Raw genomic sequence first — 60,948 nt, 5'->3', positions numbered from 1 at the left:
CTATTCCCAAAGAGTTGTTGTAAAAATCAAAATGAATTAATATTTGTAAAGCCATTTGTAAACATTAAAGCATTATATAAATGCTAGTTGTTGCTGTTGCTATAGCAGGAGGAGCTGGTTGATGGGAGTAGTCTAGTTTTGGAGTTGGCAAAAAGCTATCCGTGGAAACTCAAAGGAACTAGGATTTGACATTTAAAGATAGGGTAGATATTTGTAAAAAGCTTTTTGTTTCTTAGTGTTGAAGGAGGAGGAGGAGGTGAGAGGGAGAGAATTCAAAATGGAAAATAAAATTTAAAAAGAAAACAGTGTAGATTTGAATGGGTTCACCAAAGGCCAACCTTGGGAAGAAATTAGGGTTGAAGACCTGGGGAGGGGTAGAGAGATTGGATGTAACATTTGAAGAAAGATAGTGATAGAGTGTTAGGAGTTGAAAGCACAATAGGGAGAGCTGGGAATTTCCAAATGCGTACATGGCCTTCTCACCCCCTCCTTGAAGGATCCTTAGTGTCCTTCCAAGTTTACCTCAAATGTTGCCCTTTTCATGAAACCTTTTCTGACCCCCATTCCAAGCTGCTACTGTCTTCTCTCCCCCTCTCCCTCCATTTTATCTTATATTTATTTAATTTATACCTGCCAAAATTGTCTTCCTTCCTATGCCTTGCCATGTAAGCTTCTTGCCAAGATGGCTTATGTTACTCTTGCCTTGGGAACCCCAGCAACCAGCACAGTTTCTGCCAAATTTTCTTTAAACTAGATCTATGATTTCAGCACTGTAGTGATAAGAATAACTAATATTTATTGAGTTATTGCTTTGAGGTGTTGCAAACCCCTTCATGGGTATTAACTGGTTTAATTTAATCCGATTTGATTATCACAAAACTCCTTATTTTTATTCCCATTTTACAGAGTAGGAAACTGAAGCAGACAGTGGTCAAGTGACTTGCACACAACCCATAAATGTTTGAAATAACATATTAACTTAGGTCTTCTTAAGTAGTACTATGCTAGTATGCTAGTGTCACAAAGTCACCAATAAGACTTGTATCTTATGGCTCCAACCAAAAAAAATGAGACCTCAATGTTATCTATGGAATTTGCTGTGTGAGGACAAAGTCGGGGACACAGCAATGTTAGTTCTGTTTGATTTCAGGTAGGAGCCACATACCTTTCTCTTGATTTTCCCAGGGGGCAGACATCTATCTGTGGCAGTACTCAGACTATAAGGCACATGGCATTTCCCTTGAAGTGGACTAGTGACCTTATGAGAGGTCAGGACCTCTATCTTATATCTAAGACAAGATTCTGCCTTAAATGGCGAAACTTCATCAATCATATGTTAGGGCAGGCTATCCTTATCGTGTTCCTGTGGATTCATATACAGTATTCATCAACATATCAGTTTTCATAAATTCAATATAGTTGTTGGAGGCCAAATTTACCACATATATATGTGTACATGAATACAGTGAACGTCAATCAGTTCACATAAAGTGAACAGTTAGTTCAAAAATGCACCTTCACTACATTTAATTACTGAATTTGACTTTGGTTGGGAGAAGCCCTAATTCCTCAAACAGCGGTGCCGCGAAGTTTGAGAACATGCTATCAGAAAGGCTCATAAGTGCATATGAGTCAGCCTGAGTAGGAAGTCCCAAGGAACCTCATAGACAAATTTCTCTTAAGAGGATTTTTAATCTTGCTTTTTCCCAATAATGAATTGTTGATCAATTTAAAACAAAAAAACCCACCTCATTAAATATTAACAGTTTTGAAACATATTCACCCTAATCTATAAGCTACATTTATGATCATTTCAGACCAAAAGGGGAGTAACCCATCTTAACAGATTTTCTGAGAAAATTTTGTATATCCAAGATTATTTCAAATACGTGACATGTTACAGGGAAAAAGTAATTTGTCAATTAAAGAGGCATCACTAATTCAATTATTTAGTGCCTACCCTATCAGAAATTGTTTGCTATCACTTTAGAGAATTCCAGAAGCTTACTTTCTGTAGCACTTTAGAAAATCTCATGTTTTTTTTCCAGTTATTACTTGAGCCAATTGCTAACTTTCATCACAGGACAGTTAGAGTTCATTTAAAAGTAGCTTTTATCCAAGGATTGTTACAAATTCAGATTAAGAATTCAAGGCAGAAAGCACTTCATCAATACCCTCACCCCAATTTTAAAGCAGGTTATTGCATTAACTTTAATAATTTGGTAGGGAAATAACATTAAATATGATCCATGTTATTATTTTTCATGTTACTTAATCTGAAACACAATAACAACAGTCCACATTAACAATTCCTCTAACAATCCTTGGAGGTAGGTACTATAATTATTGTCCCCTTTGACATTAAACTACCATTACAATGTAGCTTTAAAGATAAATTTTAAGCCCAATCAATTTTTAAGTTATAATTACTAGTAATGCTGAGGTTCAGAAGTAACCCCAAAAGACTGGGGGGTCACAGACTGGTGTTGCAAGGTGTATCAAAAGAATTCGCAGGCTTGAACCCATCTCCAAGTCAAGGGGCAAAGTTTAGTGTAATTGTAAAACCAATTGAAGCTGGCTTAGTTCCAAAAGAATTTAGCAAAGAACCAGGAGCAAGAAGACAATTTTATAGGAAAAAGACAGAGATGAGGTGTTTCATGTCACTGATATGTGAATTTTATGGCCCAGAGGTAGAACTGAGGAGTAGTCTCAAGAATTTGGTTATCACTGACCAGCAGGTCATGTATCTGACAGCCAGCAATGTTTGTTGACAGATTGTTAGAACAACAGCACTCCAAGATTGGGGGCGCCTTAGGAGCAATCGCTGATTCTAAGGCCAGAAGACTTTAGAAACATTGAGAGATTGTTAGAACAGAAGCACTGTAAGGTCAAGGGACCTTAAAATTATTGCTATATTTCCCCTAGAAGCTGAACCATATCAGTAACAATAACCAAACATAATTTTCACCAGGGCCATTAACTGTCAAGATTTCAAGTTTCAAAGCCTGTGCTTCAATTTTTAGGTGACAAGGAAGCAACCAACAACCTGAAATATTTTTCAGGTTCTGTTTTATTTTCTCAAAAGTCCTGCATTTTTCTGTGCTAATATTTATAAGCCATATACTTATTTTAATTTTAAATTCTATAGTGTATACACCCTCTATCAGGTGTACAATACACAATTTGCTGCTATCCTTTCCTTTAATGCTCTGTTTTTGTTTAATTCTATTTTCAGTAATTTTTACCCAATCTTACTATAGCCTTATTATTTCAGTGTTGAACTTATTTTTAATCCCACTGATTTCATCAAAAATTTAACTGTCTTTCATTTATCTAAACAGTAGATTTAAACTGCAGCAATGTCATTAGATTTCAGTTATTTTCACCTACTTCCCGATCTCAAAACAAGTACTGTTTCTAGGAACATTTTGGGATTCACCTTCATTCTGGGAGTCCCAATTAGGACTTTCTTGATCCTTTAGGTTGGTTGTTTAGAAGCTGGAAACAACAAAAAGGTAAATGAATTCCAATTTTATTTACTTTTATTTTTTTTCTGAAGATGGCCTAAAATTTCCTTGCTCTACCTTTTAATAATAAAAACTCACACTTTCTTGAAATATTTAACGTCACAAGAGTTTTAATTTGTCCTCTACTATTTCCTGTTTTTCTTATTTTAACACTTCCCTGAAGCCCTATTTCACAGAATCTTCCCTGAACATATCTCATGATTAGTAAAACAGTTCTTAAAAGTCCAAACTGTAGCTTTCAAATAAATCTCTACTCGGTTTAAAAATTTTTTTTTAATGGAATGACTGTGAATTTTTACTTTCACCAGATCTTACATAGTTGCTGTTACCCCAAAGGCTCATCAAAATATTTATAAAACATCCAAATTATAATTGAGAAATGAAATCATTCATTTCCCACAAATTTGGTTTCCAATCTTTTTCGTTTGTTCGTTTCTTAGTTTTCAACTTATTTCTCTGTTTTTTGTCTAAGTAATCTCCAACATGGCCATTGTTAAAAAAAAAAAAGTAGAAAAAAACTTTTTTGAAATTTTTTTTGGGGGAGGGCAGAGCCAAGATGGTAGAGAGTAGACACAATTTTCCTCTGACCTTCTCTCAAACCAACAGTAGATTAAGCTTCTAAACTGGTTTTGGAGTCAAAGAACCTGTTATGGGCCAGACTCTGAAACAAGGATTCTTACAAGATGTTAAGTCAGTGGAATTGATGAGACAAGTTTAGCATGGTGCTTAATAGTTCTCTAAGTTCAGCATGATTGATTTAATCTTACAACAAATAATGGTTTCCTAATGATAAAATGATTGGTTTATACTCAGTGTAGAACATAAAAACTGGGAGCTCAAGTTCTCGAGGGAAGGAGAGAGAGATTCAGTTCCATCTTCAGTCAGGCTCCTGGTGGCTGGCCTCCTGCACTTTCTACACTGAAACCAAGACTCCTGAGGGCCATGAGAAAGCTAGCTGAGCACCAGGGGAAAGAGACAATAAAGAATTTGGACTTTGGATTTTAACACCTGGCTATTCTCGTGGTGATTACTCTGCTGAAACGAAGGCTGCTCCCGGGACTTCCAGAAAACCACTGAAAGAACATTACATTATGGTGCCTGAACATGGGGTAGAAGATAAGAAGAATTACAAGAATCAGAGCTGTTCCTGAGAAGGATCCTTCCAGAGTTAAGGAAGAAGAGCCCTGGTAAGACTTTTTAGTCGGGGTAATTAAATGGATCAACACAGGAGACTGACGAGAGACTTAAATGCCTGTTCTGACTACAATCCTCTTCTCCATTGGAAAGTTTGCCTCCATCGACACCTGCTACAACCATCCAGAGGTGATAGTGCTGCTTGCATTCCTCAATGTGCAGACCACACTGGGGTGGGGTGAGGTGTGGAATAACAGCAAAAAACAAAAACGGGAGAATGTTAAGGAACAGGTCAGTTCTCTGAGAGCCTCCACTGCTGTGGATCATAACATCTGAAGGAGCTGCAAGGTGTTGACACAGGTGTTGGGAACTGGGAACAAGATAAATTGGAGGCAGAGGGAAGAGGAGGGAAGTCAGACAACGCAACGGCTTCTCGGTCAGAGAGCAGCAACAGCTTCTCCTAGTATCATCCTCTTAACAAGAGGAGATCCATTCTGGGTTGGATCTCCAAGCAGCCACTGTCAGGGAGCTCCTGTGCATTCCAACAAGAACCCACAAATATCTGGAGTACGACACATTCCCAGAAGAAGATATCTTGGAAGAACTTCAGAACAGGTCTGTTTCAAACAGGATGGGGGATAGCCTGCTGAGCCCAGACTGCAGCACAGGGAGATGGGGCAAGGAGATGGGCCGGGGAGTCAGAGTCTAATTTTTCTGAAATACTTTTCAGCTTTATAACTTCTTTCTTATTTATTTTATGGTTAGATATACTTAACTCTGAGAAGGGAGAATTGAAATTCTCTATTTTTACTATTTATTTTCTCCTTTAATTAATTTAATTTTTCCTTTAAGAATCTGGATGCTATACCATTTGGTACATAGATGTTTCGTATTGATATTACTTCATTGTAATTATCAATGGATCCTCTAAGCAAGATGTAGTTTCTCTGCTTTTCCCTTTTAACTAACTAATTTTAATTTATTTTTGCTTTTCCTTTGAGCTCATGATTGGTATCCCTGCTTTTTAAATTTCAGCTGAAACATAACAGATTCTTCTCCAGCCCTTCATTTTTGCTGTGTGTGTCTGCCTCAAGTGTGTTTCTTGTAAACAACATATTAGTGGGATTCTGTTTTTTTAATCCATTATGCTATATACTTCCATTTTATGGGTGAGATTATTATATTCACATTTACAGTTATGATCATTAATTCTATATTTGCTCCATCCTGCTTTCCCCCTTTATTTCTATTTTCTCTTCCCCCTTTCACCCTGTTCCTCCTCATGTGTTCTGTTTTTGACCACCATCTTCCCCAATTTGCTCACCCTTCTGTAAGCATGCCACTTCTCTCACGTTCTATCCTCCCTAATTCCTTGATGTAATCCTCCCTAATTCCTAGAAATAAAATAGAGTTTTGTACACAATTGAATGTGTATGTTATTCCCTCTTTCAGACTATTTCAATGAAAGTAAAGTTCGAGCATTGCCTGCCAACCTTCTCTCCTCTCCCCCTTTTTCCCTTCCATTGTAAAAGATGATTCTGAGGAAAAGATGAGTTTGGTTTTAGACATGTTAAAAAGCAGATTTCCATGCATCATTTAGTTTGAGATGTTCAGTAAGCAGTTGGAGATTAAGAGGTTAATGGTCAGGAGAGAGGTTAGGGCTGGATAAGTAGATCTGGGAATCAATTGCCCAAGGATGACAGTTGAAACCCTGAGAGCTTATGAGATCAACAAATAGTATAGAAGAAGAGAGTCCAGGGCAAAACTTTGGAGTTATGTTAGTAGGCATGATGTGAATTTAAGAAGCAGCAAAGGAAACAGAAGGATCATCAAGATATTAAGAGAACCAGGACAAGAGGCAGTGTCATGAAAATCTAGAAGAAAATGAGTATCGAGGAGAAGAGGATTAAAACTGCCGGATTACAGAGGTGTCAAGAAAAATGAAGACTAAGATAAGGCTATGAGATTTAGCAATTAAGATATCATTAACAATTTTGGAAAGTCCAGTTTCAGTTAAATGATGAGATTAGAAACCAGACTGCAGAGAATAAAGGACAAGAATGAGAAGAAAAGAAATTTCAGCTGACCTTCTCAAGGAGTTTATCTCCCCCCAAAAGAGGAGAGATTTTGAATGATAGCTAGCAGGGATGATGAAATCAGATCAGATGGTCAGATCTTTTTGAAGATGGGGAGACATGGGTATGTTTGTGAGCAGTGAGGAAGCAGTCAGAAGAGAGGAAGAGACTGAAAATAGTTGAGAGAGGAAATGATATAAAAGGCAATCCATTGAAGAAGATGGGATAAAATGGGATTACTAGTGAATTCCAAAAGGATTAACCTTATCAAGGAGAAGAGCCTCTTCTTCATGTAAGATAAGATAAAACAAAGACAGTAGGAAAGGCATCAGTGATTCAAGTTGGGGAGAGAAGAAGAGAGAGATCTTATCGAGTTATCTCATTTTTTTTTTTTAAAGAAACATGAGGCCAGACTCTCAGCTGAGAGGGAGAAGAATGGTAGAGCCATGGGGCCTTGAAGAGGGATGAAAAGATTTTGAAGAGCCATTGTGATGAATGGGAGAGACTAGAAAGCATAAAAAGAAAATCTTGCTCCAGTGAGAACCCAGTCAATGTTATAACAGAAATTTGTAGTAGACCCTGTTTCATGATTTTCCTCAGCTTTATTCATTAACACGAATAAGAACAAGGACAGCAGATGATGATGGTAACCTCAAGCCAAGGCTTGATAAAGCAAGATATTTAATAGGATAAAGAGGCAAACACTGGGGAGGAGAGATGATGTAGACAAACTGGTTCACCAAGGGGTTAAGATGGGGAAAGGAAGAGAATATAACTAAGGGTAAAGGTGATATTCTGAGAAACAACTGAAGTGTGGAGGATTAGTGGTCACATTGAGGACAAAGAATAAAATTAGAAGATATAAGACAGAGGGAGGGAGAGATGAAATGAAAACAGATTATGATCACGTAAGGGAATTTCAGAGTTCACGACCATTAAAGTGGAATACTTGTAAGTGATGGCAAGATCAAGGATGTGACTATTTTTGTGTTGCTGAGATGCAATGGAATAGTTCTGGACACTTAGTAAATTGAGAAATTTGGAAGTTAGGGTACTTGAAGGAGCCTTTATTGTATGTATCAAAATCCCCCTAGGACAAAGGCAGAAGTTGGGGAGGTGAGAGAGATTGTAAACCACACACTGAACCTATTGAGGAAGTAAGAAGAATGTCCTAGAGATGAGTAGACAACAATCATTAGAATCTTTATTGGGTGATATGAATGAATTAAATGAACCTCACAGTAGCAGAGGATACTGAACTCCCATCATGACCAGTGAATTAAGAGGAATGAGTGAAATTTCAACCAGTGCTAGAAAGGATAGTCACTGTGTCATAAGGAGAAAGTTGGATGAAAGAAGTAAGAAAAGAAAAAGTTTAATATGAAAATAAGTTTGTTAATTATGGAACAGGCCTTCTAGAGAGTATAGCAGAAAAAATGGGTAGCTTTAGAGTAAGTGTTTGGAAGGGCTGGATTGAGAAAAATGGGAATGAGAAATTGATGCTGTTTGAGTGCTCTAGATTAGTGGCTGTAAGAGAGTTGTTAAGAATCCCCTTTAAATCTGCTGCAGGTTTTGGGAGTGAAAGAATTCCCTCATTCCCAAATTATTAGTTGCAAAGTGAAAGTTTATTGTTAGAAATCAGTTTACCCAGAGACTGAGTTCTAGAGTGGCAGATCTATGGAAAATGGAGTTTTGCCCTTAGAATGCTTCCTCAGTGGACAGAAGGTCCTGGCAGCTGAGTGAGCTACCGAGGTCCATCTGCAAAGACTTAGTCTAGACTGCCTAGTGAGTATGTTGGCCCGCTTCTTTCAAGAATCAATAGAAGGCTTTCTGTGTGTATCCGGGAGATGCCTCTGAGTAGTCAATTTGGATAAAGGAGGGTCTAGTACCTGTCCCCCACACTGGGAAAATAGCTCTTTAGAAAGAAATGGGAAGTACTGTAGTTTTGTTTGTGCTGGTGCCCCGCTCACATTATCTATCTCCTGAGGACTGGGTGTAAATTCAAAGGACCCTGCAGGCCTAACTCCTAAGGCTTCTACTCCTATGACTGCAGCTCCAGAACTTCCAGAACTCCCCTTCTCACTTCTACCCCTAGCTGGGGCCTTGACTGATTTAGAAGAGCATTGTGTGTGTGTGTGTGTGTGTGTGTGTGTGTGTCTCAGTCAGCCGAATTACAAAGGAAAAGATCTGGCTATGTGGGATTTAAAAGTGCTTGTTTTGTACATAATTGGACTTATGCAAATTGCTTTTAGCCATCTGAAGGACTAGGGATGGGGAAAGTTTTTAATTGCCACACCAAAAAATTAAAAACCCAAAGAAAAAAAACTTGGCCTTTCTGTGGACTTAGAACTGGAAGTAGGCCTAATTTACATGATGAAAGCCTTGGAGAACTTGAGGATTACAGAAAAACCATAGAAGGAAAAAAACCTCCTCTCTGGGAGGGTTTCTCAGGTTTGTGGAATTTGTCCTGGCTAGGCTGGTGTCCCTCAATGGCGTGGATTCTTCTAGGGTTTGCGTTGGTTCCCCAACATCTTCAACATGCCCTCCTGCCTCCCCCCCTCCCCATTTCTGGCATGGAGGGTGTGCTAGTTACTTTGTCACAGACCTGCAGTGGGACACCTACAAATTTCTCCAACCCTGTCTCCCAGGATCCTAAAGTCCACCAGTTTCTTAAAGCCTTTCTTGCACGTTCCCCTGCCTTGTATATGGACTTGAAAGAGAGGTTTTCTGCCACCTTAAATTGTGTGTGTGTGTGTGTGTGTGTGTGTGTGTGTGTGTGTGTGTTTAAATTGGAATTTTGATTGTTAAATTGGATGAGATAATTACTATTAACTAGTACGTAATAAAATTGTGAATTGGTTTATTCTGGTATAAGATTTTAGAAATGTGTCCATTAATATTGAAGTGTTACTATAAATTTAAATCTGTATTTGATTTGATTTTAAGTTAAAAATTTTGATTCTCTGGTAACTTACCTCCTAAATACATGAAACATTTAAGCTACCATGTGGTGTTCTCTTCTCTAAATTATAATCATTTTCTGGGAGTAGGTTTCTTGTGGGGCTTCTGGAGGCAGCCTTTGTTTCAGTTCAGAGTAATAATCACCTCAGATGCAGTCGGGAGTTAAAGTCTAGATGCTTTATTTTCTCTTTCCTTCACTTGGAGCTCAGCTAGCTTTCTGGAGGCCTTCCAGATCTTGGTTTCAGTGTTCTCCACAGGACAGCCTGCCACCTTTTTTCTGTCTTCCTTCATTCTGCCCAACTGAATCCTGGTTTCTCAGTCTCCCAGAGTGCTCTTTGGCCCTGAGAGCTTCTTGCTTATATGCTGCACATTGAGTATACTCCAATCATTACATCACTAGGAAACCATTATTTGATGTAGGATTAAATCAATGCTAAATTAGATTTAACCATTGTCTCCTCAATTCCACTGATTTAGCACTCTGTAAGAAGTCTAACACTATTATGTTGCTTTCTAAATTGTATATTGGGTAATTTGTAAAAATTATATGAGCTGTGCTTTAACATTTTGTCAGCCCAATTGGATATGTGGTATAAATTTTGTGAAATTTGATCCAAAATTATTTCAATATTGATCTTAAGATTTGTTTTGCATTCTCAAACAAAGAAGTAAAAATAAGATCCTATAGGGATAGGTGTAATTGCAGAACAAATTTTATCTGAAAGATGTGTGATATGTCTAAAAATAAATAAGAAGGTATTGAGGAGGTGTCTCTCTGGAAGGAGGGAGCCTGGTCCAAAATATTTAGGTTAGGTTTTAATAAAATAAGGAAAACTGAGATAAGTGGATGGGGTGGAAGCTTTTCCCTGGACTCTCTGGATTGGTAGAGACTATTGATTCTGATAAAGGAACATATTTTACATCTAAAATTTTATAAGAAATGATGGAGAAGGTTGACAGTTCTATACACCCGGGTGTAAAAGGCTGAAACTCTGAATAGGTGCACTGGAATCAGACAACTGAGCACTTAAGGCTAATTACCTATTGGATAATACTCTATTAGCATATGCTTGGAAAAATGGCCCTTCTTACTATTCTGTGCTGGCTCAATCTTTTGGTGTATACAGATAATAGTAGGAGGGATTAGGGGGTGGAGTAAGACAAGCCAGAGTCATTGTGGAGGAGGACAAGGAGGAGAGAGGTCGCGTGTGGCAGTTTTGCCCCTCCCCTTCACTTCTCCACCTAAAGACCAAGGACTTTTGCTGATCCTGACTCTGGCTGATTCTGAGGCCTCCAGGGAGCTGACCTGGACTTCACACCTGGGCATCTGCCCTCATCAGGAAAAGGGAAAGAATAAATCAGATTCTTAAGACACAGATTACTAAACTGATGTTAGAGAATAAATTGCCTTGGACCAATTGTTTGCCTCTTGTTTTGTTAAAGAATTAGAACTGTCCACAGAAGTGATCTGGGACTTCCCCATATGAGATTGGTTTCCTTTATTTGGGAGGAAAAAGGGAAAGATCTCTTTTGAAACACAGGATATGATTTTAAGAAATTATATACTGGTAGTGTGCTCATCCCTTTCAGCCTTTAGGAAGCAAGGATTGTTGGCCTAGACGACACCTTAGGAGTTTGCAGTTCCAGGAGAATGAGTGCTTTATATAAATCCTGGAAGAAGCAGAGTGGGAAGGACCTTACCAGACCATACTGAGACTGTAGTATGGAAGCTGAGAACACCAAGCTTAAAGGACCTGTGGAGGAAAAATACTATCTGAAATTATGTGGTCATTATATCCTAAATAAGAAAGTGAGTATTTGGCCTAGTCCTCTATCTGTTGCTAGAGGCATATATGTGCCCGTTTCTTTTAGCATTTTTGTTATTGCTGACTTTCCTGATAGACATTTTTATTTGTGAAAGGTTATCTACTCCAATTACTAGGGACACAAATGGTGTGGGGTTTGTCACCAAAAGCTGGGGTTTGGGCATGTGAAGAATTCATAATGACCATTCTTTCTGGCAAAAGGTAGAATTATTAGGGGGAAATAGGTTACAGACAAAATGAAGGGATAGAATAAATACCAGAAATGGTAAATATGAGGTAGAATTAGGAAAGCATATGAAAGACAAGTACCTCAGTGGAACTCACAATTTCCCAGTAGAAAGGGGGTGCCCCATGAGGCTGAGGTATGCCTTAGCTGGTAGGCTAAATCCTGAAAGGGACTTAGCACCCTAAAAGAGTTAGCTATAAGGAGGAGAAGTGGGGTTGGGAAGCATAGTGGAGTTAGGAGAGATAACGTGTGACATAGGGGAAGGGGAAAAAAACCACTATAAAGCAGAATGCTGTGGTGGGCTGACCCAAAGGAAAGTAGCAGCCATGGAATGGTCCACAAATAGATTTCATAGGGAAATTTCAACCTTAGGGATATGACCGGGATTTCCACAGAGGAAAGACTGAACAGCTTGGAGGGGGAGATCCAGTTAGACTTGGACCTTTAGAGACCAAAGAATCAAACTGAAAACAGATTCTTTGGTCCCTGATGACCCCAGCAGAGGAAAAGGACAAATCAGACCCAGAGGGATTGGAGACTGAGAACTAGAGGGTTGAGGAAATGTATCAAGAATGGTGTGAAAGGTCTTCGAAGATTAATAAAGAAGAGGGATTGTATGGGATAAACTGATTGAAGACCTCTTATGGGAATATTGTCTTGAGACTTTACAATAACAAGTTGAGATATAGCTTAAAAAAAAAAAAAGCTGCAAGTGTTCCCATTGTCTTGGATGAACAATTCCCTTCCTGTTTCCTACCAACTCTTAATTAGCATTTAAGTACTTTTTTTAAAGGCAATGATGGCTTTGGGAATTCAGGTAACAGAATTCTTTCATCTGATTGTATAGCAGTTCTCTAGAGAAATTTGAATTAAGAGTTTGTTATTTACTAACATTCTTTTGTTTCTGGAGTAAGCCTTGGACTCCCCCAAACAATGGGAGAAAAGTCCAGGGAAGGTTGGGGGCTTCTGCATTGGGGTCTATTTAATCTTGCAGTTTGTGCTTTTCACTCCCTTACTGATGATACCTTCTCTATTAGGAGTTGCCCTTTCTCAAGAGATCATAATAAATCCCTCTTATGCTTTTTCTTACCTTGAGAGTCTAATGTTTTTGTGGTTACAAATGTCCCACACACATACAAACATAAAATAAAGATCAGGAGTAGAAGTCATTATGTAAAAAAAAAAAAAATCAAAAACCCAGAGATAGTAATCATGATCTCAGACAAAGTTAAAGCTAAAATAGATTTAATCAAAAGAGAAAAAATAGGAAAAGTACAGTATATTTTCAGCTATATTAAACAATATTGTTTTAAATTATTTAAATAACCACGCAGTATAAGGTAGGAATACTGCTGTGGTATAGCAAATGATGAGTTAGTGAGTTAGAAAAACATGGAAAGACTTGGATTTATGAAGGAAGACGTTATCTGCCTTTAGAGAAACAGAGGACAAACAAGCATAGTATGGTGTTACATAGATGCACATCAATGTATATGTGTAAAGACTATAGATATCTACCTGTATCTATGTGTATGTGTGTGTATACATATATATATATATTATACAATGTATACAATATATACAATGTATGTGTGTATGTATAAGCATAGTATGGTGTTACATAGATGCACATCAATGTATATGTGTAAAGACTATAGATATCTACCTGTATCTATGTGTATGTGTGTGTATACATATATATATATATATATTATACAATGTATACAATATATACAATGTATGTGTGTATGTATAAGCATAGTATGGTGTTACATAGATGCACATCAATGTATATGTGTAAAGACTATAGATATCTACCTGTATCTATGTGTATGTGTGTGTATACATATATATATATATATTATACAATGTATACAATATATACAATGTATGTGTGTATGTATATAATGTGTGTGTGTGTGTATTTGCAGTTTATTGTAGGGGTCCTGGAGGAGGGAGTGAAGAAAGGGGGAAAAACCAATAAAGTAAAAAGTGCCCAGCAAAGAACAAAAGAAACCTACAAGGAAGCAAGGAAAAGATGGACACCTCTGAATACAATATGTAGTATTTATGATATGGGCTTTCTTGAAATGGATATTTTATTTCTTCATATTTCGAATCCTCATGTTCTGCTGTTTCATATGAAATGTTTTTTTCTTTTCCTGTGGTGGTTTTCTTGGAGGCAGCCTTAGTCTCAGTTGAAATAAATAATTACTCCAAAATCGCAGCCAGCTGGTAAAAATGCAAACGTTTATTTCTCCTTCCAAAATAGCCCAGTTAGTTGAGGCCTATCTCTCTGCCTGGCTCCAAGAGATCTTGCAGCTTTGTCCTTGGCTTCTGCCTCTGCTTTCTTCAGCCTCCAGCCAGCACCAAGTTGGAAGATGCAATGAATCTCTCTGTACCTCCAGTCAGTTCCACCAGAAGAAGTAACTTCAAGCTTCAAAAGCTCCCTATATTTATGTGATCTCCCAAAGGTTAACTCCGCCTTCTGGAGGGAGAGGGATTCTGGGTTATCTCCCAGAGTGCTCTCTGGGGAAGTGTGAATTCGGACTAAGCCCTACACGCGGGAACTCCATTGAGTACTTAGATACTTATGAGCTCTCTAAAGGTGTGAACACAAGCATTGTTTCCATCAGTTCCACTTAGTACTTTGTTTCAAGTTCTGGCCCCAAATATCTTCTTCTAAGATCAAATCAACTCCAATGGCTTAACACTTTGTAAAGATTCCAACATTTTCCTATTTTGCATTTGAGTTTAAAATAAATAGTAACAACCATTGAATAGAACCATAAATATATCAAGAAAAGGCCACTTTATTATTTTTCACCTGTTTTTTTAATAGAGGGAAAAGTATCCCTGTTGTAAAAGAATGTCTCTAACTTGGCTATTTTGTATACTCACTGGAAAATATATATTTTAAAAGTGCTGAAGGGAGGATTCTGGGAAGATGGCAGAGTAGGCTGGTAAATTTTAAGCTCTTCAAATTTCTTCCACAAACAGAAAAAATTTGTGCCTCAGGATGAACATAGACTGATGAAACATAAAGAAGACTTGGGCGTCCCAACTGGGACACCAGAGAAGCTCTGAAGAGAGCTCGTAGGCTGAGGATTAACCCAATGTGAAGTGCAAACAGCTCCAGGCTAGCTCCACAGAAACCCCAAGTTGGGACCCCTAGGGTGAGTTGGGTGTGGCTGGAGCCTCAGTAGAAACCACAGAGACTTTAATTTTGTGGCCAGTGTACAGAGGCGGGGGGTTGAGCCTGTGAAGATTGAGGGAGCCTCTGCCTGATTAGGAAATGCCAGGCCCAGCTGTGCTGGAGAAATGCAGTCTCGGGTGAGAAGGAACCAGCACACCAGGAGTGCAGAGGCAATGGGGCAGGGAGATTGCTGGACTTGCAGGAGGGGAGAGCTTTTAGTTTGGGGTTCCAGGTGAGAGGGGAAAAATGAAGTGAAGCTAGAGATATCATCCCCCATCCCAGGATTAGAGGTGCTTACACTAATACTTCTCCTTTTAAAAAATGAACAAACAAAGAAGAAAGAACCCAACCATAGAAATCTATTATGGGAACAGGGAAAACAGGGGTTCATCTTCAGAAGTCTCTGAAGTAAAAAGAGCTTCCACCCCAGCGTAATGTTAAATGGCTCTCTTCCCAGAATATATAGAACTCAAAAAATAATTTAAAAATCAAATGAGAGACACTGAAGAAAAACTAAAAAAAAATTCAAAAAAAACAAGACTATGAAAAAAAAGCTAACTAGAAAGGGAGATACACAGACGAAAATAACTCTTTGAAAATTAGAATTGGGCAAGGGGAAGCCAGTAAAGGCATAAAAGACCAAGAAATAGCAAAACAGAATATAAAGAATGAAAAAATAAAACAGAATATGAAACACTTTATAAGAAAAACAACAGATCTGTTGAACAGATTAAGAAGAGAAAACATAAGAATAATTGGACAACCTGAAAGCTGTCACCAAAAAAAAAGAACTTTGACACAATAATGCAAGGAATAATCCAAGAAAATTGTCCTGGAGTGATTAGAACATGAGAGGAAAGTAGAATGGAAAAAAATCTACCAATCACCACCTCAAACCCCCAGATCAAAGAGAAATTTTTTTTTCTTTCTTTTTTTTTTTAATTTTAATAGCCTTTTATTTACAGGTTATATGTATGGGTAACTTTACAGCATTGACAATTGCCAAACCTCTTGTTCCAATTTTTCCTCTCTTCCCCCCCACCCCCTCCCCCAGATGGCAGGATGACCAGTAGATGTTAAATATATTAAAATATAAATTAGATATACAATAAGTATACATGACCAAACCGTTATTTTGCTGTACAAAAAGAATCAGACTCTGAAATATTGTACAATTAGCCTGTGAAGGAAATCAAAAATGCAGGTGGGCATAAATATAGGGATTGGGAATTCAATGTAATGGTTTTTAGTCATCTCCCAGAGTTCTTTCACTGGGTGTAACTGGTTCAGTTCATTACTGCTCCATTGGAACTGATTTGGTTCATCTCATTGCTGAGGATGGCCAGGTCCATCAGAACTGGTCATCATATAGTATTGTTGTTGAAGAAAATAATGATCTCCTGGCCCTGCTCGTTTCACTTAGTATCAGTTCGTGTAAGTCTCTCCAGGCCTTTCTGAAATCATCCTGTTGGTCATTTCTTACCGAACAATAATATTCCATAACATTCATATACTACAATTTGCCCAACCATTCTCCAATTGATGGGCATCCACTCAGTTTCCAGTTTCTGGCCACTACAAACAGGGCTGCCACAAATATTCTTGCACATACAGATCCCTTTCCCTTCTTTAAGATCTCTTTGGGAAATAAGCCCAGTAGTAACACTGCTGGATCAAAGGGTATGCATAGTTTGATAACTTTTTGAGCATAGTTCCAAACTGCTCTCCAGAATGGTTGGATGTGTTCACAATTCCACCAACAATGTATCAGTGTCCCAGTTTTCCCACATCCCCTCCAACATTCCACATTATCTTTCCCTATCATTCTAGCCAGTCTGACAGGTGTGTAGTGGTATCTCAGAGTTGTCTTAATTTGCATTTCTCTGATTAATAATGACTTGGAGCATCTTTTCATATGGCTAGAAATAGTTTCAATTTCTTCATCTGAGAATTGTCTGTTCATATCCTTTGACGATTTATCAATTGGAGAATGGCTTGATTTCTTATAGATTAGAGTCAATTCTATATATATTTTGGAAATGAGGCCTTTATCAGAACTGTAAAAATATTTTCTCAGTTTATTGCTTCCCTTCTAATCTTGTCTGCATTAGTTTTATTTGTACAAAAACTTTTCAGTTTGGTATGATCAAAATTTTCTATTTTGTGATCAGTAACGATCTCTAGTTCTTCTTTGGTCATAAATTCCTTCCGAAGAGAAAATTTTTCAAGAAATGAGGAAAAAAAATTCAAATACACTAGGGCTACAATTAGAATTGTATAAGACTTATCAGCAGCCGCAATAAAAGACCACAGGTCCTGGAATCACATATACTGGCAATTAAAACAACTAGGTTTATGGCCCAAAATATATCTAGCAAAAGTATCTATTGTGTTGAATGGGGTGGGGGGGGGAAATGGATATTCAATGAACTGGCAGATTTTCAGGACTTTGTCCAAACCTAAATTTAACAAATAAGATTTGTACGGAATGGAGAGATGAAGAACTTATAGTAATATGTGAATTCTTTTTCTTTATTTTCATTATTCCTGGGTTTCCCTATGACCTGCATAAGTATAATATGTGCAGGTCTATATTTACTTAACCTAAGTTGGTGACATTTATCAGTGTTTGACATTTATCGATATTGAGTCTATTAGCTTGACAGCTGTTGGCTCCATTATCTAAAGCTTGAAGGCTTAAGCCAGAAACCTTCCATTCCAATCTCTCTAGATAGCAACAACCAATTAGATGCCCCCCCCCAATGCTCTCTTACTTGTGATGTAATCTCTTGTAACAAAATCTATAAAAGCTGTGTATATTCGCTGATTCTGTGGCCCTCCTGCTGTGAGTACTTTCATTTTCCTCATCTTGCAGCTGGACTGCCTGCCTCTTATGAGTTGCTATAATAAACAATCTTTCTGCTTTCTACTTTGAGTGATCTCTGGGTAGTCATTTTGGGTAGGGGTCTTTTGTGTCTCACACAGAGCCAATATCCAAGATTAATTTCAAGAAACTTAACATGGCGAAATTGTTTTTTACATGGAAATGTATTTCATATGTTTAAGATTGAAATCAAGATTCAGAGGAAGAATAGACACAGGTATTAGAGGTGGGGGGGGAGGGAAGCTGGTACTTCTCAAAACCTAGTCACACTGGGAATGGGTTAAATAGGCAATACTACATAATACAATGAATTATATAGCACCCTCCAAAATCTATAAAGAAGGGGGAAGGAATGGGTGGGTAAGAAAGCAAAGGATGAGGGGGGGGGGAAAAAAAGGAGAGTCCATGGGTAGGGAGAGATTAATTAATAGCAAAGCACATTAAGGAGCAGAATTAAAGCAGAAGAGTTAGCAGGGACTAGAAAGAATGAGATATACACAAATATTATAACAAGGATCAGGAGTAGAATTTATTAGAAAAAAAGAATATGGCTAGTAATCCTTTATCTTAAAGATAAAAGAGAGAAATCTACATTATATGTTAGCCATACTAATATTGTTTTAGATGCATGTTCACATATAGGTAAACATGTGTGTATTTATATGTCTGAGTATATGTAGCTATATATGGATGTTGCTCTATGTATGTATATATGGGGGGTCTGTGGATGGGTGTGAATGTGTGTGTATATATATGGGGGGTAATTGTGTGTGTGTGTGTGTGTGTGTGTGTGCGCACGTTTATGTGTGTATGTATATATCTATGAAATATCTGTCCTTAACTATAGCCTGCTTGGGGGAGGTAGGTGTGTTGAAAGGGGAAAAAAAAGAATAAAGTAAAAAAAAAGTGTGCAGCAGAAAACAAAAGGACAACCTACAAAGAAGCAAAGAAAAGGTGGAAACTGATGAATATAATTTCTCCTACTATTATATATCGTTTCTTGAATTGGAAATTTGTTATAGATTTTGAATCCTCCCTGATGTTCTGCTGGGCACATGACAATGTGTTTTGTTTTGTTTTATCTTCTTTGTCTCTTTCTTTTTTCCATTCTATTTTTTAAAAATAAGCAAATTTTTAAAAGTGCCTTTTCAGAAATGATGAACAAATGTGATATAATGGGCTAAAGAAAACACATAGTTTACAGGTTAACCGAACTTTCCCTCACTCTTTCCCTCCATCCCCATCATATACAATCTCAGATACACCCATGCCTGGTAAAATGTCTATTGACACTTGCTGATGAGGTATTTAGTCGTGTTTTGTCCAGCATCTTCCAAGCTGTCCTTAAACCTATGTGGAATAGAGAGATAAGGTGAAGAAGAGAAATGTATGAATTCTTTTTCTGTATTTTGTTTTCATTATTTCTGTGTTTCCCCTATGACCTGTATAATATGTGTAGGACCATATTTACTAGAGCCTTGGCCAGCTAGAAACATATCTACTTAACCAGAAATGATGACATTTATCCTTGTTCAATGTTATCAATATTTAGACTATTAGTTTAAATGATGTCAGCTCAGTAATCTGAAGTTTGAAGGTCTGACTGATGATTGCTCTCGGAACTAGGGAAACAAAGCATTCCGTTCTAATCTGCCTTTGGCACCGATGTTTAAAATTCATTTAGGGGAGAGGGCACCTATTTCTCAATGCTCCCCAATTTATGAGTAATCCTTTGTAACCGAACCTATAAAAACTGTATATCTTTCCTAAATCTTTAGCCCTCCTACTGCGCGCTTTCTCTCTTTCCCTCCTCGCGCTGGAATTGCTCATTCTCATGAGAATTTATTAATAAACAATCTTTCTGCTCTCTACTGAGTGATCTCTGACTAATCATTTTGGGTAAAGGTCTTCTACATCCCTTATAAACCCAAGCATAGTCCTAAATCCTCTCCAGAAATTTGAACGTTATTGTCTAAATATCCTTCCTTTTTCAGACAGGGAAAGTGAGGCTCATGGAAGGAAAGAAATTTGATCAAGAAGACACAGTCAGGAAGTGGTGGTGTTAACATTTGATTTTTCCGGGATTTTTCTATCACTGGAGGGTCAGGTGATCACCCCTCTCCCATCCTCCACCTCCCAGATCTTTAGGTAATAGGCTGCCTTCTTTGCTGCCCGGTTCTTGAGGGCGGGTTTTTAACCTCGCCACTTCCTCTTCCGCATTGCAAGCCGGGTCACGCAGCCGAGGAGAGTGAGAGCCATGGCTTCTCCTCAGCAAGTGTGTGGACGCACCTCCCACCCCTCATGCCCTGACTGGAGATCAGGCCAGGTTCCAGCTACCCAGCTTTCCGGGGGAAGGGGAACCGGCCGAGGAAGTGTTCTGGGTGACCAAAAGACTTCTTACCAGTTCGAGGGTAGGCTGGGCGGGAACGGGCCCATTTTCCAAGATGGGGAAGATGTACTGATTTTCCAGGGCCCCAGGATGCGCAAGGCCCAGTGTGTCTGGGTGGCTGTGGAGGACCAGCAGGTCAAATACCTAGTCCGTTACCCACCCCAGAGCGACACCAGTCCAGCCAGTGGAGGGTTTGCTGCTTGCTCCGGTGCATCCTTCTGGCGGCCCTCATTAGCTCGGGCCCGACTCATCCCAAGTGGCCAAGCCATGCCTCCGGGAACTCCCACTGGGAGCAGCTATGGCCGATCCATAATCCTGGGAAGGGGGGCCCTTGGCTCCAGAGACCTGGACCCGCTGCCAGTTGTCCCCCAGGTATTCTCTGAACAGCCGCTTTATCCCATATCCCCTCGTGGCTGGGACTACGCATGGATCCCCGAAGGCCGTGTCCTCCGCTACTCAGCTGCTTACCTGCAGAGGGACCAATCTGCCTATGTCTGCCTCCAGATAGCAGCCGAGAAGCAGCAGCAGCCAGAACACCCTGTTTCCTTGATCCGGGGTAGCTATTACTGTTGTCCAGGTGAGAGCAGTACCGCTGGGGGCTCAAGGATGCAATCTCTCTGGGGGATGGATAAGGCCCTTCCTCTAGGGAGAAGAAGTAGGTTACAGACAGATGTGGATGCTATTGGGGGCCTAGGGAAAAAACCCACGGACAAACGGGAAGTCCAGATCCACCTGCCCATCGCCCTGGAGGACTTGTTCCTGCAGGATTGGTCGCTGGTAACCCTCACGGAAAAGCTCTTCAAAGTGCCAGCCAGAAAGACCGTTGATAACATCCTGACCACATATGCTACCTTCCAGCCAAACATCTGGTCCACCAATAAGAAGTATGCCATCGGTGGTCTAGTGGCTGTGATCAAGGAGTACTTTGACTTGCTGTTGGGCACCCAGCTGCTCTACGATTTTGAGAGATCTCAGTATGCTGATATCCTGGCCCACTTCCCCAATTTGCAGATGTCCCAGATCTATGGCAGTGCCCACCTTTTGCGCCTCTTCCCAAAACTGGGCTCCGTGTTGGCCTGCAGTCCTCTGAATGACAGCAGCATCCATGTGTTTATGGACCATTTACAAGATTTCCTGGAATATCTGGCCAGAAATCCTTCTCAACTATTCACAGAAGCCACTGATTACCAGCTGGGTCCCAAGTATGGACAAAAGTCTGAATGAGGACTTGGCGGGCTTGGCTCCTGCCAGGTGAGCATTTCTTGGAGCCTATCTATTGGGTATATCGGCCCATATCTTGTCAAAACGATCTGTTCCTCTACAGTATTTGCATTGTTTCAGGGTGGTTGTTTATTCCTTTGTTTCTATTAGCTACTTCCATGGAGAAAACCTCTTCTCTCGTTACAGAAGAGTAACTAGTGTTTGCAATAATAGACATAGAGATTGCAATGCCGAGTAGGAACGTTTCCTGCCTACCTAGATGACCACAGTGTGTACTTTGGTTTACTTCATATTCTGCTGCTTCTATACCTCAGCACTTAGGTCATGCTCAGATGACCAAAGGCCTTGACTGACAATTGTTGGTGCTGAAGACTGCTATTTGAACCAGGTGTGGGTGTGGTGGATTATCTGACCAATGGGATTGGTTACCTGCCCCCTCTTGCAGTGTAACATCCATGGTCTTCCACATGCTTTATCTTTATGTTCCCAAAACTGGTCTATTCTGATGTTTGCTGTATTGTTTCCAATATACATTTAGACAACAGGAAAAAAGTTAGCTTCTCTTTTGACAGATGTCTAGGAAAGTTCCTCTTTCTGAGGTCTTTTTAAAGTGTCAAAACCAACTTAATTTTGTTGCCCCCAAATGTTATACATATTTTAGGGTTCTGTGCTTTTAGATCTCAGTACTGTGCTAATGCTCGGAGACCAAAAATTTAGGGATTGTTAGTGCTAAAAACATTGCCATGTTAACTAAGAATGGGTATGGTGGGTTTTCTGGTACATGGGGCTGGCTATCTGCCCCCTTTTGCTGTGTGACTATACTTCTCTTCCACATGCTATATCTCCATGTTCCAATTAGTGATATTTTCTGTATTGATTGCAATGTATAAGTAGGTGATAGGAGAAAAACACTCATCTGTATTGGCAGATATCTAGGAAAATTGCTTTCAAAGTTCTTTTACAAGTTTTTATAAATATGAGTTTGCTGCAAAAAGTTTGTATTTTTGTGGTTTCTGTTCATTCCAATAGACCCCAGAGACACACCCAACTTATAGCTTTACCTTTGTCTCAGTGTTGATCTTTGACCCCATGAGACCTAGGCCTCCCAGAAAGAGGATGAGTTAAAAAATGGAGGGGGGATATACCCCCATTCCTTCAAGGTGATAACACCAGGTCTTTATGGTGGTCTCAAAAGTCAGTAGCAGCTCCTGGGCCAAGGTGATAGGACTAGTTTCTGCTGATGCCAGCTATCAAGAGAAATAGAGGCAAGCTGGGGATTTCCTCCTGAAAAGGGATGGGGGGGGTGTAGGTGTGGGTCTCTCAGCAAGATTTCTGTTAGGGCCACAAAAGCTTGCTTTTGAGGCTCTTCTACCTCAGCCCTACTGCTGGGGTCTCTGGCTCTAACTGATGGCAGTACCTCATTTAGCAACTTCTGTTCTCACCTTCACTGGAAGGTTGTTCCTTTCTTCAGTACTATCCTGGTGAACCTATGAGCTGGAAGGAACCAGAGATTAATTGATCAGAGTTTGACTAGAGCCTAGAAATCATTGCAGTGTCTTCACTGCCAGTGGTCTGTCTCAGACCCATATCTAACTCGTGAATGCTGGCTTCCTGTGCACCCCTTCTGGGCCCAACAAAAGAAGTAAGACCAGACCCTCCTTAGAGTCTACTTAGGCTCAGAGACTTAGCACTGGTAGGAATTCTAGAGGCCATTTAGCTCCTTCTTGGTGCACAGAGACCCAGAAACGGGAGCAACGCTGATCTTGGACATCAGCCTGAGCCTGAGGCCTCCTGAAGCCCCTGCCTGGCATTTTCTCTCTATAGAAATCCCAAAAGGCCTCTCTTGCAGGCCCTGGCTTCCATTGTGAGAGCTCCCCCAAGTTCTTGTCGTGGGAGAAATAGCTCCTCTTAAACTTTCTGTGCTGGGTAACTGCTACCGAAATAAATTGATCACAACACAGAAATTATAGAGGCAAATATGTAGGTTTTATTATTCTGAAGCACAGGTCCAGAAGGGTAGATAAAATAACTCCTGAATCCCAATTAGGGATTAACAAGGCTTTTTATAGACAAAGCTTTTTTTTAACATCAGAAAAATAGAGCAAGCAATTATTTATTTATTTATTTATTTTACGAATTGTAATCTTGTACATGCTTTTAGGTTACAAAAGTTTAAAAGTTACAGATTCATCATCTCATGCTTCCTTCAATGTCATGAAGTTGAACAAAAACTTATTTTTTAAAAATGTTCTGCCTATTTAAGCAGAATCCGGATTTTTTTTTGAATCTCCTAAGAAAATACACCAAGTTAAATAGATTTTGTAGGTAAGTTGAGTCAGCTTGCAGGTTAAACTACACTTTGATGGTTCACAGTGGACTGATTGAGAAGGTATGAATTTACATATCACCAAGATAACTAACAAAACTCAGAAAAATCCTTCCTTAAACAGGCATGTGGGGGAGCTTCTCCACAAATAACTAATTTGGGGGGAGCTCAAAATGCTTTTTAACTTCCAAGGATTGTCATTCTTCCCTTTAACACTTATTCCATGAGTCATGTTTTAGTCAAGTGAGTTAATATTAACAGAAATTAGGCTCTCAGTTCACTAAAAGTTTCAGGAAAAATGGTTCTGAGCCACAAACAATAAAAATTAATAAAAAAGAATTAAAGAGGAAAATTTATTATCATGGTCTGTTCAGGTTCCTGATTGAATAGCCCCAAACCAGTTGGTACTATTGTCTGAGTTACCTTTCTCTAAGCCTGTGTGGCCTAACTAGTTCAGTAGGGTGCATAACCAGGAGAGTTCTTAAGCCAGTTCATCTTGACTCAGGAGACCCATAATTACATTTTCAATGTGAGCATTTATACCTTGGAAATCTGCAAAGACTAAAAATCGGGGCTGGATTTGTTCTTTATCAAGACAAGAAAGGGATGGCGAAATTTTAATAAGGCAGATTCAACTTAAAAGTACTTGCAGAGGCTTGGGTTGGGCATGATGAACAAAAGTGTATTTAGACCTCCATTTTTTTTTCTGGAAGACTGGCTGTTTAATATTTAGAGTGCACCCCAGTCTCCAGCCCTGTCTGGTTGACCCAGCAGTGGTTTACTCTAGTAGCTGCAAAGACTTCCTGACATTCTTCTCAGTCAATGGCTTGGTTCTTATTCCTAACTCAGTAGGGGCCCTTTGCTTCTCTTTATGTCTTCTTTGCTTCACTGCTCAAGCAGTGTTCTTATCTTGTATCCAGTACCTTGTCAGTGTCTTGTATCCAGAGTTCCCCATACATGTTTATTTCTCTTGTTAAAAAATCCAGTTACAACACTCACCTCATGGACTTATTATCATTATTATTTATTTTGGTTAACAGGGCTACACTGGTACCAAAGCATGCAATCCCCCAAGAGGCCCGGAGGAGCTTCAAGATATAATAATAATAACAAACATTTAAGGTTTTTTCTTTTTTTAATGAAAGCTTTTTCTTTTCAAAACATATGGGTAGATAATTTTCAACATTCACCCTTGCAAAACCTTGTTTCAAGTTTTTTCCTTCCCTTTCTCCCACCCCTTCCCCTAGATGGCAAGTAATCCAATATATGTTAAACATGTGCAATTCTTCTATGTATATTTCCACAATTATCATGCTGCACTAGAAATAGCAGATCAAATGGGAAAAAAAATGAGAAAGAAAACAAAAAGCAAGCAAATCACTATGTTGTGATTCATATTCCATCCCCACAAGTCTTCTCTCTGGGTACAGATGGCTCTCTTCATCACAAGACCATTGGCACTGGCCTAAATCACCTCACTGTTGAAAAGACCCATGTCCATCAAAAGTGATCATCGTATAATCTTGCTGTTGCCATGTATAATGCTCTCCTGATTCTGCTCACTTCACTCAGCATCAGTTAGTGTAAGTCTCTCCAGACCTTTCTGAAATCATCCTGCTGGTCATTTCTTATAGAACAATAATATTCCATAACATTCATATACCATAACTTATTCAACCATTTTCCAATTGATGGGCATCCACTCAGTTTCAGTTTCTGGCCACTCCAAAAAGGGCTGCCACAAACATTCTTGCACATACAGGTCCCTTTCCCTTTTTTATGATCTCTTAAGATAAGGCCTAGTAGAGACACTGCTGGATCAAAGGGTTTGCACAATTTGAGAGCAACTATCTCCAGAATGGTTGGATTGACTACACCAACAATGTATTAGTGTCCCAATAACTAACATTTAAAAAACACTATGTGCTAGGCACTGTTGTTAAACACTTTACAAATGTCTCATTTAATCCTCACAACAACCCTGGGAAGGAGGTGCTATTATGATGCCTATTTTATAGATGATCCCTATTTTATAGATGAGAAAACTGAGGCAGGCAGAGATTTTATTTTTTTTATTATAGCTTTTTATTTACAAGATATACGCACAGATAATTTTTCAGCATTGACAATAGCAAAACATGCTGTTCCAATTTTTCCCTTCCTTTCCTCCACCCCCTCTCCCAGATGGCAGGTAGTCCAATACATGTTAAATATGTTAAAGTATATGTTAAATGTAATATATATATACATATCCATAGTTATTTTTGCTGCACAAGAAGAATCGGACTTAGAAATAAGGTAAAGTTAACCTGAGAAGGAAATCAAAAATGTAAGTGGACAAAAACAGAGGGAGTGGAAATGCTATGTGGTGGCTCACACTCATTTCCCAGAGTCCTTTTACTGGGTGTAGCTGGTTCTATTCATTCTTGAACAAATGGACTGATTTGGTTCATCTCATTGTTGAAGAGATCCATGTCCATCAGAATTGATCATCATGATGATCTCCTGGTCCTGCTCATTTCACTCAGCATCAGTTCGTGTAAGTCTCTCCAGGCCTTTCTGAAATCATCCTGCTGGTCATTTCTTACAGAACAATAATATTCCATAACATTCATATACCACAATTTATTCAGCCATTCTCCAACTGATGGGCATCCATTCATTTTCCAGCTTCTGGCCACTACAAAGAGGGCTGCCACAAACATTCTTGCACATACAGGTCCCTTTCCCTTCTTTAAGATCTCTCTGGAATATAAGCCCAGTAGTAACACTGCTGGATCAAAGGGTATGCACAGTTTGATAACTTTTTGAGCATAGTTCCAAATTGCTCTCCAGAATAGCTAGATCCATTCATAACTCCACCAACAATGCATCAGTGTCCCAGTTTTCCCATATCCCCTCCAACATTCAGCATTATCTTTTCCTGTCATCTTAGCCAATCTGAGAGATGTGTAGTGGTATCTCAGAGTTGTTTTAATTTGCATTTCTCTGATTAATAATGACTTGGAGCATCTTTTCATATGGCTAGAAATAGTTTCAATTTCTTCATCTGAGAATTGTCTGTCCTTTGACCATTTATCAATTGGAGAATGGCTTGATTTCTTATAGATTAGAGTCAATTCTATATATATTTTGGAAATGAGGCCTTTATCAGAACTGTAAAAATATTTTCCCAGTTTATTGCTTTCCTTCTAATCTTGTCTGCCTTAGTTTTGTTTGTACAAAACCTTTTCAGTTTGGTATGATCAAAATTTTCTATTTTGTGATCAATAATGATCTCTAATTCTTCTTTGATCACAAATTCCTTCCTTCTCCACAAGTCTGAGAGGTAAACTATACTATGTCCTTCTAATTTATTTATAATCTCATTCTTTATGCGTAGATCATGAACCCATTTTGACCTTATCTTGGTGTGTGCTGTTGAGTAGGGATCAATGCCTAGTTTCTACCATACTAATTTCCAATTTCCCCAGGAGTTTTTTCAAACAGTGAATTCTTATCCCAAAAGCTTGGGTCTTTGGGTTTGTCAAACACTGGCTATATTTATTGACTATTTTGTCCTGTGAACCTAATCTATTCCACTGATCAACTGCTCTATTTCTTAGCCAATACCAAATTATTTTGGTGGCCGCTGCTTTATAATATAGTTTTAGATCAGGTACAGGTAGGTCACCTTCATTTGATTTTTTTTTCATTAATTCCCTTGAAAGTCTTGACCTTTTGTTCTTCCAGATGAATTTTGTTATTTTTTCTAGGTCATTAAAATAGTTTCTTGGGAGTCTGATTGGTATAGCACTAAATAAATAGAGTTTAGGGAGTATTGTCATCTTTCTTATATTTGCTCGGCCTATCCAAGAGCACTTAATATTTTTCCAATTATTTAAATCTGACTTTAGTTGTGTGTAAAGTGTTTTGTAGTTTTGCTCATATAGTTCCTGACTTTCCCTTGGCAGACAGATTCCCAAATACTTTATACTATTGGTAGTTACTTTAAATTGAATTTCCTTTTGTATCCCTGTTGGATTTTGCACTCTCTCTCTCTCTCTTTCTCTCTCTCTCTCTCTCTCTCTCTCTCTCTCTGTGTATATATATATATATATATATGTGAATGCTGATGACTTATGTGGGTTTATTTTGTATCCTGCAACTTTGCTAAAGGTGTAGATTATTTCTAATAGCTTTTTAGTGGAATCTCTGGGGTTAAGTATACCATCTTATCATCTGCAAAGAGTGATAATTTGGTTTCCCCATTACCTACTCTAATTCCTTTAATTTCTTTCTCAACTTTTATTGATGAAGCTAGAATTTCTAATATAATATTGAATAGTAATGGTGATAGTGGGCAACCTTGTTTCACTCCTGGTCTTATTGGGAATGATTTCAGTTTATCCCCATTACATATGATGCTTGCTGATGGTTTTAAATAGATGCTACTGATTATTTTAAGGAAAAGTCCATTTATTCCTATACTCTCTAGTGTTTTTAATAGGAATGGATGTTGTATTTTATCAAATGATTTTTCTGCATCTATTGAGATGATCATATGGTTTTTGTTAATTTGGTTATTCATATAGTCAATTATGCTATTAGTTTTCCTAATATTGAACCAGCCCTACATTCCTGGTATAACTCCTACTTGGTCATGGTGGATTATCCTGGGGATGATTTTCTGTAATCTTTTTGCTGATATTTTATTTAAGATTTTAGCATCAATATTCATTAGGGAGATTGGTCTATAATTTTCTTTCTCTGTTTTCAACCTACCTGCTTTAGGTATCAGTACCATGTCTGTGTCATAAAAGGAATTTGGTAGGACTCCTTCATTCCCTATTTTTTCAAAAAGTTTATATAGCATTCAGGTTAATTGTTCTTTAAATGTTTGGTAAAATTCACAAAGATTTTTTTTAAGGGAAAATATAGAATTGAACAAATTACTGGAGAAACCAGAGCTAAAAGATTTGTGACACCTTATGAATGGGACTACTAAAGAATGTATATTTATCACTATCACGTGGAACTTTTGTAAAAACTGACCATGTATTAGGTTATAGAGTTATTACAAATAAATGTTTAAAAATACTAAATACTAAACACATTCATTACAGATCACAATGCAATAAAAATAGTTCTAGGAAGATAATCAAAAGACATAGATCCAAATAAAGATTTAACCATGAAATCATAGAAGATGAGTAGGTCAAGGAGCAAATCATAAATAATAATTGTGAAGGATAATGATAATGATGAAACAACAAATAAATCGGCCTTAGAGGAAAAATATATCCCTAAAAGCATTCCTTAGCAAAATAGAAAAGCAGAAAATTAATGAACTGAATAAGCATTTCAAAAAATTAGAAACAAATATTGCAAACTCCCGGATTAGCATAAAGGAGGAAAATTTAGGAAAAAAAGATAAGTTGGAAACCAAAAAGACTCTAGGAATGATAACAAACAAAACTAAAATGATCAGAACCTCATTGTGCACAATTATATTCCAAGAAAACTGAGAACAAAAAAGAAATGAGGAATACCTCTAAAACTACAAAATATAATACAAAAAAAGACAAAATAAAAAAATTCTCTTGCTTCCACTGCAGCAGGAGCTTGGCCCATTCACTTTCCATTTTTTTTGCATCCATTTTGGATCTTGTTCCCAGAGGGTTACTGGAACCACCTCATACTGACTTCTGAGAAATAGGAAGTAACCATAGGACTAGAAAGAGTTTGATTTAGTTTGCTTGGTTGTTTGGACTTAAGATAGTATTAGTAGTGCAAAATCACCTTAAAAGGGTGTGCATACATTTTTTCCCTATAGAAGCAGTTGTTAAACATTTATCACCCTACCCCTCTATTGTTCTATAAAAATTGCTTGAGCTCAGAAAGAGGGCAGCATTTCATTCCCTAAGCAAAGAATGGAATCTTCATCAGCCTAGAGATATGGTGATCTATAGACTAATAAGAATAAGTGTGAATTTAATGAGGTAATAATCTGAAGATGAGGACATTTTCCTAATATTCAGAGACTCAATGACATCTACTTTATAATTTATACTGTTTCTATCAATAAAGTTTTGGCTTTTTGTTAGATGAGAAAATACACATATAATATTCCTAAAATAACAGAACATCAGATGTCTTAAATAATTTAATCTCAGAAAATAAACTAGAACTGAATGTAAAGCAACTACTCAAAAAGGGGGAGGAGAGGAGTTCCCATTCCTGATGGAATTATAGAATAATCTTATCAAATTTTAAATGATCAATATATACAAATACTACTCAAATTATTTTTTTAAACTGATAAAACATAACACTTACTTATGGCAAAAAAACCCTATAAAGTATAAGCATAGAGGAATCCTTTTAATAAAATAAAAAGTATCTATCTAAAACCAAAAGAAAGCATCATACATGATCAGATTCTTTAGGAGCTTTACCAAAAGTATAGAAGAAAAGCAAAGATTCTTCCCTCTCCCTGCTATGATTTTAGTTCCAGAAAAGTACAGCATTAGCGATTATTGATAAAAATTAAAATGTAAATACTTTATGTAACAAACCAACATATGCCCTCTCCCTAAATTTTCAATGTTGATTCAGTAGGTTTTAAAGCAGAAATCCAAGATGATTTAAAATTAGGAAAATAATTCACATTTCTAGCCTCCCATTACTTAATTCTCCCTTTTGCACTCTGATCCAGCCAGTTATCTACTTTCTGTTCCTCCTACATGACACTCCAATCTCCCATCACTAGCCATTCTCCCATACCTAGAATGGACTCCTTCTTGACCTCTTTGTTTTGTTTGTTTTTTTTTTATTTAATAAATAGCCTTTTATTTACAGGTTATATGCATGGGTAACTTTACAGCATTAACAATTGCCAAACCTCTTGTTCCAATTTTTCACCTCTTACCCCCCACCCTTGACCTCTTTGTTATAAAATCCCTCTCTTCCTACAAGATGGGGATCAGGAATTATCTTTTACATGGAGTCTTTCCTGATCCTCCCAATAGGAAGTGCCCTCCCTTCGTGGATGACCTTGGATCTAACTATGCCATGTAGTTGTATTTATTCTCCTCATAGTTATTTTGTGTGCACTTATATTTATGTATGTACTTCTCTTTCTTGTTAGAGTGTAAACTCCTTGAGGGTAAAGATTGTTTTAATCTTTGTATACCTGTCAGCTACCACAGTGCCTAGCAGATGGTAGGTGCTTAATAATGATGATTTGCTAGAAATAGTAGTAATAACAAAAAGATGAAAAAGAAATTCAAGGCATAAAGAAAAGCAAAGAGGAAACAGGACTATCTCTTTGCTGATGAAAATCCCAGAGAAATAACAAACTAATTGAAACAATATTGAAACCGACCCTAAATAGCACTTGCAAGTTGCAGACTACAAAACACACACACAAAATCAACTGTATTTTTCTATATGATAACAAAATCCAATAAATAATAGTAGCAGGGGAAGGCCCTACAAAACACACAAAAGATTTGGAGAGTAATACCTGTATAGATGCAAATACTGCGAAGATGGTGGCAGAGAAGCTCAAATACCCCACAATTACCCAGGGAAGCTGAGAAAATGTTGCCATCATAAAATAAACGAGAAAGATCACATGTAGACTCCTCCGTTCAGCCAAGAGGGGCAAAAACACACAATGAGAATCCTGCAAAGCATATGATTTGTCTTTTTTTGTTTGTTTGTTTTTGATCCAGTCAACTATGCTGATAGTTTTTCCTTACATTGAACTAGCCCTGCATTCCTGATATAAATTCCACTTAGTCATAGCATATGATCTTTGTGAAATATTTCTATAATTTTCTTACTTCTATTTTATTTAAAATTTTTGCAATGACATTCATTAAGAAAATTGATCTATAGTTTTCTTTCTCTGTTTTTGTTCTCCCTGACTAAGGTATCAAAACTATATTTGAATCATAGAATGAATTTGGTAGGATTCCTTTACTTTTTTTTTTCCAAATAGTTTCTATAGTATTGGGATTACTTGTTCCTTAACTGTTTGGATTTATTTACGAATTTTTTCTAAGATAGAATTATTTAGATTCGATTTCCTCTTTTGGCAAACTAAGCAATTTATATTTTTGTAAATCTTCATCTATTTCACTTATATTATCAGTTTTAGTGGCATAACTGGGCAAAATAATAATTGTTTAAATTTTATCTTTATTTATGGTGTATTTACCCTTTTCGTTATTGAAACTGATAATTTTCTTTTCTTAAATTAATCAGTGGTTTATTTATTCTTTTATTTCTTTTCATAAAACCAGTTCTTAAATTTTATTTACATTAGTTCAATTTTTTTGGTTTCAATTTTATTTATCTTCTCTTTGATTTTCAGGATTTCCATTTCAGTGTTTAATTGGAGATTATTTAATTTGTCCTTTTTCTACTTTTTTTTTTCAGCTGCATGCCCAATTCATTGATCTGTTCTTTCTCTCTTTTATTGATGTATACATTCAGAGATACAATTTCCCCCCCTGCTTTGGCTGTATTTCACAAATTTTAGAATATTTTCTTATTGTTGTCATTGCCTTTAATTAATTGATTATTTCCATGATTTGTTCTTTAATTCACTTGATCTTTAGGATTATATTATTTAACTTTCAATAATTTTTAATCTGTTTTCGAGGTCCTTTACTGAATGAATTTTTTTTTATTGCACTATGGTCTGAAAAGGGTGCATTTACCATTTCTGCTTTTTTTGCATTTGGTTTATGGGGAGGTTATCTCTAATATGTGGTCAATTTTTGGGAAGGTGCCATATACAGTTGACAAAAAGGTCAGATCCTTTCTATTCATATTCAATTTTCTCCAGAGGTCTGTCATGTCTAACTTTTCTAAGATTCTATTCGCTTCCTTAATTTCCTTCTTATTTATTTTATGATAGATTTATCTAACTCTGGGAGAAGAAAATTTAAATCTCCCACTAGTATAATTTTACTATCTTTTCCCTTCCAAAAGTCATTTAACTTTTCCATTAAGAATTTGGATGTGATGCCATGTTGGTATATGTTATGTTTCATTTTGAGATTACGTCATTGTCTATAAAGCAAATCTTGCTTTCAGCAAAATGTAGTTTCATCTGCTATTTTTGTTTATGCTTTGACATCATGATTCTTGCCCCTGCCTTTCTTACCTCAGTTGAAGAATATTAGATCCTGCTCTAGGCCCTTATTTTTGTGTCCTCTATTTCAAATGTGTTTCTTGAAAACACTATATTGTTGGATTCTGGTTTCCAATCCATTCTCCTATCTGCTTATATGTTACAGGTGAGTTCATCCTATGCACATTCAGAATTATAAATACTAACTGTATATTTACCTCCATCTTATTTTTTCCTTTTCTTCTTCTCCTCTCTCTTTTAAACTCTGTCCTTCATCTAAAATCTGTTTTGCTTTTGACCACTGCCTCCCTTTATATGCCCTCCTTTCTTTCAACTCCATTCCCCCTTCTCTTATCCCCTTCCTCTCTTAATTCCCTGTAGGGTAAGAGATTTCCATACCCAACTGAGTGTATATGTTATTTCTTTTTTGAGTCAATTCTGATGAGAGTAAGGTTCAAGCATTTGTGCTCCCCTCACATTTTCCCCTTTACTATAAAAGGTTTTTGGGGAACCAAATTTATAAATAATTTCCCCTATTCTTCCTCTCCTTTTCCCCTTCTAGCGCATTCCTCTTTCTTATCCTTCCATTCTTTTTTTCCCCAAATCATCCCAACATGATAGAATCAAACATATTCTCTCCTCTGATACTGTCACCACCCTGGTGCCTGTACCACATACCTGGACTTCAATACTCTGTTGGTGGGTCTGCCTGCCTCAAATCTTTTCCCACTCGAATTTGTCCTTCATTCAGCTATCAAAGTGATCTTTCCAAACAGAATCCTGACTATATTACATTCTCCTTTCTCTCCATTCAGTAAACTTGTGATGCTTTATTACCTTTAGGATTAAACATAGACTATTCTAAAAATCTTGGTTGTTAAAGCTTAAATCTATACTAAGACTTTTGGGATACATTGAAGAAAATCCTCTGGTTGGCTTTTAAAATTTTATTCGACCCCTTCAGCTTTTTTTTTTTACATCTTTACCCCTCCCCCAACACCATTGGTTTGGGCTTATTATGGAAATAAATAAACTTCCTACATGGAAATTAAGGGGAACAAAATAAAAATTCACCAAGATATGATCTCTTATGGTTTCTTTATCTTTGGGTTTTGTTGAAAACATAACGTAACCTTTGAAGTCCCAGTACCCACTTTTGAGTGGTCAATTCAGCAGTCAGTCACAAACAACATTAAAAGCTTCCCTTTTTCGGACTGTATACTACAAAAAGGTCAAAATAGTCCTTCCTCTTGAAGGCTCACATTCAATGGGGGGAGACTTAAGATACATACAAAATCTTTGGGTAGATGGAAGACAATCAAGGAGAAGGCATTCGGGGAGATCTGGTGCCTCCTACAGAAGGTGGGATTTGAGGTGATCTTAAATGAAGTTAGGGTAAACAGGAGGCAAAGTCAAAGACTCAAACATTCTAAAAAAAGACAGATCTGAAAAACAAAGTCTAGAAATTGAATACAATTTATAGGCATAGGGGACCTTTTTGATCTCATAAATTAAAAACCAAAAGCAATCATCAATAAATGGGGATAAATTAGATGCTTTCCCAGTAATACTGGAATAAAACAAGGATCCAACTCTCTCTGATACTATTTTCTATAGTTTTAAAATGCTCACAATAAGACAAGAGTAAACAATTATTTTGAATAATAATTAATATTTTATATAACTTTAAGGTCTACAAGGTACTTTCCCTTTAATCTCATTTAAAGGCACAAGATCAAAAAAGATAAAATTTAACCTATTTTATGACAGGTGGTTACTTAGAAATTCTAAGGAACCAGAAAGATGCTGATTAAAATAATTAATATCACTCATTCACTCAATAAACATTTATTAAGCACCTACTATGTGCTAGGTACTATTCTGGGGATACAAAAGAGGCAAAAAATTATTCCTATTCTCAAAGGAACTTATAATCTATTAGGGGAGACAACATACAAATAAATATATCAAAACAAGCTATGTACAGGACAAATAGGAAATAATTATAAGAGGAAAAGACTGAAATTAAGAAGGGGTTAAGAAAGGCTTCCTGAGCAATAAACTGGGGAAAATATTTTACAGTCAAAGGTTCTGATAAAGGCCTCATTTCAAAATATATGAAATTGACTCTAATTTATAAGAAATCAAGCCATTCTCAATTGATAAATGGTCAAGATATGAACAGACAATTCTCAGGCAAAAAATTGAAACTATTTCTAGCCATATGAAAAAATGCTCAAGTCATTATTAATCAGAGAATCAAATTAAGGCAACTCTGAGATACCACTACACACCTTCAGACTGGCTAGAATGATAGGGAAAAGATAATCGGAATTTGGAAGGGATGCAGGAAAACTGGGACACTGATACATTGTTGGTGGAATTGTGAACACATCCAACCATTCTGGAACAGTTTGGAACTATGCTCAAAAAGTTATCAAACTTGCATACCCTTTGACCAACAGTGCTACTACTGGGCTTATTTCCCAAAGAGATCTTAAGAAGGAAAGGGATCTGTATGTGCAAGAATATTTACAGCCCTCTTTGTAGTGGCCGGAAACTGGAAAGTGAATGGATGTCCATCAATTGGAGAATGGCTGAATAAATTGTGGTATATGAATGTTATGGAATATTATTGTTCTATAAGAAATGGCCAGCAGGATGATTTCAGAAAGGCCTGGAGAGACTTACATGAACTGATGCTGAGTGAAATGAGCAGGGCCTGGAGATCCTTATATACTTCAACGACAATACTATATAATGATCAATTCGTGGACCTGCCATCCTCAGCAATGAGATAGACAAATCAGTACCAATGGCAGTAATGAACTAACCAGCTATGCCCAGCAGAAAGAACTCTGGGAGATGACTAAAAACCATTACATTGAATTCCCAATCCCTATATTTTTGCCCACCTGCATTTTGGATTTCCTCCACAGGCTAATTGTACAATATTTCAGAGTCTAATTTTTTGTACAGCAAAATAACGGTTTGGTCATGTATACTTATTTTGTATTTAATTTATACTTTATATTTAACATCTACTGATCATCCTGCCATCTAGGGAGGGAGGGAAGGAGGAAAATTGGAACAAAAGGTTTGGCAATTTATGTTGTAAAATTACCCATCCATATAACTTTAAATAAAAGTTATTTTAAAAAAGGCTTCCTGTAGAACGTGGATTTTGATTTGGACCTAAAGAAAGCTAGAAGTCAGTAGTAAGAAAGGAGAAAGGAAAGATTCAGGCATAGAGGACAATCAAGAGAATCTTGGAGCAAAGAGATGGAAAGTCTTGTTCATGGAAAAGCAGAAAATCAGTTTTACAACATTGAAGAGTATATGTTGCAAAATAAGGTGCAAAAAGACTGGAAAGGCGGGAAAGGTCTAAGTTATGAAGAGCTTTGAATGCCATCCAGGAGATCTGTCAAAGACATTGCCATCTTCTCAGGTGCCCAGGATAGTCAATTCCTAATAGTACAACCAGTGCCTTCTATTGTTTAGCACCAGGCCTCCATCTCACTTCTCAACTTAACTCCTTCCAAATCCTCTTCATATTTCTTTCCTCCCATTAGAATGTAAGATTGTTGAGGACAGGGAAAGGTGCTTGTTTGAATATGAGTTTTCAACACTTAGCACAGTGCATGTGTAAAATATAACACTTAAAAGTGTTCTTTATATCTTTATCTATATATCTGTCTGTCTCTATCTGTTCATCTCTCTGTTTAGCAAATGCTAAACAAATCAGGACTTGATTTATGGTTTTGTTGATTGGATAAATTTAAGAAAGTGATAAAGAAAATTTTAATAATAAAACTTAAACTTAAAAGAGTGTCATTAGCACATCACATCTCTCCCCAGAGTTGGCTGTTAAATATTTCCTGGCACAACTCACTGCCACCATACCAAATCTTATCATCATCATCTTCATAAGATCTCTTGCATCCATCCCATTCTCTCCACTCACATAACTAACCCCTTCACTTAGTCTACTGCAATAACCTCCTAAATGATGCTCCTATTTCACTTCTTTTTCCTCTCCAATACATCTTCCATTCAGATGCTAAAGGGATATTCTTTAGGGATTATGTCTGATCATTTTGATCTTTTTCTCAACAAATTCCAGTGGCTCCTGAGGATCCTCTACTTGTCACTGAAAGTCATTCATACCCTGACTACAATCTATCTTTCTAGTCTTATCAATATAATTTCCTCGTTATTTCCTCTAAGGTCCAGCCTAATTAACCAGTTCACTGTTTGTTTTTGGTTTTTTTGGTAATGGCATGTCATTTCCTAGCTACTTACCTTTGCACAGTTTGTCCTTGGTGGCTGAAATGCATTCCATCCTTACCACTGCTTCTTATAAACCCTAGTTTCCTTAAAAGTTCAGTTTAATCCTTACCTTCTTCTACAGGTACCTAAACTTTTGAGGCCTCCCCACTTGTTAGTGAGTTACCTCCCAAATTATTTTATACCTATGTATATTTTGTATATACTTATATTTTTGCATGCTTTCTCCACCAATAGGATGTATGGAATTTGAGAATAGTGGCTGCTTTCTTTTTGATCTTTGTATCCCTGGACATAGTAGGTACTTATTAAATGTGTCCAGACCAATTAATTGACACTGAGAAACAGCACAGTCTTACACTGCTATCTAGAGTTCAGACTGAATATAGTAACTAAATAGCTAGAGAGTAAAGCCTTCTGGCCACTTATTACGTTCTCCTATATCAAATCCAATTCCTAAAATTATACTCTAAGCCATTATAAACTCTCCTTAGATTGTATTTTAACCCATATAACAGCTCACTTTGATTAAAGGAACAAATATGAAAACAAGTAAAATTATGGATTTATGAAGTCAAGTGAGGAATGAATTCCTATAATCTAAATCAGAATTCAGATTAAACCTCGAAACCAAACCTCTTCAACTTTTAATCCTATAAAAGGTCATGCAGAATATTGTTCTGGCCTCCTTACCATGTTTTTCATCCCTCTCTCAATGGACCACTCAGATGTGAACAAAGCAGACTCTCCTTGCATTCATTAAAAGTCTTTTGAATATACCTGCTGCCTTCATTCCCTTTACATCCACTTAATATTTATACCTATAAACAGGTCCATCATAAATAATGATAACCATAGATCTGGCACTACAAAAGATCTCGGAGGCTCTTTTAAAAATTCTTTAAATACTTATTTATTTTTCACATTTTTTTCTTTTCAAATTTTGAGTTACAGATTCTCTCCCTCCTTTCCTCCCTCCTTCACCCTCTAAGAAGTCAATCAATACGATATCAATTATACATATGTGAAATCATATGGGACATATATATTAGCCATATTTTTTAAAAAGCAAGAAAAATAAAATAAGAAAATTATACTTCAATTTATACCCAATTTTTCTCTCTGGAAGTGAATAGCATTTTTCATCATGAATACTTTGGATTGTCTTGGATTGTTATTTAATCTCAGTAGCTAAGTTTTTGTTTTTTTTACAATTGATTATCATCATTACATTGCTGTTACTGTGTATGATGACCTCTCTGTTCTTCTCACTTTACCACAATTCTTATAGGTCTTGCCATATTTTTCTGAAATCACCCCTCTCAACACTTCCCATAGCACAATAGAACTCCTTCATATGTTACAACTTGTTTAGCTAGTCCCTAATTGATAAGCAATCCTTAGGTTTCCAATTCTTTACCACCACAAAAAGAATTGCTGTAAATATTTTTGTACATATAAGTCCATTTTCTTTTTATTTGATCTCTTTGGGATACAGACTTAATAGTATTGCTAGGTGAAAGGGTATGCACAGTTTCATAGCCCTCTGGGCCTATTTCTAAATTGTCCTCCAGAATTGTTGGACCAGTTCACAGCTCCATCAACAGTGTATTAGTTAACCTATTTTTCATTTCTGATAACTGTGAGGTGGTACCTCATGACTTTTCCATGAACAAGTTGTTTTAATTTGCCTTTCTTTAATCAATAGTAATTTAGAGCATTTTCATATGACTATAATTAGCTTTGATTTCTTCTGAAAATTACCTGTTTATTATATCCATTTATCAGTTGGGGAAAGACTTTTATTTTTATAAATGTGACTCAGTTCTTTATAAAGTATAAATTTGAAAAAATGAAGCCTTTATCAGAGAAGCTTGCTGTAAAATTTTTATATTACTTTATTGTCTGTGATATCTTTTAGCAAAATGTAATTTTCCTGATTATTCCTTTTAATTAGGTCTATTTTTTGCTTTTGTTTGTCTGAAATAATTGCTACCCCTGCTTTTTTTTTCAGTTTTTATTTTAATTCTGTGTGAGTCTTTCTGTTTCAAGTATGTCACTTATGTCACAGCCTATTCTTAGATTTTGGTTTCTAATCCCTTCTGGTATCCACTTCCATTTTATAAGTGAGCTCATCCCATTCTAATTCACAATTATGATTACTATGTTTCCCCCTCCATCCCATTTTCTTCTGTTTCTTCTTCTCTCTTTTTTGATCTTGTCTATGCTCAAAAGTATATTTTGCTTCTAATCATTACCTCTCTTAATTTGTCATCTTCTTTATCACTCTCTCTTTTATCTTATCCCTTCCCGCTCCTATTTCCTTACTGGGTAAGTTATATTTCTATACACAAATGGGTGTGTATATATGTTTTCCTCCTTTAAATCAAATCCAATGAGAGTGAAGTTCAAGCATTGCTTCAGTTCTCCTCCACTGTACAAGTTCTTCCTTGAACCCCTTATTTATGTTAAAACGTTTTCCTCATTCTATCTCTTCCTAAGGAATCCCTCTTTCTCATCCCTTCATCTTTTTTGAAGATAATTCCAACATAATTGATTCATACCTGTGCCCTCTTTTCATATAGGAATATAGTTTGATTTTATTGAGACTCTTCTGATTACTCTTTCATTATTTATTTTATGCTTTTTTTGAATATGTATTTGAATGTCAAATTTTTTATTCAGCCCTGCTCTTTTCAGCAGAAATGACTCTATTTCATTAAATATACCCTTTTTATTCTGAATGATTGTACTCAGTTTTTCTGGGTAGATTATTCTTGGTTGTAATCCTAGTTCCTTTGCCCTCCAGAATATCATATTCCAAGTCTTCTCTCCTTTAATGTAGAAATTTTATGTGATCCTGACTGAGCTCCATATAATATTTAAATTATTTCTTTCTGATTGCTTGAAGTATATTATCTTTCACCTGGAAGCTCTGGAATTCAACTATAACATTCCTGTGAATTTTCATTTTGAGATTTCTTTCAGGAAGTGATTGGTAGGTTTTTTTCCATTTCCATATTATCCTCTGGATCTAAGATTTCAAGATGGCTTTCCTGATAATATCTTCAAATATAATGTCTAGGCTCTTTCTTTTTATCATGTCTTTTAGATAGTCCAATAATTCTTAAATGATCTCTTTGCTCTATTTTCTATATCAGTTATTTTTTTTTCTGATGAGATATTTCACATTTTCTGCAATTTTTCATTCTTTTGACTTTTTTTTCTTTTTTGGTGTCTCAAGGAGTCATTAGCTTCCACTTACCCAATTCTAATTTTTAAGAAATTATTTTCTTCAGTGAGATTTTGTACCTCTTTTCTCATTTGGCCAATTCTGCTTTTTAAGGAGTTCTTTTCTTCAGTGAATTTTTTGTGCCTCTTTTACCAAGCTGTTAATTCTTTCCCTAATCACTCTCATTTCTTTTCCCAATTTTTCCTCCACCATTTCTCCTCTCTTCTTTCACTCTTCAAGGAATTCTTGTTGGGATAAAGTCCAATTAACATTTTTATTTGTGACTTTTTTGTAGCTCTTTTCACAATGTTGTTTTCTTCTGAATTTATGTCCTGGCCTTTCCCACCACCATAGTAGTTTGTTACGGTTAAGTTCTTCTATGCTGTTGCTTGCTCATTTTTTTCAAAATATGTCTTTTCAAAAAATTTTTTATTAAAGCTTTTTATTTTTCAAAACATATGCATGGACAATTCTTCAACATTAGCCCTTACAAAACCTTGTGTTCCAATCCCCCCTTCTCCCATGTCCTCTCCTAGATGGCAAGTAGTTCAATACTTGCTAAACATGGTAGAAATATATGTTAAATCTAATGTATGCATACATATTTATACAATTATTGTGCTGCACAAGAAAAATTAAATGAAACCAGTAAAAAAATAAGAAGCAAAATAAAGTACAAGCAACAACAAAAAGAGTGAAAATGCTATGTTGTGAATCAAGTTCAGTTCCTACAGTCCTCTCTTTGAGGGCAAATGGCTCTCTTCATCACTGAACAATTGGAACTGGTTTGAATCATCTCATTGTTGAAGAGTCACGGCCATTAAATTTGATCATCCTATAATCTTGTTGTTGCCATGTACAATGATCTCCTGGTTCTGCTCATTTCACTTAGCATCAATTCATGTAAGTCTCTCCAGGCCTCTCTGAAATCATCCTGGCTGGTCATTTCTTACAGAACAATAATATTCCATAACATTCATATACCACAATTTATTCAGCCATTCTCCAATTGATGGGCATCCATTCAGTTTCCAGTTTCTTGCCACTACAAAGAGGGCTGCCACAAACATTCTTGCACATACAGGTCCTTTTCCCTTTAAGATCTCTTTGGGATATAAACCCAGTAGAAACACTGCTGGATCAAAGGGTATGCAGTTTGATAGCCCTTGGCTGCATCCATTTATAATTCCACCAACCATGCATCAGTGTCCCAGTTTTCCCACATCCCCTCCAACATTCATCATTATTTTTTCCTGTCATTTTAGCCAGTCTGAGAGGTGTGTAGTATGTGTATATATATATATATATATATATATATATATATATATATATGGAATAAATTATAGCTCCATACATATGTATGTACATATATACATTAATATATGTATATATGTACACACATGCACTATATACATATACACATATATATTATATAATACACATTCTAGACTATAAGGGGTAACCCATATATATTGATTCATTTATAGAGAGAATATATAAGTACTAAAATATAAATAGCAAGGATGAGTGAGTGAGTGAGGAAGTGAGTACTCATACATGTCAAAATATCCATGGAAGATAGGAATGCTCACCTATGAGGAGTTATATTCAAATATTTCATTATCTTTTTTCATTCCTAAGGAATTAAGTTCTAAGCCTGTTTTAAAAGCCGTCGTTTGCCCGACCTCTAATTCCCAAGTCAAACGGATGTTTCTAAAGAAACTCTTGAGAACCTAATAAGTAAAATCTATGTATGTGTCTGAGTCCCGAAAGGTCATTTTCTTATAAAAAGTGTTCTGTAACTTCAATTTTTATGTGAGGATTATGTGTTCCTCTTAAGGGGGAAGTGAATAATTGAATTGAACTGCAAATTGTAAAGTAAAAAAATCGAGTAAATTGTTGAGAAAACAACAAGCCCAAACAAATATTAATGTAATTTGGAAGGGTATAAGAGTTCTGCCTTTAGTGGTATTTAAATATTTTCTTTGTACCGTAACAGTAACTCTTTAGTTTATGTTTTTCTTTTGCTGAGGCAATTGGGATTAAGTGACTTGCCTAGGGTCATACAGCTAGGCAGTATTAAGTGTCTGAGGTCACATTTGAACTGGGTTCTCCTGACTTCAGGGCTGGTGCTCTATGCCACCTAGCTGCCCCTCTTTAGCTTATTCTTAACAATATTTATGTCAGGTACAGAGTTCAGATAAAGATAGATTCAACATAGGATATTTATAACCTAATCCTCTAAAGTTTCAAGAGAACTTTGGGCTCTTAATTTGCTATTCCCCTTATAGCTTTATTGTTAATAAGATCAGATTTGAGATGGTTTTAATCAGTTACAACAAATGGAGAAGTTTTGAGTACTATTAAATAAGTTCATTTACCTTGGAAGCATACTTTCCAGGGATATCCACATTGATAATGAGGTTGACACACACATTGCCAGAGCCAGCTCAGTGTTTGGGAGGTTCCAAGGGAAAGTGAGGGAGACTAGAGTATTAAACTGGCTACCAAACTGAAGATGTACAGAGCCGCTGTACTGACCTCATTGTTATACGCCTGTGAAACCTACACAGTATCTAAGCGCCACGCCAGGAAACTGAATTGCCTCCATTTGAATTGTTTTAAGGAAGCTTCTAAAGATCACCTGGCAGGATAAAATACCAGACACTGAGGTCCTTTCTCGAACTACACTGCCAAGCAATTCAACTCTGCTACAGAGAGCACAACTCCATTGGACTAGTCATATCGTTCAAATGCCAAATGTACACTTGCCAAAAAGACAATTTTATGGAGAACTCACACAGGGCGAGCACTCACAAAGTAGTCGTCAGGAAAAGAGATACAAGGACACGCTCAAGAACTTTAGAATTGATTGTATGATATGAGAGACACTGGCATAGGACCACCCAGCATGGCCCTCAACTGAGAAGATGTTGTGCTCTATGAGCAAAACAGAATTGAATTAGCTCAGAAGAAACATGAAATTCACAAAGTTACAGAATCCACTCAAAATGTTCTTAGGGACTATTTGTATCCAACTTGTGGCAGAGCATTCCAAGCTTGTATTGTTTGATCGGCTGCAATCAGACACATTAACTTGATTCTAACATAGTGATGTCGTTTTGGTCCTCTTTGAGAATGAAGGACAAAACCAACAACATGAATTAGTTACTGGAGAAGTAGATTTTGAGAACATGTGTCAACTTGTACTGAGATCTGTTTTGTAAGAGATTTGGGCAGGAACATCTGAGGAGTCTCTACAAGTAATTTTGAACCAAAAGGCTACCCAATACAGTGGTGCTCTTAAGGACATATTTTCCCGACAAGATGTACTAGAAACCAGACGACTGCATGGTATGTTTGAGATCCAGTATGAAATGTGTTGATTTGAATCGTCAATTGGGAAGGAGTAGTAAATTGCAAGAAGACAATGTTTGTTAACGTTGATGTCCATTAATTGTTTTAAATGATTGCACGTGTTTAAACTATATTGCATTGCTTACCATCTCAAGGAGGGAAGAGGGAAAGGGAGGGAGAGGAGGATAGATTTTGGAACTCACAACTTTTGAAAAGTTGTTTAAAATTGTTTTGACTTGTAATTGAGGGGGAATAAAATATTATAAAAATGTTGATCTTCATTATTGTACCCCTTTGGCTTTTATTTTCTATATCTGCATGTGTATTCTCCTAGTTATCTTAGTGTTTTATGCTTTTCACTCTCTGGATTAGTCCTGCTATTTAACATTCTTACTATGGCTTGTACTGTGCTTGGGTAATTTTCTGTAATCTCATTTTGTAATTGATTTTACTCTGTATGGCCCCCTAGAGGTAAAAGTGACCAAAGTCCTGTGTCAGCTGTGTGTTGATCTTAATGCTTGTGAAGTGTTTCTTTCTCTTAATCTTTGTAGAGCCTTCCTTGGTATAGGATTCATGGCAATGTTTTTACCAAATGCATTCTTGCAGTGTAACCAGAATTCGCCTTTTTTAAAAAAAATTTATTTATTTTTAATAATTATAACTTTTTATTAACAGAACCCCATGCCTGGGTAGCTTTTTTTTTTTTTTTTTTACAACATTATCCCTTGTACTCATTTCTGTTATGATTTTTCTCCTCCCTCCCTCCACCCCCTCCCCCAGATGGCAAGTAGTCCTATACATGTTAAATATGTCACAGTATATCCTAGATACAATATCTATGTGCAGAACCAAACAGTTCTCTTGTTGCACAGGGAGAATTGGATTCAGAAGGTAAAAATAACCCGGGAAGAAAAACAAAAATGCAAACAGTTTACATCCATTTCCCAGTGTTCTTTCTTTGGGTGTAGCTGCTTCTGTCCATCGTTGATCAATTGAAACTGAGTTAGATCTTCTCTTTGTCGAAGAGATCCACTTCCATCAGAATACATCCTCATACAGTATCGTTGTTGAAGTATATAATGATCTCCTGGTTCTGCTCATTTCACTTAGTATCAGTTCATATAAGTCTCGCCAAGCCTCTCTGCATTCATCCTGTTGGTCATTTCTTACAGAACAATAATATTCCATAACATTCATATACAATTTACCCAACCAGTCTCAATGGATGGGCATCCATTCATTTTCAGTTTCAGTCACTACAGAAAGGGGCCCAAACATTTTAGCACAAGCAGATCCCTTTTCCTTCCTTAATATCTCCTTGGGATATAAATCCAATAGTAGCACTGCTAGATCAAAAGTATGCACAGTTTGAAACTTTTTGGGCATAATTCCAGATTGCTCTCCAGAATGGTTGGATTCGCTCACAACTCTACCAACAATGCATCAGTGTCCCAGTTTTCCCCATCCCCTCAATATTCGTCATTATTTTTCCCGTCATCTTAGCCAATCGCAGTTTGTAGTAGTGTCTAGAGTTGTCTTAATTTGCATTTCTCTGATCAATAGTGATTTGGAACACTCTTTCATATGAGTGGAAATAGTCAGAATTCCTTTAACCAAAAGAAAGGGAATGTTAAGGGGTGCTCTGAAGTTGTCCTTTTGAATTGCCATGTTTTCCAGAAAACACTGGACCCGGAATAAGGTAGGAAGACCTGAACTTATCAGGTACATATTTATTTATCAACTAATTGATTTATTGTTTTCACCCCAATCTGGACTTTTGTGTACTCTTGGGAAGCCAACACAGATGCCAGTCTATATGAGACTAGGAAACTGCTTATGCATCTCAGGCCCTTGTAAGAAGTGAATCCTGTTTTCATGGTCTACTGACTCCAGGAAAAAGAATTTGGCTTCTGCCATTTGTTACACCACCCCTTAGAAACAATTTAATTCTTTCCCATTCCTTGGCCCTTTCATCCTCCATTCAGGTAGAGATTTCTGTTTCCCTACTCCTTCCTTTTTGTAATCTCAAAGTATGCAAGCTTCTGTTTGGATTTAGAACCCTTTGCTCTTGAAGGTTCCGAATTTTATATCTCTTGTAATAAATCCAGTTGTGATGCATGTATCAGGACTTGTGATGATATTTTTGGTTAACCAGACCATTTTTCTCTTCACCATGATTACAAATTGAGATCAACTATTTCTTAAAATTATACCAGGATGCATATGTGTATCTCTCTGTATTATAAATTTGGGGTTTCAATTTTCTGAGTGTGTGACTATGTATATCCTAACTTTCGTTCCATCCCTGACCCATCATTGGTGAATCGGTGAGTATTAGTGTGGGAGCATGTCTGTTTCTGTGTGTCCCTAATTTTTCACCCCATCTATTGAATGCTCACTGATTCATGAGTGTAAATGTGAGTGTGTAAGAGTAGGAGTGTGTCTCTGTGTCAGTGTGTGTTTATGTCCAAACTTCATCCTACCTCATCTTGTGGATCATTGATAAAACCTTGGAATAAATCAGACTGGAGGATGTTTAACAGAGTTCATATCTTTCTGTGTTGTGCTTTCCTTCTTCAATTAGCTCCAATCAGTTTGGGCTGACTGAGGAAGTGTTTATAGTCCTCCTAGTGAAGTTGCTCTCCTTTATTCCTGGTCTGATTTTGACAACTGGATTTGGCTCTTGCTTCTGGCCTCTTCAGACTGTTGGCAGCAGGAAGAGTCTTAGTAATACATGAGGCTGATTTGTGCAGGTTGAGGGAGAATCCCTCATTCTCTGGTGGACAGAACCTTATTGAGCTGCTCAGGGTGGGAAAGGAATGGGTACAGGAGCTTTGGTCAAGGGGTTATTTGCTCTTCCTTTCCCACCCTGATTCCCAGAGCCTCTTTCTGCAGCCCAAGTAGGTCCCTTTGTACAGATGAAAATTCCCCACTCTGTTCAGTGGATAATCCGCACCTGCAAGCCCAATCGCCACTCAGTCAACCCAAACCTAGCAGTTCTTGACCCCTGTTTATGCAAAGCTTGCTTCTTTTGGCCAAGAATTCGCCACCAATACCATATTGGGCATGACCAGCTTTTCCCTCAATAGACTAGGAATGCTTTGAAGGTAGGAAAGTCACCTTGCCTAGACTCGCACCTTTAAAATCCAATAAAATGTTCAACTAGGCCTCTGAGTGAAGTAACTAGGTATCATCCCCTTATTTCATAAACGGAAGAAGGGATGGCATTTGCTAAGGCTCGTTCTAGTCAATGGATATCCCAGGCTGATCCAAACTGGGGATGGGTCTTGGGTTATTTTTAATTAAACTCCACATGCCCAGAAGGCTCAGCTCTGTGAGGCTCCTGCTCATCTGCTTCTGAGGACAACCTTCCCGGCGACTTCAGCCCATGCAGCTTGACTGTGGGAGGAGGAAGAGGCCAAGAAGGAAAAGTCAGCTAGCCTGGCAGGTAAGAGAGAAGTGGTATTGGTCGTGTCCCTGCCCTTCTCTTGAACTCGGGTTTTCCTTTTTCTCCAAGGAGGGCTTGGGCCAGATGAACTCTGAGGTTTCCTGTAGCCCTCCTTCTAACCCAAGCTACAAGCCCACAGACTCTACCCTCAAACCAGAACCATCCCCCACCCCCAACAACAGTAGTAAACTGCTCCCCAATTCTGGGCTGAGAAAACCTCGCTAGTCTAATGCTTTGTGGCAGTCCTCAGGCAGCACTCTCTGTGCTTATTCTAACTTGAAAGATGAAAGTAACCTATGGTTCTTCCTGGAATTGCTTCTTGAACTAAAGTTCCCCCCAGCTCCCCTCATATCACAAGAGACTGTCGCACCTCCGAGCCCTGGAAGGACAGGGTCTCCTAGGGACCCCGTTTCCTTATAATGGGAATGAGTCCTGGGGTCTGGGGCTTATGCTTCCTGACCACTTGTTTCCCAAGCCCAGGAGCCTGAGCCTCACGGGGCCTGTGGGATGCTTCCCCGGCATCGCAGATAACCATTCTCACCGCTTGGGGTCCTCATGGAGCCACCAGACAAGCGGAGCCGAGTCTGCCCAAGGTGCTCCCCCCCCTCCTCCGTTGAGCGCTTATGCGGTGACGTCAGTGCCCATCTCCGTAAGGCAGGAATCGTCCAATCGCCGACGCCCCCCTCCCTCCACTGCCCCTCACCAGATATCACATCATCTGTCTCCCTAGCATCAGCCCCCCCCCTCCCTCCCCCTCCCGCTTTCAAACATCCTTTCCTGCTCATTTGCCCCTCCTCAAATACCTTCTTGGGCTCCTTTCCTCTCCCCTACCGCCGCTACAGGGGGCCCCAGCTGCCAGTCAGGACAGGGAGGGAGAGACCCCCAGGGACCAGGACTGCCGTCCAGCGACCCCCTGCTGTCTCTGCAGCCCGCCCTCCGTCCCCCTCTTCACAACCCCGACCTTTGTGTATTTTTTTCCTCGAGGGCCCCAAAACATCCTCTGTATATTCATTGCCTCTGTATCTTCTGTTTTCTCCAAGTACTGAATGACTCTCCTTATAGTACTATATGTCTACGTATAGGAATAAACACACAGCATTATATTATCTTATATATGGGAATGAAATTTCATTTATAGCTTTTCACTATATTCATATATGTATATCATATATAACTAAAGGGTTCTCTCTTACAAAATACAACTAAATACTTATGTAAACTAATGTATAGAGAATATGTAACATATATATATGAAGACAACCAATGTCAGGTTCTTTCTCTTTACTCCTGTGGACAAGAAGTAATTTGTTCTTTTATAACTGTATTTGTAGATTTATACATTCTATCTCTTCATAGATATTAGTCATCAAAATCTCTATTCCCATATAGCTGAGTATTCACATATTAACTATTCATATCTATGAGTACCCATATTTTTTCTTCCACACACACATTCTCTCTATCCATGGAGAAGAGAACTCCCATAAACTCTGTATATCCCTAAAAAGATTCTCCTGCTTCTCTCCCTGTGAGAGAATATATGAAGACGCCTGTCCTGCTCAAATATGAGAACATATAGGGAGAATGCATGTATAATCATATATATGATTTACAAGAGACAAAATTATGCGCAGTGAGTACATGATTGTTCATATATACGTGAATATAGAAAGAATATGGGGGAACCCATGTATATATTGCTCCAAATATAGAGAGGATATATAAGTACTGCCATATGAATAACCAAGAGTATAGGAGATAATTCATACCTTTACTCCACAAAGAGAATATATTAATGCTGAGATGTAGGGATCTGTGCTGAGAAAAAATAAGTCCTCACACATGTCACTATATAAATGGAAGATAGAAATCTTGAGCTCTGAAGAAATATTTTTAAAATCTTTGACCAGCCTTTTCCATGAGATTTTCTTTAGGAGGTAAGGATCTTAACCTGTTTTGCCTTTGGCCCCTCCATCTATCCTAAGCCATTCAGAGATTTAACATCCTCTTTTGTATGCTCACTATGATTACTAACTGATATAGATTAAAATTCATTATGAAATTATTTACTGAGGGGTCACAAGTGTGGGTTTGTAAGGGTAGGATTATTTCTATGTTTGTGCAAAATTCCATCTCATTCATTCTTCTTTCATTGGTGCGCTGGTGTGTGTGAAAGTGTAGGAAAATATGTATTTCTGTGCCTGTATCTGTGCTAACTTACCTCCTATCAACTGTTTAACCATTTGTGTGGGAAAAGGTGAAGAACTTACAGATTCTAAAGTAGATCAAGCCTTATAGGCCTCAGTTTCTGCTTCTCTGGAGACACATGATTTTAGATAAGGCCTGGACACAAAGAAGCTGTATATCTCCTTATCTACTACATTCCACTGACCAACTAGGGGAACAGTAGATTTATGTGGCTGATCACAACATATAGAAGGTGGGCTTTTGGAAGTTCTTTGTCTGAAATGTATAAAAACTGTAAGCATTTTCAAGGCTCTCACCCTATCCTGCTATGAAATTTTGCTTGCAGACCAGGATGGGGTCTGCTTCTCCAGATTCTAATAAATAATTCTGCTCTCTATGAGTGATCTCTATAGTAGTCAATTTGGGTAGGTCTTTTTGTCCCAAACACATTGATGTGCCATATATTCTCATTCTCTCTCTCTCTCTCTCTCTCTCTCTCTCTCTCTCTCTCTCTCACACACACACACACACACGTTCTGTATGTCTATGAGTATGTATTAATATCCCAATCTCCATCATTGCTAAAAACGTTGGAATAGCTCAGACTGGAGTGTGTTAAATGTAGGCCATATCTTTCTGGGTTGTGTTTTCATTTGCTATTCCAAAGGTGTGTTGCTTTATTCACTCTGGGCCTGTTGAGGAAGTGTTCACAATTCTACTGGTGAAGTGGCTCTCCTAAAATTCTGGCCTTATTTTATCAAACAGCTGGATTTGGCTCCTGCTTCTGGCCTCTTTAGGCTGTTTACAGCAAAAGTCAATCTTAGTGATAAATGTCCTTTATGTCCTTAAAATGGTTGAACTATGTAGGTTGAGGGAGATGCCCTCTTTCCCTAGTAGACAGAACCCCACTGAGCTGCCCATGGCAGAGTTTCAGTAGAACTCTGGTCAAGGGGTTCTTTGTTCTTCCTTTCCCACTCTGATTCCCAGAGCACCCCTCTGAAGACCATGTAGATCCCTTTGCAGAGCTGAATGTTCTCAACTCAGTTCTGTTAATCTTCACCATCCTTCCCATCACTAAAAGTCCAACTGCCACCCAGCTCATCTCCAGCAAGCAGTCCTTGATTCCTGCCTCTCCAGAGCCTGCCTCCTTTCGTCACAGCTTTGCCACCACTACCCCATTAAGATTTTCCTCATCCTGTTTTGTCTTTTTCTGTCCAACCTGTCTACTTGTGAAGTCAAGTATATGTTTCTGAAGACATTCTGGAGATCCCTTTGTGTTCCCTCACCATGATTACTAATTGATATTGATTAAATGGTTTTTTTTGGGGGGGGGGAATGATTGTACCTTCTGCATGAGTGTGTGTTTGAATGGATGTAAATGTGGCATCTATGTGCTCCAGTGTTTCTTTGTGTGTGAGTGGGTAGGTCCCAACCTCCTTCCTATTCCTGTTTCAACACTGATGCACCCGTGTATAAGTGTGGTGCTAGTGTGTTTCTCTCTGTGTGCATTTATCCTAACTTCTATCTCAGCACCCTGCTGAATAATTGCTAACATGGTAGAATAGGTCAGATTTAAGTATGGTGTTCGTTTTTGTTTTTTTGTTTGACAAATATTGAATTTGGCATCTGCTTCTGGCTTCTTCAGAGTGTCTGCAACAGGAGACAATCTGAGTGATAGATGTCCACGAGGCTGATTCATATAGGTTGTGGGAGAAGCCCTCTTTCCCTGATGGAAAGAACCCCACTTACTTCCTTAAGAAGTGCGAGCAGAGAGTGCATGAGCTCTGGTCAAGGGGTTATTTAAACTTCCTTTCTCACCTTGATTTCCAGAATCCCCTTCTGCAGCCCAAACAGTTGCCATTGCATAGATGAAAATTCCCAACTCTGTTGTATTGATTACTTTCCCCTTCCATCCCATCTCACAAATCCCAACTTTCAATCAGTCCACTTCCACCAAGCTGTTCTTGTTCCCTGGTTCTCTGAAGGCACACCTTTTCCTTCATTAGAATGGGAATTCTCTGACAGCAGAGCATTGCCTAAGCTACCACCGCTAAGCTGAAGGAAAATGGTCAGGTAGGTTTGAATGAAGTAAGTCATCCCCTAATTTCACAAATGGAAAAAAAAACATTGAGGAAAGGTATGAGGTTTGCTAAGGCTCACTCTGAAAAGTGTGCATCCCATGCTGGTCCAAAGCTAGGGGATGGAAGTCTTGGGTTATTTCTTAACTCCACAGTAATGACTGCAGATAACCAGAACCCTAGCTCTATGTAAAATCTACCCACCTACTTCTGGAAAGCAAGTACCCAGGGATCTTTGGCCCATGAATCTTGGCTATAGGAGGAGGAAGAGGCCAACTTGGAAGCCAGCTAGCCTCAAAGTCAAGAGAGAAGCAGTTGACAGCCTGGCTCTGCCCCTACTGACTGTATGACCTTGGCCATGTCTTTGCCCTTCTTGAACTCAGTTTTCCTTTTTTCCTCAAATGAGGATAATGGACCAGATAAGCTCTGAGGTCTCTTATAACCCTCCATCCTACGTGCCCTTATAGCTAGATGGTTCATAGTCCACAACTCTGGATAGAAAAACCAGCATGATCTGTACTTACTCTAAACCAAAAGAATGTCATAAACCCCTCTGTTCTCCCTGGATGCAGGTTGAAGAATCCCTCTTTCCCTGGTGATCAGAGCTCTACTGAATTGTCCATGGTGGAAAAGGAAAGCACACCTGAGCTCCGGTTATTTCTTCTCCCTTTCCCACCTTGATTTCCAGAGCACTCTCTGCAGTCCAAGCAGGTTCCTTTGCACAGCTGAATGTTCCCATCTCAGGTCTGTTAATAATCTATACCTTCTTTTCTATCACTAAAAGTCCAACTGTCACTCAGCCCACCTACACCAAGCAGTCATTGATACCTGCTTCTCCAGGGCTTACCACCTTTAGCCGAGGCTTTGCCACCATTACCCCCGGACATGGCCAAGACGTATCTTTTCCTTCATTGTATTGGTAATTTTCTGAGGCAGAAATAAGGACCTTGACTAGACTAATTGCTCTAAAGGGAAATGTTCAAGTAGGCCTTCACAAATGGAAAAAAAGTCTTTCGGGAAAGGCATGGGATTTGCTCATTCTGATTGATGTGTGTATGTATCCCAGTTTGACCCAAAGTTGGGATGGAAGTCTTGGTTTACTTTTTACTTAACATCATGGTAACAACTGCTGACATCCAGAACCCCAGCTCTATGGGGTACCTGCTCACTTGCTTCTGGGGAGTGCTTTCCCAAGGACCTTCAGCTCATGAAACTTGGCTGTGGGGACGAGAGAAAGACCAAGATGGAAAAGCCAGCTAGCCTTACAAGTGAGAGAACAGTCCAAAGTCTGGATCTGCCCCATATTGACTGTATGCTCTTGCCCACGTCCCTCCTTTTGAAATAATTTTCCTTTTCCTCAAATAAGGAGCTTGGACCAGATGAGCTCTGAGGTCTCTGGCAGTCCTCCATCCTATCCCAACCTACAAGCCCACAGACTCTACCCTCAAAAGCCAGAACCCCCACCCCCAAGTGCTAGCAATCTGGACCCAAACACTGGGTTAAGAAAACTCTGCTAGTCTAATGCTTTCCCCTGCAGCAGCTGCCAGTCAGCATCTTCTGTGCTTGTTCTAACCTTAAGAATAAATAAAAACTATGATTCTTTCGGGACCTGCTACTTGAACTAAAGTTCCCACCCTCTCTCCCCATATCAGAGCCCAGGAGGGTGGAAGGACAAGATCACATAGGGACCAGTGAGACCCAGTTTCCTTATCAATGAGGAATGAGTCCTGGGGTCTGGGGCTTATGCTTCCTGACCTCTTCTCCTCTGCTCAGGAGCCTCAGGGGGCTTTGGGATGCTTCCCTGGCCTCTCAGATAATCACTCTCATCTCTTGGGGTCTTCATGTAACCACCAGACAAGCAGAGCTGAGTCTAAGCTGGTTGCTCTCCCCTCCCCGCTGCCCCCCTGCTGAGCACCGATGTTTGGTGATGTCAGCACCCACCTTCATAAACCAGCAGTCGTCCAATCACCAACGCCCCTTCCTTCTACCGGCCCTCAGCAGATATCGCGTCACCAGTCTTCCTGGAATCATCCTCTCCTCCCCCAAACCCCTTCTCGGCTCATTTCCCCCTCCCTAAATTACTTCCCCGGTTCACTTCCCCTCCCCTACTGTCACACCTGGCTCCAGCTGCCAGTGGGGGTTCTGATTTGTTATTGTGGGAGCCGGGCAGGGAAGGAGAGGACCCTAGGGACCAGGATTGATTCCCAATTGTCCGTGCAAACAGACTCCTGAGCTTTGTGCATTCTCATCCATGTGAGCTCACGTATTTCCTCTGTGTGCTCATGGGAGGGAGTAATACCCCTTCTCTCACAATTCCTCTTTATGAGTGCCGGTTTTATCATGTTGCGTATGTGTATTTATATATGTAGGTTAAATAATCCTATATAAAGGGAAGAACTCATTTCATTTATAGCCTTGCCTATATTCATCTATATTAATCCGAACAGTTTCTTTCCATAAATTCATAATTATATCAAAGAATAAAGATATAATCAGTCATATAGGTGAAGATGGAGTATTTGTGGTGTATATTAAAAAACATATGTATTGTGTATATATGTATGACTGCCCATTCATATTCTTTCTTTTCATTCTTGGGCCTGTCCTGAGCATTTATTTTTTTCTTTCTGTAAATAAATTTATATTATTAATCATTCTTTTTAAGCCTCAATAAATATTCACATATTCACTCTATTTTCTGTACAAGAAGCCATATTCTTTCCATTTACAAATATATTTATAATAATCCTCTCCCTCAGTTCCCATAATCTATAGTCTGCAAGAGTTCTTCTATGTCACCTCTCTATTCCTAAAAGTATTGCATAATTCTCTCCATGTGAGATAATATATGAAGACTCCTGTGTCTGAGCAATATAGAACTTATATAGAAGACTCTAGACAGAGAATTAGGGTAGCTGTGCAGAGAGGAATATGGGGTGAGGGCCTACTCATGATTGAAGTACTAGTAGAGGAATATAGTAAGATAATGAGTGTACATGTGTGTAAACATATAGTTAGAACAAATCAATAATGAGTCATAAGAGGCTATATAAATTGTCTAAATGTACTTATTTAGATGCACAGAATACTTGACTGTTCATATATATGTGAATAAAGAGTATATAGGGAAACCCATATTTATATATGTGTATACATAAATGTATATACACATATATAAAGAATATTTGAGTATCCAAATATGAATAACCAGTGAGTATAGATGAGTATGTATTCATTCATTCAATCCATAACCAGAGAATATAATACTCGGATGCATGCATCCATAGAGAGAAGATTTGGCTTGTCTATATCAAAATATAAATGGAAGATAGGAATCTTCATCTGTAAGGGAATGTGTCTAAATCTTCCATCATCCTTTTTCCATAAGATTTTCTTTCAGAATGAAGCTTCTCGGCTTGTTTTGTCTTTGGCTTTCTGACCTCTGTGCCAATTAAGCCAATTCAGACAATTCTGAAGGCATTTGTGCTTACACAAATTTTGTGTTCACGAAGTGATAATTCATATATATTAAATCTTTTTAATCAGATAATTAGATTGAGGGTTTTCAAGTATCTGTGTGTATCTGTAAGAGTACAAGTGTGTATTTGTGTGTGAGTGATTCTCCAAACTTCAATTGTATTTATATTTTATCATTGGTGCATTAGTATATGTGTAAGTTTGGGAGCCTGGGTTTCTGTGTGTGTATGTGTCCTAAATTATATCCCATGCACCCTTTGTTTTTTATTCCCCAGTGTGTTTGTGAGTTTTTATGTTTCTGCAACTTTTTTTTTTGGGGGGGGGTGTTTATGTCCTAAATTTCATCCCACTCCCTGTTCCATCATCACCAGTACGGGCTGGAGGATATTTCATGCAGGGCACATATTTTTGTTTTGTTCTTTCCTTTAGATGTCTATTAACTCCAAGCTCCAAGCAGTAGAGCCTGTTGAGGAAGCATCGATAGATCTCCTGTTGAAATTCTCTTCAATAGTTCTAACCTCATGTTGACAAACAATTGGATTGACTCCTGCTTCTGGCCTCTTCGGGCGGTTGGCAGCAGGGGACAATTTGAAGGATAGATGCCCATGAGGCTGATCTGTGCAAGTTGAGGGAGAAGTCCTCTTTCCCTGATCTGCCCAGGGTCAAAGGAAAGAGCACATGACCTCTGGTCAAGGGGTGCCCCTCTGCAGTCCAAGCGGGACCCTTTGCACAGCTGAATGTTCCCACCTCAGATCTATTAATAATCTGAACCTTCTTTCCCATCACTGGAAAGCCCAACTGCCACCCAATCCACCTCTACCAAGCAGTCCTTGATCCTTGTCTCTCCAGGGCTTGCTTCCTTTGATCAAGGTTTTGCCACCGCTATCCCATTAGGCATGTCCAAGGCACACCTTTTCCTTCAGTAGACCCTGAATTGTCGGAGGGCACAAAACTGGAACCTGGCCTAGACTAACACTTCCAGAGTCCAGGAAAATGTTCAAGTGGGCCACATGTGAGATAGCTAGGGCTCATCCCCTTATTTCAGAAATAGATGAAACCCATTCAGGAAAGGCGTGGCATTTGCCAAGGCTCATTCTGGTAAGTGTACATCCCAGGCTGACCCAAACCTGGGAATGGAAGTCTTGGGTTACTTTTAAATTAACGACACAGTCATAACTGCAGCTATTTAGAACCCAGCTCTATGGGGAAGCTGCCCACCTGCTTCTGGGGAGCCCCTTCCCAGGGACCTTCAGCCCATGAAGCTTGTCTGTGGGAGGAGGGAGAGGACAAGATGGAAGCCGCCTGGCAGGCAAGAGAGCTAGAACTCCAGGCATGGGTCTGCCCCATGTTGGCTGTGTGACCTTGGACATGTCTCTGCCTTCCTCTTGAATTCAATTTCCCTTTTTCTCAAATAAGGAGCTTGGCCAGATGAGCTCTGAAGTCTCCCGTAGCCCTCTATCCTATCCCAACCTACAAGCCCACAAACTCTACCCTCAAAGCTAGAACCCTGTCCCACCCCCAACAATGGCAATAAACTAGCCCTCAACTTTGGGCCGTGAAAACCTTGCTAGTTTAATGCTTTCCCTTTTAGCAGCCTCCATTGTTTCTGTGCTTTTCTAACCTTAAAAATAAATAAAACCTAAGATGCTTCTGGACCTGCTTCCTGAATTGGAGTTCTCATGCTCTCCCCCCATATCACAAGGACTGGCCCACCTCAGAGCCCAGGAGGGTGGAAGGACAAGCTCTCCTAGGGATCAGTGAGGCCGTGTTTCCTTATGGGAATGAGTTCTGGGGTCTGGGGCTTGTAATTCCTGACCACTTGTCTCCCCTGCTCAGGAGCCTGAGCCTCACGGGGCCTGTGGGATGCTTCCCCGCCATCTCAGACAACCACTCTCACCGCTGGGGGTCCTCATGGAGCCACCAAACAAGCGGAGAGGAGTCCGCGCAAGATGCTCCCCTCCACACTGAACGCTGCGCTAGGTGACGTCAGCGCCCACCTTCTTAAAGCAAGAGTCGTCCAATCACCGACGCCCCCCTCCCTCCACTGCCCCTCACCAGATATTGTGTCATCTGTCTCCCTGGAATCAGACTCCCGCTCCTGCTCATTTCCCCCTCCCTAAATCCCTTCACAGATTCTCTTCCCTTCTCCTATGGCTGCTACGGTTGGCTCGACTGCCAGCCGAGTTTCATGACTGCTGTCGCTCCAGGAGCTGGGCAGGGAGGGATGATGGGGCTCTAGTGGCAGTCAGAGAGTTATGGGAATCCCCTTTTTGCCAGTGCGGGTCCTTTGGATTCACGAATCCGAAATAGTAGACCGACAAAAAGGGAAGTTTATTGGCACTGCAGAGGTCAGCTTTGCTAGGAGACTGACTTCCTCAGTGGCAGAGAAATAACAAAAAGGTTTTTTGCTAAGAAGAAAATGTCTTTCAGTGGGCAGAGGTCCTGATAGGGAGCTATGCCAAGGAGAGAGGTTCCTTGACAGGGTGTGGTCCTGCTTTTGGGCCTCTGCAAAGAAATGAGTGAACAGAAACCTACTTTATGAGCAGATCTTGGTGGGGGCTGGGGGCAGATTGAGCTGATTATCAGGCCAAGATCTTTTTCAAGAATCTTTCTATGTTGTGCTTTCCTTTCCTCTCTCGTTAACTACTTATTTGCTCTATTCAGTTTGGGTTTGTGGAAAAAGTGTTCACAATTCCTATAATTCTAGACCCATTTTATAAAACAACTGGGTTTGGCTCCTGCTTCTGGCCTCTTCAGACTGTTCATAACAGGAGTCAATTTTAGTGACAAATGTCCATGAGACTGATTTGTGCAGGTTGAGAGAGAAGCCATCTTTTTTTTGGTGGACAGAACTCCAATGACCTGTAAAAAGGAAGGACCCCTGAGCTCTGCTCAAGGAGTCATTTGTACTTCCTTTCTCACTTTGGGCCCCAGAGCTACCTTCTACAGCCCAAGCAAGTCCTTTGGCATTGATGAAAATTTCCAGCTCTGTTCAATGAATAATCTGTACTTTTTGATCAGTGAAAGCTTAACTTAACCCACCTCCACTAAGCAGTTCTTGACTCCTGCCTCTCCAGGGTTTGTCTCCTTTGGCCAACCAAGGCTTTGCTTACTGCTACCACATTGGGAATGTGGTGGCTTTCCCTATTGAAAAAAGGCACATTTTTCAACTCACTAAAGTGGGGGTTCTCTGAGCACAGGAAAAGTGGACCTGGATTGGGCTAATACCTCCAAGCCCTGGAGAAATGTTCAAGTAGGGTTCTGAGGGAAGGAAATAGGGATCATTCCGTTTTTTTCCACAAATGGAAATGAATTATTCAGGGAAGACATGGCACTTGATCAGGCTTACCCTTGTCATGGGTGCATCCTAGGATGGCCCCAAGCTGAGGGGTGAATCAGGGCCTGGTTTGCTTTTCACTTAACCCAACAGTCCTAACTGATGACTCCCAGAAGCCCCAGCTCTAAGCAGAATCTGCCCACCTGATTTTGGGGAGCCCATTACCAGGGACCAGTCCATAAGTTTGGCTGTCAGAGGAAGGAGAGGCCAAGATGGAAGCCAGTTGGCCTGGCTGGCAAGAGACACAGGGGCTCCAGACCTGGGACTGCCTCTTACTGGCTGTGTGACTTTGGCCATGTCCCTGCCCTCGTCTTGGTCTCAGGTACTCTTTTTCCCAAAGGAGCTTGGACCATTGGCTCTAGGTTTTCTTCAGCCCTCCATCCTTCCAGATCCCCGTGTTTCAGACATCCCTAACCTTCCTCCTCCCCACTCATAAAAGTATACTAGATCTCAACCCCCAGCTGAGAGATCTCTGCTAGGCGACTGCTTTCCATTGGGGTTCTGTCTTTAATTTAACCCTAAACTTGGCAATAATACTACCCATGGCCCTCCCTGGACCTGCCTTTTTGAATCAGGAATCCTCCCTCCATCTTTAAAGAACTCGGCTTGGAGTGGAAGGACACAGGCCTAACAGGACCACGGGCAGGAGCAGTCGGGTGTGGGCCTTATGTTTCCTGGTCACTTTGCTCCCACGCTCAGGAGCCCGAGTGTGTGTGGGGGGAGTTGGGGGGGGCGGGTCTCCTTCTCCTTCCTGTTCCCTCTTTGGCGTCCTCAGGGGGCACCAGCCAATCAGGCAGAGCCTGCCAAGGTGGGCTGCCCTCGGCCGGCGTCGTGGCCGGGCTCAGCACCACCTTGGTAGCGTCCTCCTCCAGCCAATCCCACCCTCCCTGTTGGTCCCCAGCAGACAGCCTTGTCTCCAAACCTCCCTTCCCCTCAATCCCATTTTTCTTTTTTCCCCCCACCCCCCCCCCTCTTAAATTTCTCCCCCATTTCCTCCCCACTACCTTTCAGTTCATTTTCCCCTTCTTTAACCCCTATCGAAGTCTTTTTTTTTCTTCTCCAAGCCTTTCCCTACTCATTTCCCCTTCCCCAAACAACTTATAGGTTTCATTTATCCTCCTCCAAATACAAAGTGACATCATTTCAAGCTTCTGGGTCTTCCATTTCTATGAGACCAATTCTTTCTTATAATCCTAATATATATATATATATATATATATATATATATATATTATTATATTTTTTTAATCTACATATAAAATCCTATAAAGGTGATCTAATATAATTTATTTTTACCTTCATCTGGAATCTCTATTATTACCTCTATGAATATTTATATTTATTAAATGGAATAAGGGAATATATAAAAACCTCATCTATTAAGACAAAGAATATAACATATATTTGTCTGTGTTTTTTTCCACTGGGTTTTCCTTCATTCCTGAGGGAAGGGAGGCATTTTTCTTTCTAAATTTTTGTATGATTTAATATTCTTTCTTCTCATACTAATGTTTTTAGTATTTTTCCTAATATGTGATATTCTCTATTCCTTTTATTCATATCTATCCATCCTTTTTCTCTATTTTGTGTTGGGTAGCTAGGCAGGTATTTCTCCTATACAGGCATGGTCTGGGCTTGGTTTCCTGGTCCTTTGCTCCCCGCTCGGGGCCAGCCTGGGGGGAGTTGGGCAGGTGGGGCTCCTTCTCCCTTTGGTCCCCTTCGGCGTCCTCAGGGAGGCACCAGCCAATCGGAGCTAGCCTACCAGGTGGGCCCCCTCCCCAGGGTATGGCCAGAGCTCAGCCCCTTGGTAATCAGTCTTCCTCCAGCCAATCCCGCCGCTCCCTCCGTTGGTCCCCAACAAACAGCCTATTCACCGGTCTCCTTGGAAACAACATCCCTTCCCCTCACATCCCATTGTTATCATTTTCCCCTTTCCGCCCCCACACCCTCTCCTTTCTTCCTGCTTCCAACCTCTTCTCAGCCTCATTTTCCCTCCCCCACTACCTCTCAATTCATTTCCCCTTCGCCCTTGACCCCTACCCCTTTCTTTATTTTTTCTCCCAAAGACCTTCTCCTCTTTCCCCTTCCCCAAACAACCCGGCCTCATTTTCCTCCCCCACCAATGCTAAAAATTTTGAACCGGTCTTCCATTTTCTAAAAACAGTGTCTCTTCTTATAAAATCTAATATACTTAAGTATTGTGTTTTTGTGTGTTTTTTTGTCCATCATCCTATATGGAGTGATCTAATATAATTTATGTTCCTACCTTCATCTATGTATCCACATATATTTCAGTACCTCCTAAAAATATCCTTCATATTTATGTAAATGGGATTAGGAATATATAAAAAACCTCATCTATGAAGGAAGAATATATACAAGTGTGTTTGTGTGTGTGTGTGTCGACTGAGGTTTTCCCATTCCTAATAAGGGAGGCATTTGTTCTTTCTATACGTTCATTTGTAGTTTAATTTTCCCTAACTGTTTATTAGTATTTTTCCTTACATATGTGAGCATTCAATAACTTATTATTCATTTCTATCCATACTCTTTTTTCTCTTTATTGATGTATGGGTTGCTGGCGGTTAATTCTCTCTATACAGGCATGGTCTGGGCCTTGGGTTTCAGGTCACTTTGCTCCCGCTCAGGGCCC

At 38.8% G+C, this 60,948-nt stretch overlaps 1 pseudogene; it reads left to right on the top strand.

The window, feature by feature from the left end:
• The first annotated feature begins 20,086 nt into the window (after positions 1 to 20,086).
• Positions 20,087 to 21,442, top strand: LOC100924955 (annotated as a pseudogene).
• The last annotated feature ends 39,506 nt before the right edge of the window (positions 21,443 to 60,948 follow it).

Source organism: Sarcophilus harrisii, chromosome X (assembly GCF_902635505.1).
Source record: "Sarcophilus harrisii chromosome X, mSarHar1.11, whole genome shotgun sequence".
NCBI lineage: Eukaryota > Metazoa > Chordata > Mammalia > Dasyuromorphia > Dasyuridae > Sarcophilus > Sarcophilus harrisii.
The sequence above is the reverse complement of the archived record's forward strand: the minus strand, read 5'-3'. Positions and strand labels throughout refer to the sequence as shown.